This window comes from Rana temporaria, chromosome 8 (assembly GCF_905171775.1).
Source record: "Rana temporaria chromosome 8, aRanTem1.1, whole genome shotgun sequence".
Taxonomy (NCBI): Eukaryota; Metazoa; Chordata; class Amphibia; order Anura; family Ranidae; genus Rana; species Rana temporaria.
The window spans coordinates 3,046,970-3,119,058 of NC_053496.1; the positions used below are offsets into that span (position 1 = coordinate 3,046,970).

Here is a 72,089-nt window from a genome sequence, read left to right on the forward strand (position 1 = left end):
CTGGGGATCAGAATGTCACTGAACTTTTGATAGTATGCAATTGTTAGCCCATCGGGGCCTGGGCTTTTCCCCTTTGGTAACTCCTTTAAATTATTACGGATTTCCATTTCCGTTATAGGTTCTTCTAAAAAACTAATTTTGTCATCTGGTATTTTATTTAAACATGTGTTACTTAAAAAAAATTTTGTATTAACACTTCTCCTTTTTGTTTTTTCTGAGGTGTCCCCTTGCGATATCGAATACAACTTCCCATAGTATTCTTGAAATACTCTTGCAATTTCTGATGTTGTATGTACCTTACTCCCTTTGCCTGTTTGAATACTTTCTATAAAATTACCCTTAAATTTGTTTTGAAACCCTTTTGCTAGGTATTTACCCGACAAGTCACCCCATTGATAGTTCTCTTTCTTACGTCTGTAAGATGCCGCTCTATTATCATATTCAATGAGATCTCTTAATTCCTCTCTTTTTAAGATAACGGTGCGCTCCGCTTCATGCTCTCCTGTTAGTTTATGGGTCTGTTCAAGATCCAAGATAGTTTTATATAACTCATCATATTTTTTCTTAGTTTCTTTTTTTTTCGCTGATCCTATTGCGATCAGTATGCCCCTGATATAGGCCTTGTGAGCCTCCCAAACTAATGATTCCGACATGTGTTCGGAACAGTTTGTCTTGAAATACCATTCCAATTCCTGTTTTATCCTTACTACAACCTCTTCGTCCTGTATTAAATCCTCGTTAAGTCTCCATTTGGTGTTGCTTTTGGGAGCTCCCTCGTTTTTTAAGTTGATTGAAACTGGCGCATGATCCGACAGGGTAGTTATCCCAATTCCCGAACTTGTCACTACATCCAGTGAGCTATGATCCCACCTCCCACTAATGGATACAGAACTAATTCTCAATTGATGGTGCTAAGTCATTTGTATGTAATTTGTTAATGATAGAAAGTAAAATAGATCCCCTGTAGCCAGCAACAATGGAGCACCCCCAGCAACAATAGACTCTGAACAGCTGGAAACAATAGACCCCTTCCTCAACAGGTTGTCTCCCAGTAGCATAAGAGCCCCCCAGCAACAATAGATCACCCAACAGCGACAACTGACCTCCCCAGCAACAATAGACCCTCCCCCTGTAAAAAATAGATCCCCTCCAGCAAAATAGATCCCCCCGCAGCCAGCATCAATAGACCCTCCAGTACACCCCAGCACCACTTGCCGTTACATACATTGAGAGCTGGAGGTGTCGGAACTGCATTCCCCCGCGTTCCTGCTGAAAAAAAGTCCTGATCGTACGTAACATAAAGTATAAGGTTATTACTGATCATGATGGAGTTCTGTGACTAAACCCAGAGGACACTGTCCCATGAAAGGCGGTCCAATCAGAATGCGGCTGTGGAACTCCTCATCCCGCAGCCACTCGTAAACCCTGCGCCATTGGCAGCCGAGTAAACCGTAAGTGACGTTGTGACGTCGCTTCCATGTTTACATTCAGGAGACTGAAATGAAGCCGTTTACGGCTTCGTTCCAGTCTGTGGCTAGGCGCTGGAGGTGGCGCATCGTTGATTGGGTCTCCCGGTGGGAAGGGAGGCCCAGTAAGAGCGGCGGAGGCGGCGGGAGGGAGGATGTCCCCTCCCGCTCCTCCGGTATAACAACCGAGCAGCTTTCAGCCGTAATCGGTTGTTATGCCTGGATAGCCAATGGCCCGCCTGCCCCGGGCCCACCCTTTTTTGAAGCCTATTAGAGCATCTAGCTCTAATCAGGTGTTTTCAACCTAACTATGCAACTATGTATGAATACTTTTTCAAGGCAATGTCTATAGAGGGGTATGAATACTTTTTCAAGGCACTGTAAATGCTCATCTATCAAATATTTGTATTTTTTTTATATAATTATTGGATTACATTTTTGTAAGAAAAATGTTTATCAATCTCACAGGGATGTCTTTAAAAATAGAGAACAACACTAAAAAATAAGCAAACAAATTCAAGCAATTGTGAGACAACTTATGCCGCGTACACGCGATCGGAAATTCTGACAAGAAAACCGTCAATTTTTTTTCCAACTAAACGTTGGCTCAAACTTGCGTTGCACACACACGGTCACACAAAATTCCGACCGCCGAGAACGCCGGTGACGTACAAAGCGTACGACGAGCCGAGAAAAATGAAGTTCAATAGGCAGTGCGGCTCTGCTGCTTGATTCAGAGCATGCGTAGGATTTTTGCGCATCGGAAATTGCATACAGACGCTCAGAATTTCCGACGCAAACTTTTCTTGTCGGAAAAAATTGAGAACCAGCTCTCAAATTTTGGTTGTCGGAAATTCCGCCAGAAAAAGTCACATCGAGCCTACACAGGGTCGGAATTTATGACCAAAAGTTCACGTTGAATTTTTCTTGACGGAAATTCCGATCGTGTGTACGCGGCATTAGTCACGAGACCCAAACTGAAAGGGATTGAGCTTTTCTAAAACTGTGAAATATTAGATTGGTTCGGCCATTTAACCACTATAGGACCCCTTCACTGCCGACGTATATCGTGCACGCGACCCGGTCCGAAGCTCCGTGACCGCGCCCGCGGGACCCGATCGCCGCCGGTGTCCCGCGATCGGCCCTCCGGAGCTGAAGAACGGGGAGAGGTGAGTGTAAACACACCTTCCCTGTTCTTCATTGTGGCAGTGTCAGTGATCGTCTGTTCCCTGATATAGGGAAACGCGATCAATGACGTCACACGTCCAGCCCCGCCCCCCTACAGTTAGAAACACAGATTAGGTCACACATAACCCCTACAGCGCCCCCTAGGGGTTAACTCTTAAACTGCAATTGTCATTTTCACAGTAATCAGTGCATTTTTATAGCATTTTTTGCTGTGAAAATGACAATTGTCCCAAAAATGTGTCAAAATTGTCCGAAGTGTCCGCCATAATGTCGCTGATCGCCGCCATTAGTAGTAAAAAAAAAATATTAATAAAAATGCAATAAAACTATCCCGTATTTTGTAAACGCTATAAATTTTGCGCAAACCAATCGATAAACGCTTATTACGATTTTTTTTTTACCAAAAATATTTAGAAGAATACGTATCGGCCTAAACAGAGAAAAAAAATAGTTTTTTTATATATTTTTGGGGATATTAATTATAGCAAAAAGTAAGAAATATAGATATTTTTTTTAAAATTGTCGCTCTATTTTTGTTTATAGCACAAAAAATAAAAACCGCAGAGGTGATCAAATACCACCAAAAGAAATCTCTATTTGTGGGGGGAAAAGGACGCCAATTTTGCACCACGTCGCACAACTGCGCAATTGTCAGTTAAAGCGATGCAGTGCCGAATTGCAAAAACTGTCCGGGTCCTTTACCTGCATAAAGGTCCGGGTCTTAAGTGGTTAATGTCCTACCTTGTAATCACCAGATTGTGAGAAGTCTTCTTCTCTTCTCCTTTCTCTTCTTCTCTTTTCTTCTCTTCTCTTCTTCTCTTCTCCTTTCTCTTCTTCTCTTCTCTTCTCCTTTCTCTTTTCTTCTCTTCTCTTCTCTTCTTCTTTCTCTTTTCTTCTCTTCTTCTCTTCTTCTTTTCTCTTCCCACAGATGGTCGAGACTCTGAGCCACCTTCTCAAAACTTGAAACTTGCAAACAACAATTTTTTGGCCAACGAACTTCCTCCCGATAAAATATGATGTACGCGGCTTCTTCCCTTTGGCAGATTTTATGGTGAAGCTTATAAAACAAGTGAGAAGACTTGGATCTGGAAGGAGAGTCGGTATCTCTTCGTTAGATATCGCTCTTATCTGAGGATCTCTTTGTTGCCTGTGAAGTAAGATCTCTGCAAAGCTTGAAGACCAACATGGTCTCTAGGGATCCGGCTCTCGGCTTCATAAATCCCTGGGAAAATGTCATCTTCGGGATTATCACCATTTGTAAGCCAGTGAAATGATATTTCTGGATGTGTTCGGATTTTTTCCCTATTTTTAGAATTTGCTCGGGGGGGTCCGTATACTCCAGGGGCCTGTCTGGAATTCATGGGTAATATCGAGCCTAATGAGTTTGACAGACCGTACATTTCTAATATTCGCACAGTTGCTCCGTCAGAGTCGTTTAGAACCGAGATTTTGGGCCAGATTCACATACATTTAGATAGGCGCAGCGTATCAGAGATACGCTACGCCGCCGTAACTTTTCCGGCTTTGGTTCGAATCCTGAAAGATTGCGCGCCGAAAGTTACGGCGGCGTAGTGTATTTCTGGCGGCGGAATTCAAATCGGCGATTAGGGGGCGTGTTTAATTTAAATGAAGCGCGTCCCCGCGCCGATTGAACTGCACATGCTCCGCTTCGAAATTTCCCCGCCGTTTTTTGCGCGAAATGACGGCGCAACGACGTCTTTTTTTGAACTTAGACGTGACTTACGTCCATCCCTATTCACGGACGACTTACGCAAAAAATAAAAACAATTCAAATTTCGACGCGGGAACGACGGCCATACTTAACATGGCAAGTCTACCTATACGCCACAAAATACCAGCTTTAACTATACGCCGGAAAAAGCCGACTAGAGACGACGTAAGAGAATGCGACGGCCGCGCGTACGTTCGTGGATCGACGGAAAAAGCTCATTTGCATACCCAACGCGGGAAACCGACGCGAGCTCCGCCCAGCGGACGCCGAAGTATTGCATCTACGATCCGAAGGCGTACGCCTGTCGGATCGAACCCAGATGCCGTCGTATCTTGGTTTGAGGATTCAAACTAAAGATACGACGCGGGTCATTTGAAAGTACGCCGGCGTATCAGTAGATACGCCGGCGTACTCTCTCTGTGGATCTGCCCCTTTATTTATTATTGACCAAAATGACTTTGTAATTTAACCCTTTCATGACTAAGGCCGCGTACACACAATCGGTTAAACCAATGAGAATGGTCTGATGGACCGTTTTCATCGGTCCAAACCGATCGTGTGTGGGCGCCATTGGTTATTTAACAAAAAAAAAGCCAACTTGTTTTAAATTTAACCGATGGGAAAAAAACGATCGTTAGTAGGCACAACCATCGGTTAAAAATCCACGCATGCTCAGAATCAAGTCGACGCATGCTTTGAAGCATTGGACTTCGTTTTTTTCAGCACGTCGTTGTGTTTTACGTCACCGCGTTCTGACACGATCGTTTTTTTAACTGGTGGTGTGTGGGTGCGACAGACCATCAGTCAGCTTCATCGGTTAACTGATGGAAAAATCCATCAGACCGTTCTCATCGGATTGACCGATCGTGTGTACAGGGCATTAGAGTTACAGAGGAGGTCTAGCACTAGAATTATTGCTCTCGCTCTGACGATCGCGGCGATACCTCACATGTGTGATTTGAACACCGTTTACATATGAGGGCACGACTTCCGTATGCGTTTCCTTTGCTGCACGAGCTCGCGGGGACGGGGCGCTTTAAAACATATATATTTTTTTTATATTATTAAATTGTGTCTATGTGTTTTTCTAAATAAAATAAAAAAGATTTCCAAAAAAAAAAATTGTGTGTTTTTTATTTATCACTTTTATTGCTGTTACAAGGAATGTAAACATCCCATGTGACAGTAATAGGAGGTGACAGGTCCTCTTTATGGAGAGATCTGGGGTCTATAATGTAAACATCCCATGTGACAGTAATAGGTGGTGACAGGTCCTCTTTATGGAGAGATCTGGGGTCTATAATGAATGTAAACATCCCATGTGACAGTAATAGGAGGTGACAGGTCCTCTTTATGGAGGGATCTGGGGTCTATAATGAATGTAAACATCCCATGTGACAGTAATAGGAGGTGACAGGTCCTCTTTATGGAGAGATCTGGGGTCTATAATGAGTGTAAACATCCCATGTGACAGTAATAGGAGGTGACAGGTCCTCTTTATGGAGAGATCTGGGGTCTATAAGGAATGTAAACATCCCATGTGACAGTAATAGGAGGTGACAGGTCCTCTTTATGGAGAGATCTTGGGTCTATAATGAATGTAAACATCCCATGTGACAGTAATAGGAGGTGACAGGTCCTCTTTATGGAGGGATCTGGGGTCTATAATGAATGTAAACATCCCATGTGACAGTAATAGGAGGTGACAGGTCCTCTTTATGGAGAGATCTGGGGTCTATAATGAGTGTAAACATCCCATGTGACAGTAATAGGAGGTGACAGGTCCTCTTTATGGAGAGATCTGGGGTCTATAATGAATGTAAACATCCCATGTGACAGTTATAGGAGGTGACAGGTCCTCTTTATGGAGAGATCTGGGGTCTATAATGAATGTAAACATCCCATGTGACAGTAATAGGAGGTGACAGGTCCTCTTTATGGAGAGATCTGGGGTCTATAATGAATGTAAACATCCCATGTGACAGTAATAGGGGGTGACAGGTCCTCTTTATGGAGAGATCTGGGGTCTATAATGAATGTAAACATCCCATGTGACAGTAATAGGAGGTGACAGGTCCTCTTTATGGAGAGATCTGGGGTCTATAATGAATGTAAACATCCCATGTGACAGTAATAGGGGGTGACAGGTCCTCTTTATGGAGAGATCTGGGGTCTATAATGTAAACATCCCATGTGACAGTAATAGGAGGTGACAGGTCCTCTTTATGGAGAGATCTGGGGTCTATAATGAATGTAAACATCCCATGTGACAGTAATAGGAGGTGACAGGTCCTCTTTATGGAGAGATCTGGGGTCTATAATGTAAACATCCCATGTGACAGTAATAGGAGGTGACAGGTCCTCTTTATGGAGAGATCTGGGGTCTATAATGTAAACATCCCATGTGACAGTAATAGGTGGTGACAGGGCCTCTTTATGGAGAGATCTGGGGTCTATAATGAATGTAAACATCCCTTGTGACAGTAATAGGAGGTGACATGTCCTCTTTATGGAGAGATCTGGGGTCTATAATGAATGTAAACATCCCATGTGACAGTAATAGGTGGTGACGGGTCCTCTTTATGGAGAGATCTGGGGTCTATAATGAATGTAAACATCCCATGTGACAGTAATAGGGGGTGACAGGTCCTCTTTATGGAGAGATCTGGGGTCTATAATGAATGTAAACATCCCATGTGACAGTAATAGGAGGTGACAGGTCCTCTTTATGGAGGGATCTGGGGTCTATAATGAATGTAAACATCCCATGTGACAGTAATAGGAGGTGACAGGTCCTCTTTATGGAGAGATCTGGGGTCTATAATGAATGTAAACATCCCATGTGACAGTAATAGTAGGTGACAGGTCCTCTTTATGGAGGGATCTGGGGTCTATAATGAATGTAAACATCCCATGTGACAGTAATAGTAGGTGACAGGTCCTCTTTATGGAGAGATCTGGGGTCTATAATGAATGTAAACATCCCTTGTGACAGTAATAGGAGGTGACAGGTCCTCTTTATGGAGAGATCTGGGGTCTATAATGAATGTAAACATCCCATGTGACAGTAATAGGGGGTGACAGGTCCTCTTTATGGAGAGATCTGGGGTCTATAATGTAAACCTCCCATGTGACAGTAATAGGAGGTGACAGGTCCTCTTTATGGAGAGATCTGGGGTCTATAATGAATGTAAACATCCCATGTGACAGTAATAGGAGGTGACAGGTCCTCTTTATGGAGGGATCTGGGGTCTATAATGTAAACATCCCATGTGACAGTAATAGGAGGTGACAGGTCCTCTTTATGGAGAGATCTGGGGTCTATAATGAATGTAAACATCCCATGTGACAGTAATAGGGGTGACAGGTCCTCTTTATGGAGAGATCTGGGGTCTATAATGTAAACATCCCATGTGACAGTAATAGGAGGTGACAGGTCCTCTTTATGGAGAGATCTGGGGTCTATAATGAATGTAAACATCCCATGTGACAGTAATAGGAGGTGACAGGTCCTCTTTATGGAGAGATCTGGGGTCTATAATGTAAACATCCCATGTGACAGTAATAGGAGGTGACAGGTCCTCTTTATGGAGAGATCTGGGGTCTATAATGAATGTAAACATCCCATGTGACAGTAATTGGGGGTGACAGGTCCTCTTTATGGAGAGATCTGGGGTCTATAATGAGTGTAAACATCCCTTGTGACAGTAATAGGAGGTGACAGGTCCTCTTTATGGAGAGATCTGGGGTCTATAATGAATGTAAACATCCCATGTGACAGTAATAGGAGGTGACAGGTCCTCTTTATGGAGAGATCTGGGGTCTATAATGAATGTAAACATCCCATGTGACAGTAATAGGAGGTGACAGGTCCTCTTTATGGAGAGATCTGGGGTCTATAATGTAAACATCCCATGTGACAGTAATAGGTGGTGACAGGTCCTCTTTATGGAGAGATCTGGGGTCTATAATGTAAACATCCCTTGTGACAGTAATAGGAGGTGACAGGTCCTCTTTATGGAGATATCTGGGGTCTATAATGAATGTAAACATCCCATGTGACAGTAATAGGAGGTGACAGGTCCTCTTTATGGAGAGATCTGGGGTCTATAATGTAAACATCCCATGTGACAGTAATAGGGGGTGACAGGTCCTCTTTATGGAGAGATCTGGGGTCTATAATGTAAACATCCCATGTGACAGTAATAGGAGGTGACAGGTCCTCTTTATGGAGAGATCTGGGGTCTATAATGAATGTAAACATCCCATGTGACAGTAATAGGAGGTGACAGGTCCTCTTTATGGAGAGATCTGGGGTCTATAATGAATGTAAACATCCCATGTGACAGTAATAGGAGGTGACAGGTCCTCTTTATGGAGAGATCTGGGGTCTATAATGTAAACATCCCATGTGACAGTAATAGGTGGTGACAGGGCCTCTTTATGGAGAGATCTGGGGTCTATAATGAATGTAAACATCCCTTGTGACAGTAATAGGAGGTGACAGGTCCTCTTTATGGAGAGATCTGGGGTCTATAATGAATGTAAACATCCCATGTGACAGTAATAGGGGGTGACAGGTCCTCTTTATGGAGAGATCTGGGGTCTATAATGAATGTAAACATCCCATGTGACAGTAATAGGTGGTGACAGGTCCTCTTTATGGAGAGATCTGGGGTCTATAATGAATGTAAACATCCCTTGTGACAGTAATAGGAGGTGACAGGTCCTCTTTATGGAGAGATCTGGGGTCTATAATGTAAACATCCCATGTGACAGTAATAGGGGGTGACAGGTCCTCTTTATGGAGAGATCTGGGGTCTATAATGTAAACATCCCATGTGACAGTAATAGGAGGTGACAGGTCCTCTTTATGGAGAGATCTGGGGTCTATAATGAATGTAAACATCCCATGTGACAGTAATTGGGGGTGACAGGTCCTCTTTATGGAGAGATCTGGGGTCTATAATGAATGTAAACATCCCATGTGACAGTAATAGGAGGTGACAGGTCCTCTTTATGGAGAGATCTGGGGTCTATAATGTAAACATCCCATGTGACAGTAATAGGGGGTGACAGGTCCTCTTTATGGAGAGATCTGGGGTCTATAATGTAAACATCCCTTGTGACAGTAATAGGAGGTGACAGGTCCTCTTTATGGAGATATCTGGGGTCTATAATGAATGTAAACATCCCATGTGACAGTAATAGGAGGTGACAGGTCCTCTTTATGGAGAGATCTGGGGTCTATAATGTAAACATCCCATGTGACAGTAATAGGGGGTGACAGGTCCTCTTTATGGAGAGATCTGGGGTCTATAATGTAAACATCCCATGTGACAGTAATAGGAGGTGACAGGTCCTCTTTATGGAGAGATCTGGGGTCTATAATGAATGTAAACATCCCATGTGACAGTAATAGGAGGTGACAGGTCCTCTTTATGGAGAGATCTGGGGTCTATAATGTAAACATCCCATGTGACAGTAATAGGTGGTGACAGGGCCTCTTTATGGAGAGATCTGGGGTCTATAATGAATGTAAACATCCCTTGTGACAGTAATAGGAGGTGACAGGTCCTCTTTATGGAGAGATCTGGGGTCTATAATGAATGTAAACATCCCATGTGACAGTAATAGGGGGTGACAGGTCCTCTTTATGGAGAGATCTGGGGTCTATAATGTAAACATCCCATGTGACAGTAATAGGAGGTGACAGGTCCTCTTTATGGAGAGATCTGGGGTCTATAATGTAAACATCCCATGTGACAGTAATAGGTGGTGACAGGGCCTCTTTATGGAGAGATCTGGGGTCTATAATGAATGTAAACATCCCTTGTGACAGTAATAGGAGGTGACAGGTCCTCTTTATGGAGACGCAGTGCCGAATCGCAAAAAGTGCCCCCCCCGTCATTGGTCAGCCAAATCCTCCGGGCTGAAGTGGTTAAAAAGTGTCAAATTAATGACGGCGCTGAAAGCTGAAAATTGGCCTGGGCAGGAAGGGGGTGAAAATGCCCGGTAATGAAGTGGTTAACCAGCCGATCGGCTGCTCCTTTGACAGGGGGGGGTTTGTGCTGATCGATTATCAGCACAGCCCCCCGAGGATGCCAACACTGGACCACCAGGGATGCCACTAGACCACCAGGGATGCCAATCAGTGCCCACAATGGATGCCAGTCAGTGCCCACCATGGGCATCACTGATTGGCAGGCATTGTTGTTGGGCACTGATTGGCATCCATAAGTACAATACAGTACATCCGTGCCACCTATCAGTGTCCATCCATGCCCATCCGTGCCACCTATCAGTGCCCATCCATGCCGCCTATCTGTGCCCATCTGTGCCGCCTATCTGTGCCCATCCTTGCCACCTATCAGTGCCCATCCATGCCCATCTGTGCCACCTATCAGTGCCCATCCATGCCGCCTACCTGTGCCCATCTGTGTTGCCTATCAGTGCCCATCCATGCCACCTATCAGTGCCCATCCATGCCCATTCGTGCCACCTATCAGTGCCCATCCGTGCCACCTATCTGTGCCCATCCGTGCCGCCTATCAGTGCCGCCTTATCAGTGCCCGTCAGTGAAGGAGAAGGCGTACTTATTTACAAAGTTTTGTAACGGAAACAAAAAAAAACTTTCGTTTTTCAAAATTTTCAGACTTTTAAAAAAAAAATTGCAGAAAAAAATATCCCCGAGGTGATCAAATACCACCAAAAGAAATCTCTATTTGTGGGAACAAAATTCCATCAGACCGTTCTCATCGGATTGACCGATCGTGTGTACAGGGCATTAGAGTTACAGAGGAGGTCTAGCACTAGAATTATTGCTCTCGCTCTGACGATCGCGGCGATACCTCACATGTGTGATTTGAACACCGTTTACATATGAGGGCACGACTTCCGTATGCGTTTCCTTTGCTGCACGAGCTCGCGGGGACGGGGCGCTTTAAAACATATATATTTTTTTTATATTATTAAATTGTGTCTATGTGTTTTTCTAAATAAAATAAAAAAGATTTCCAAAAAAAAAAATTGTGTGTTTTTTATTTATCACTTTTATTGCTGTTACAAGGAATGTAAACATCCCATGTGACAGTAATAGGAGGTGACAGGTCCTCTTTATGGAGAGATCTGGGGTCTATAATGTAAACATCCCATGTGACAGTAATAGGTGGTGACAGGTCCTCTTTATGGAGAGATCTGGGGTCTATAATGAATGTAAACATCCCATGTGACAGTAATAGGAGGTGACAGGTCCTCTTTATGGAGGGATCTGGGGTCTATAATGAATGTAAACATCCCATGTGACAGTAATAGGAGGTGACAGGTCCTCTTTATGGAGAGATCTGGGGTCTATAATGAGTGTAAACATCCCATGTGACAGTAATAGGAGGTGACAGGTCCTCTTTATGGAGAGATCTGGGGTCTATAAGGAATGTAAACATCCCATGTGACAGTAATAGGAGGTGACAGGTCCTCTTTATGGAGAGATCTTGGGTCTATAATGAATGTAAACATCCCATGTGACAGTAATAGGAGGTGACAGGTCCTCTTTATGGAGGGATCTGGGGTCTATAATGAATGTAAACATCCCATGTGACAGTAATAGGAGGTGACAGGTCCTCTTTATGGAGAGATCTGGGGTCTATAATGAGTGTAAACATCCCATGTGACAGTAATAGGAGGTGACAGGTCCTCTTTATGGAGAGATCTGGGGTCTATAATGAATGTAAACATCCCATGTGACAGTTATAGGAGGTGACAGGTCCTCTTTATGGAGAGATCTGGGGTCTATAATGAATGTAAACATCCCATGTGACAGTAATAGGAGGTGACAGGTCCTCTTTATGGAGAGATCTGGGGTCTATAATGAATGTAAACATCCCATGTGACAGTAATAGGGGGTGACAGGTCCTCTTTATGGAGAGATCTGGGGTCTATAATGAATGTAAACATCCCATGTGACAGTAATAGGAGGTGACAGGTCCTCTTTATGGAGAGATCTGGGGTCTATAATGAATGTAAACATCCCATGTGACAGTAATAGGGGGTGACAGGTCCTCTTTATGGAGAGATCTGGGGTCTATAATGTAAACATCCCATGTGACAGTAATAGGAGGTGACAGGTCCTCTTTATGGAGAGATCTGGGGTCTATAATGAATGTAAACATCCCATGTGACAGTAATAGGAGGTGACAGGTCCTCTTTATGGAGAGATCTGGGGTCTATAATGTAAACATCCCATGTGACAGTAATAGGAGGTGACAGGTCCTCTTTATGGAGAGATCTGGGGTCTATAATGTAAACATCCCATGTGACAGTAATAGGTGGTGACAGGGCCTCTTTATGGAGAGATCTGGGGTCTATAATGAATGTAAACATCCCTTGTGACAGTAATAGGAGGTGACATGTCCTCTTTATGGAGAGATCTGGGGTCTATAATGAATGTAAACATCCCATGTGACAGTAATAGGTGGTGACGGGTCCTCTTTATGGAGAGATCTGGGGTCTATAATGAATGTAAACATCCCATGTGACAGTAATAGGGGGTGACAGGTCCTCTTTATGGAGAGATCTGGGGTCTATAATGAATGTAAACATCCCATGTGACAGTAATAGGAGGTGACAGGTCCTCTTTATGGAGGGATCTGGGGTCTATAATGAATGTAAACATCCCATGTGACAGTAATAGGAGGTGACAGGTCCTCTTTATGGAGAGATCTGGGGTCTATAATGAATGTAAACATCCCATGTGACAGTAATAGTAGGTGACAGGTCCTCTTTATGGAGGGATCTGGGGTCTATAATGAATGTAAACATCCCATGTGACAGTAATAGTAGGTGACAGGTCCTCTTTATGGAGAGATCTGGGGTCTATAATGAATGTAAACATCCCTTGTGACAGTAATAGGAGGTGACAGGTCCTCTTTATGGAGAGATCTGGGGTCTATAATGAATGTAAACATCCCATGTGACAGTAATAGGGGGTGACAGGTCCTCTTTATGGAGAGATCTGGGGTCTATAATGTAAACCTCCCATGTGACAGTAATAGGAGGTGACAGGTCCTCTTTATGGAGAGATCTGGGGTCTATAATGAATGTAAACATCCCATGTGACAGTAATAGGAGGTGACAGGTCCTCTTTATGGAGGGATCTGGGGTCTATAATGTAAACATCCCATGTGACAGTAATAGGAGGTGACAGGTCCTCTTTATGGAGAGATCTGGGGTCTATAATGAATGTAAACATCCCATGTGACAGTAATAGGGGGTGACAGGTCCTCTTTATGGAGAGATCTGGGGTCTATAATGTAAACATCCCATGTGACAGTAATAGGAGGTGACAGGTCCTCTTTATGGAGAGATCTGGGGTCTATAATGAATGTAAACATCCCATGTGACAGTAATAGGAGGTGACAGGTCCTCTTTATGGAGAGATCTGGGGTCTATAATGTAAACATCCCATGTGACAGTAATAGGAGGTGACAGGTCCTCTTTATGGAGAGATCTGGGGTCTATAATGAATGTAAACATCCCATGTGACAGTAATTGGGGGTGACAGGTCCTCTTTATGGAGAGATCTGGGGTCTATAATGAGTGTAAACATCCCTTGTGACAGTAATAGGAGGTGACAGGTCCTCTTTATGGAGAGATCTGGGGTCTATAATGAATGTAAACATCCCATGTGACAGTAATAGGAGGTGACAGGTCCTCTTTATGGAGAGATCTGGGGTCTATAATGAATGTAAACATCCCATGTGACAGTAATAGGAGGTGACAGGTCCTCTTTATGGAGAGATCTGGGGTCTATAATGTAAACATCCCATGTGACAGTAATAGGAGGTGACAGGTCCTCTTTATGGAGGGATCTGGGGTCTATAATGAATGTAAACATCCCATGTGACAGTAATAGGAGGTGACAGGTCCTCTTTATGGAGAGATCTGGGGTCTATAATGAATGTAAACATCCCATGTGACAGTAATAGAAGGTGACAGGTCCTCTTTATGGAGAGATCGGGGGACTATAATGAATGTAAACATCCCATGTGACAGTAATAGGAGGTGACAGGTCCTCTTTATGGAGAGATCTGGGGTCTATAATGAATGTAAACATCCCATGTGACAGTAATAGGGGGTGACAGGTCCTCTTTATGGAGAGATCTGGGGTCTATAATGTAAACATCCCATGTGACAGTAATAGGAGGTGACAGGTCCTCTTTATGGAGAGATCTGGGGTCTATAATGAATGTAAACATCCCATGTGACAGTAATAGGAGGTGACAGGTCCTCTTTATGGAGGGATCGGGGGTCTATAATGAATGTAAACATCCCATGTGACAGTAATAGGAGGTGACAGGTCCTCTTTATGGGGGGATCTGGGGTCTATAATGAATGTAAACATCCCATGTGACAGTAATAGGTGGTGACAGGTCCTCTTTATGGAGAGATCTGGGGTCTATAATGAATGTAAACATCCCATGTGACAGTAATAGGGGGTGACAGGTCCTCTTTATGGAGGGATCTGGGGTCTATAATGAATGTAAACATCCCTTGTGACAGTAATAGGTGGTGACAGCTCCTCTTTATGGAGAGATCTGGGGTCTATAATGAATGTAAACATCCCATGTGACAGTAATAGGGGGTGACAGGTCCTCTTTATGGAGAGATCTGGGGTCTATAATGAATGTAAACATCCCATGTGACAGTAATAGGAGGTGACAGGTCCTCTTTATGGAGAGATCTGGGGTCTATAATGAATGTAAACATCCCATGTGACAGTAATAGGAGGTGACAGGTCCTCTTTATGGAGAGATCTGGGGTCTATAATGAATGTAAACATCCCTTGTGACAGTAATAGGTGGTGACAGGTCCTCTTTATGGAGAGATCTGGGGTCTATAATGTAAAGATCCCATGTGACAGTAATAGGAGGTGACAGGTCCTCTTTATGGAGGGATCTGGGGTCTATAATGAATGTAAACATCCCATGTGACAGTAATAGGAGGTGACAGGTCCTCTTTATGGAGAGATCTGGGGTCTATAATGAATGTAAACATCCCATGTGACAGTAATAGGGGGTGACAGGTCCTCTTTATGGAGATATCTGGGGTCTATAATGAATGTAAACATCCCATGTGACAGTAATAGGAGGTGACAGGTCCTCTTTATGGAGAGATCTGGGGTCTATAATGAATGTAAACATCCCATGTGACAGTAATAGGAGGTGACAGGTCCTCTTTATGGAGGGATCTGGGGTCTATAATGAATGTAAACATCCCATGTGACAGTAATAGGGGGTGACAGGTCCTCTTTATGGAGGGATCGGGGGTCTATAATGAATGTAAACATCCCATGTGACAGTAATAGGAGGTGACAGGTCCTCTTTATGGGGGGATCTGGGGTCTATAATGAATGTAAACATCCCATGTGACAGTAATAGGAGGTGACAGGTCCTCTTTATGGAGAGATCTGGGGTCTATAATGAATGTAAACATCCTATGTGACAGTAATAGGAGGTGACAGGTCCTCTTTATGGAGGGATCTGGGGTCTATAATGAATGTAAACATCCCATGTGACAGTAATAGGAGGTGACAGGTCCTCTTTATGGAGAGATCTGGGGTCTATAATGTAAACATCCCATGTGACAGTAATAGGTGGTGACATGTCCTCTTTATGGAGAGATCTGGGGTCTATAATGAATGTAAACATCCCATGTGACAGTAATAGGAGGTGACAGGTCCTCTTTATGGAGGGATCTGGGGTCTATAGTGAATGTAAACATCCCATGTGACAGTAATAGGTGGTGACAGGTCCTCTTTATGGAGAGATCTGGGGTCTATAATGAATGTAAACATCCCATGTGACAGTAATAGGGGGTGACAGGTCCTCTTTATGGAGAGATCTGGGGTCTATAATGAATGTAAACATCCCATGTGACAGTAATAGGAGGTGACAGGTCCTCTTTATGGAGAGATCGGGGGTCTATAATGAATGTAAACATCCCATGTGACAGTAATAGGAGGTGACAGGTCCTCTTTATGGAGAGATCTGGGGTCTATAATGAATGTAAACATCCCATGTGACAGTAATAGGGGGTGACAGGTCCTCTTTATGGAGAGATCTGGGGTCTATAATGAATGTAAACATCCCTTGTGACAGCAATAGGAGGTGACAGGTCCTCTTTATGGAGAGATCGGGGGTCTATAATGAATGTAAACACCCCATGTGACAGTAATAGGAGGTGACAGGTCCTCTTTATGGAGAGATCTGGGGTCTATAATGAATGTAAACATCCCATGTGACAGTAATAGGGGGTGACAGGTCCTCTTTATGGAGAGATCTGGGGTCTATAATGAATGTAAACATCCCATGTGACAGTAATAGGAGGTGACAGGTCCTCTTTATGGAGAGATCTGGGGTCTATAATGAATGTAAACATCCCATGTGACAGTAATAGGAGGTGACAGGTCCTCTTTATGGAGAGATCTGGGGTCTATAATGAATGTAAACATCCCTTGTGACAGTAATAGGTGGTGACAGGTCCTCTTTATGGAGAGATCTGGGGTCTATAATGTAAAGATCCCATGTGACAGTAATAGGAGGTGACAGGTCCTCTTTATGGAGGGATCTGGGGTCTATAATGAATGTAAACATCCCATGTGACAGTAATAGGAGGTGACAGGTCCTCTTTATGGAGAGATCTGGGGTCTATAATGAATGTAAACATCCCATGTGACAGTAATAGGGGGTGACAGGTCCTCTTTATGGAGATATCTGGGGTCTATAATGAATGTAAACATCCCATGTGACAGTAATAGGAGGTGACAGGTCCTCTTTATGGAGAGATCTGGGGTCTATAATGAATGTAAACATCCCATGTGACAGTAATAGGAGGTGACAGGTCCTCTTTATGGAGGGATCTGGGGTCTATAATGAATGTAAACATCCCATGTGACAGTAATAGGGGGTGACAGGTCCTCTTTATGGAGGGATCGGGGGTCTATAATGAATGTAAACATCCCATGTGACAGTAATAGGAGGTGACAGGTCCTCTTTATGGGGGGATCTGGGGTCTATAATGAATGTAAACATCCCATGTGACAGTAATAGGAGGTGACAGGTCCTCTTTATGGAGAGATCTGGGGTCTATAATGAATGTAAACATCCTATGTGACAGTAATAGGAGGTGACAGGTCCTCTTTATGGAGGGATCTGGGGTCTATAATGAATGTAAACATCCCATGTGACAGTAATAGGAGGTGACAGGTCCTCTTTATGGAGAGATCTGGGGTCTATAATGTAAACATCCCATGTGACAGTAATAGGTGGTGACATGTCCTCTTTATGGAGAGATCTGGGGTCTATAATGAATGTAAACATCCCATGTGACAGTAATAGGAGGTGACAGGTCCTCTTTATGGAGGGATCTGGGGTCTATAGTGAATGTAAACATCCCATGTGACAGTAATAGGTGGTGACAGGTCCTCTTTATGGAGAGATCTGGGGTCTATAATGAATGTAAACATCCCATGTGACAGTAATAGGGGGTGACAGGTCCTCTTTATGGAGAGATCTGGGGTCTATAATGAATGTAAACATCCCATGTGACAGTAATAGGAGGTGACAGGTCCTCTTTATGGAGAGATCGGGGGTCTATAATGAATGTAAACATCCCATGTGACAGTAATAGGAGGTGACAGGTCCTCTTTATGGAGAGATCTGGGGTCTATAATGAATGTAAACATCCCATGTGACAGTAATAGGGGGTGACAGGTCCTCTTTATGGAGAGATCTGGGGTCTATAATGAATGTAAACATCCCTTGTGACAGCAATAGGAGGTGACAGGTCCTCTTTATGGAGAGATCGGGGGTCTATAATGAATGTAAACATCCCATGTGACAGTAATAGGAGGTGACAGGTCCTCTTTATGGAGAGATCTGGGGTCTATAATGAATGTAAACATCCCATGTGACAGTAATAGGGGGTGACAGGTCCTCTTTATGGAGAGATCTGGGGTCTATAATGAATGTAAACATCCCATGTGACAGTAATAGGAGGTGACAGGTCCTCTTTATGGAGAGATCTGGGGTCTATAATGAATGTAAACATCCCATGTGACAGTAATAGGGGGTGACAGGTCCTCTTTATGGAGAGATATGGGGTCTATAATGAATGTAAATATCCCATGTGACAGTAATAGGAGGTGACAGGTCCTCTTTATGGAGAGATATGGGGTCTATAATGAATGTAAACATCCCTTGTGACAGCAATAGGAGGTGACAGGTCCTCTTTATGGAGAGATCTGGGGTCTATAATGAATGTAAATATCCCATGTGACAGTAATAGGAGGTGACGGGTCCTCTTTATGGAGAGATATGGGGTCTATAATGAATGTAAACATCCCATGTGACAGTAATAGGAGGTGACAGGTCCTCTTTATGGAGAGATCTGGGGTCTATAATGTAAACATCCCATGTGACAGTAATAGGAGGTGACAGGTCCTCTTTATGGAGAGATCTGGGGTCTATAATGAATGTAAACATCCCATGTGACAGTAATAGGAGGTGACAGGTCCTCTTTATGGAGGGATCTGGGGTCTATAATGAATGTAAACATCCCATGTGACAGTAATAGGGGGTGACAGGTCCTCTTTATGGAGGGATCGGGGGTCTATAATGAATGTAAACATCCCATGTGACAGTAATAGGAGGTGACAGGTCCTCTTTATGGAGAGATCTGGGGTCTATAATGAATGTAAACATCCCATGTGACAGTAATAGGAGGTGACAGGTCCTCTTTATGGAGGGATCGGGGGTCTATAATGAATGTAAACATCCCATGTGACAGTAATAGGAGGTGACAGGTCCTCTTTATGGAGAGATCTGGGGTCTATAATGAATGTAAACATCCTATGTGACAGTAATAGGAGGTGACAGGTCCTCTTTATGGAGGGATCTGGGGTCTATAATGAATGTAAACATCCCATGTGACAGTAATAGGGGGTGACAGGTCCTCTTTATGGAGGGATCTGGGGTCTATAATGAATGTAAACATCCCTTGTGACAGTAATAGGTGGTGACAGGTCCTCTTTATGGAGGGATCTGGGGTCTATAATGAGTGTAAACATCCCATGTGACAGTAATAGGTGGTGACAGGTCCTCTTTATGGAGAGATCTGGGGTCTATAATGTAAACATCCCATGTGACAGTAATAGGTGATGACAGGTCCTCTTTATGGAGAGATCTGGGGTCTATAATGAATGTAAACATCCCATGTGACAGTAATAGGAGGTGACAGGTCCTCTTTATGGAGAGATCTGGGGTCTATAATGAATGTAAACATCCTATGTGACAGTAATAGGAGGTGACAGGTCCTCTTTATGGAGGGATCTGGGGTCTATAATGAATGTAAACATCCCATGTGACAGTAATAGGGGGTGACAGGTCCTCTTTATGGAGAGATCTGGGGTCTATAATGAATGTAAACATCCCATGTGACAGTAATAGGGGGTGACAGGTCCTCTTTATGGAGAGATCTGGGGTCTATAATGTAAACATCCCATGTGACAGTAATAGGTGGTGACAGGTCCTCTTTATGGAGAGATCTGGGGTCTATAATGAATGTAAACATCCCATGTGACAGTAATAGGAGGTGACAGGTCCTCTTTATGGAGGGATCTGGGGTCTATAGTGAATGTAAACATCCCATGTGACAGTAATAGGTGGTGACAGGTCCTCTTTATGGAGAGATCTGGGGTCTATAATGAATGTAAACATCCCATGTGACAGTAATAGGGGGTGACAGGTCCTCTTTATGGAGAGATCTGGGGTCTATAATGAATGTAAACATCCCATGTGACAGTAATAGGAGGTGACAGGTCCTCTTTATGGAGAGATCGGGGGTCTATAATGAATGTAAACATCCCATGTGACAGTAATAGGAGGTGACAGGTCCTCTTTATGGAGAGATCTGGGGTCTATAATGAATGTAAACATCCCATGTGACAGTAATAGGGGGTGACAGGTCCTCTTTATGGAGAGATCTGGGGTCTATAATGAATGTAAACATCCCTTGTGACAGCAATAGGAGGTGACAGGTCCTCTTTATGGAGAGATCGGGGGTCTATAATGAATGTAAACATCCCATGTGACAGTAATAGGAGGTGACAGGTCCTCTTTATGGAGAGATCTGGGGTCTATAATGAATGTAAACATCCCATGTGACAGTAATAGGGGGTGACAGGTCCTCTTTATGGAGAGATCTGGGGTCTATAATGTAAACATCCCATGTGACAGTAATAGGAGGTGACAGGTCCTCTTTATGGAGAGATCTGGGGTCTATAATGAATGTAAACATCCCATGTGACAGTAATAGGAGGTGACAGGTCCTCTTTATGGAGAGATCTGGGGTCTATAATGAATGTAAACATCCCATGTGACAGTAATAGGGGGTGACAGGTCCTCTTTATGGAGGGATTGGGGGTCTATAATGAATGTAAACATCCCATGTGACAGTAATAGGAGGTGACAGGTCCTCTTTATGGAGAGATCTGGGGTCTATAATGAATGTAAACATCCCATGTGACAGTAATAGGAGGTGACAGGTCCTCTTTATGGAGAGATCTGGGGTCTATAATGAATGTAAACATCCCATGTGACAGTAATAGGAGGTGACAGGTCCTCTTTATGGAGAGATCTGGGGTCTATAATGAATGTAAACATCCTATGTGACAGTAATAGGAGGTGACAGGTCCTCTTTATGGAGGGATCTGGGGTCTATAATGAATGTAAACATCCCATGTGACAGTAATAGGAGGTGACAGGTCCTCTTTATGGAGAGATCTGGGGTCTATAATGAATGTAAACATCCCATGTGACAGTAATAGGAGGTGACAGGTCCTCTTTATGGAGAGATCTGGGGTCTATAATGAATGTAAACATCCCATGTGACAGTAATAGGTGGTGACAGGTCCTCTTTATGGAGAGATCTGGGGTCTATAATGAATGTAAACATCCCATGTGACAGTAATAGGTGGTGACAGCTCCTCTTTATGGAGAGATCTGGGGTCTATAATGAATGTAAACATCCCATGTGACAGTAATAGGGGGTGACAGGTCCTCTTTATGGAGAGATCTGGGGTCTATAATGAATGTAAACATCCCATGTGACAGTAATAGGAGGTGACATGTCCTCTTTATGGAGGGATCGGGGGTCTATAATGAATGTAAACATCCCATGTGACAGTAATAGGAGGTGACAGGTCCTCTTTATGGAGGGATCTGGGGTCTATAATGAATGTAAACATCCCATGTGACAGTAATAGGAGGTGACAGGTCCTCTTTATGGAGAGATCGGAGGTCTATAATGAATGTAAACCTCCCATGTGACAGTAATAGGAGGTGACAGGTCCTCTTTATGGAGAGATCTGGGGTCTATAATGAATGTAAACATCCCATGTGACAGTAATAGGGGGTGACAGGTCCTCTTTATGGAGAGATCTGGGGTCTATAATGTAAACATCCCATGTGACAGTAATAGGAGGTGACAGGTCCTCTTTATGGAGAGATCTGGGGTCTATAATGTAAACATCCCATGTGACAGTAATAGGTGGTGACAGGTCCTCTTTATGGAGAGATCTGGGGTCTATAATGAATGTAAACATCCCATGTGACAGTAATAGGAGGTGACAGGTCCTCTTTATGGAGAGATCTGGGGTCTATAATGAATGTAAACATCCCATGTGACAGTAATAGGGGGTGACAGGTCCTCTTTATGGAGAGATCTGGGGTCTATAATGAATGTAAACATCCCATGTGACAGTAATAGGGGGTGACAGGTCCTCTTTATGGAGAGATCTGGGGTCTATAATGAATGTAAACATCCCATGTGACAGTAATAGGGGGTGACAGGTCCTCTTTATGGAGAGATCTGGGGTCTATAATGAATGTAAACATCCCATGTGACAGTAATAGGAGGTGACAGGTCCTCTTTATGGAGAGATCTGGGGTCTATAATGTATACATCCCATGTGACAGTAATAGGGGGTGACAGGTCCTCTTTATGGAGGGATCTGGGGTCTATAATGTAAACATCCCATGTGACAGTAATAGGAGGTGACAGGTCCTCTTTATGGAGAGATCTGGGGTCTATAATGTAAACATCCCATGTGACAGTAATAGGGGGTGACAGGTCCTCTTTATGGAGAGATCTGGGGTCTATAATGAATGTAAACCTCCCATGTGACAGTAATAGGGGGTGACAGGTCCTCTTTATGGAGAGATCTGGGGTGTCCGATGTGTCCACCACAATATCGCAGTAAGCCACGCCCCCTAACAGTTAGAAACACTCCCTAGGACACACTTAACCTCCCCCCTTCCCCGCCCCCTAGTGGTAAACCCCCTTCCCTGCCAGTCACATTTACACAGTAATCAGTGCATTTTTATAGCACTAATCGCTGTATAAATGACAATGGTCCCAAAATAGCGCCAAAATTGTCCGATGTGTCCGCCATAATGTCGCAGTCACGATAAAAATCGCTGATCGCCGCCATTACTAGTAAAAAAAATAATTAAAAAAAAGTCATAAAACTATCCCCTTTTTTGTAGACGCTATAACTTTTGCGCAAACCAATCAATATACGCTTATTGCGTTTTTTTTTTTTTGTAGAAGAATACGTATCGGCCTAAACTGACAAATTAATTTTTTATTTTTTTTATTGATATTTATTATAGAAAAAAGTTAAAAATATTGTGTTTTTTTCAAAATTGTCGCTCTATTTTTGTTTATAGCGCAAAAAAATAAAAACCGCAGGGGCGATGAAATACCACCAAAAGAAATCTCTATTTGTGGGGAAAAAAGGACGCCAATTTTGTTTGGGAGCCACGTCGCACGACCGCGCAATTGTCAGTTAAAGCGACGCAGTGCCGAATCGCAAAAAGTGCCCCCCCCCGTCATTGGTCAGCCAAATCCTCCGGGCTGAAGTGGTTAAAAAGTGTCAAATTAATGACGGCGCTGAAAGCTGAAAATTGGCCTGGGCAGGAAGGGGGTGAAAATAACCGGTAATGAAGTGGTTAACCAGCCGATCGGCTGCTCCTCTGACAGGGGGGGGGGGGTTTGTGCTAATCAATTATCAGCACAGCCCCCCCCCCCCCGAGGATGCCCACACTAGACCACCAGGGATGCCCACCAGACCACCAGGGATGCCCACCAACAGATATGCCACCCTAGACCACCAGGGGTGCCAATCAGTGCCCACAATGGATGCCAGTCAGTGCCCACAATGGATGCCAATCAGTGACCACAATGGGCATCACTGATTGGCAGGTATTGTTGTTTGGCACTGATTGGCATCCATAAGTACAATACAGTACATCCGTGCCACCTATCAGTGCCCATCCATGCCCATCCGTGCCACCTATCAGTGCCCATCCATGCCCATCTGTGTCGCCTATCTGTGCCCATCCGTGCCGCCTATCTGTGCCCATTCGTGCCGCCTATCAGTGCCCCATCAGTGCTGCATATTAGTGCCCATCAGTGCCCATCAATTCCACCTCATCAGGGCCACCTCATCGGTGCCCATCAGTGCCGCCTTATCAGTGCCCGTCAGTGCAGCCCCATCAGTGCCCATCAGTAAAGGAGAAGACGTACTTATTTACAAATTTTTGTAACGGAAACCAAAAAAAGTAATTTTGGGTGGAGTAAGGGGGGGGGTAGGGTTGTACCGATGCCGGTATCAGCGCCGGTACTAGGCGTTTGCATGAGTATCGTTACTCGATAAATGAAACCTGCCCACCCCCAGGCATGTACTGGTCATTGGGACTTTCCGGGAGTTTCCCGGTGGGCCGATGGCTCGGTGGGCCGGTCAGGTGCCGTCCTGGAGCCGCTCCTCTCTGACAGTCAGGGATCGCGATTTCACTCCTATCAGGAGGAGCAGCACCCGTCACTTGCTGGAGTGAGTGTTAGCCTTTCTGCTCCTTCCAGCCTGCAGGGGGAGATAGACAGATCCAAGGGGGGCACTCTGATGTAGGGGGGCACTCTGATAGGGGACTGTGATACATTTGCCTATATGTCTCAGTGTACTGCTCCCTGCTAGCCATATGGGTAGAGGTAGAAAGGAATTTCATGTGTGATTCATTCCTCTGACCGGTTATTGACGTGCTAATGTCCCCTCACTATTCTAAACGTTAATTGATCTATTGTGTTGTGTAAAGAAGATCTGTGTTTACCCTTAAAAGATGTGTATTGTATCATCAGGCTAAATGATTAGAGAAGTGGGATGTTAATTATTCTGATTGCTTCAGTGTATTAATTACCTCCGCTGATGTCTTTATCTAAAGAAACGTGTCTGCATGGTCGGCTCCGACTTGTCTCCTATAATCTGTATGGGAAACCCCACTGTGTGAGGGGGGCGTTCCTAACAGGTTGTAACCACATATAAGCTGAGTTTTTGTGTCAATAAAGTGTCTTGGTTCCAGCATCCAGTCTTGTCTCATGTGTGGCTTTCTGGGCGATTCCAGGGATATCCCTCCTCGTGGACTATTGGGGTGATTTTCGTTATGGGAAGAAGGGAACGTTGACGGGGATATCATACCGATACCGTCACAGGGACATTCTGATGCAAGGGGGACACTCTGCAAGGGGGGTTCTCTGATGCAAGGGGGACCCTCTGATGGGGGACCCTCTAATGGAGGGGGGTACTCTGATGGGGGACACTCTGATGCAAGGGGGACTCTCTGCAAGGGGGGTTCTCTGATGCAAGGGGGACACTCTGATGCAAGGGAGACTCTGATGGGGGACACTGATGAAAGGGGGACTCTGATGGGGCACACTCTGATACAAGGGGGACTCTGATACAAGGGGGACCCTCTGGAGGGGGGGGTACTTTTATGCAAGGGGGACTCTCTGCAAGGGTGGTTCTCTGATGTGAGGGGATACTCTGATGGGGGACACTGATGAAAGGGGGACTCTGATGGGGGACACTGATGAAAGGGGGACTCTTATGGGGGACACTGATGAAAGGGGGACTCTGATGAGGGACACTGATGAAAGGGGGACTCTGATGGGGGACACTGATGAAAGGGGGACTCTGATGAGGGACACTGATGAAAGGGGGACTCTTATGGGGGACACTGATGAAAGGGGGACTCTGATGAGGGACACTGATGAAAGGGGGACTCTGATTGGGGACACTGATGAAAGGGGGACTCTGATGAGGGACACTGATGAAAGGGGGACTCTGATGGGGGACACTGATGAAAGGGGGACACTGATGAGAGGGGGACTTTGATGGGGCACACTCTGATACAAGGGGGACTCTGATGAGGGACCCTCTGGAGGGGGGTACTCTGATGCAAGGGGGACTCTGATGGGGGACACTCTGATTCAAGGGGGACTCTGATGGGGGACACTCTGATACAAGAGGGACTCTGATGGGGGACACTCTGATACAAGAGGGACTCTGATGGGGGACACTCTGATACAAGGGGGACACTCAAAATGAAAGTGGGCCGGTCTGGATTACGTCCAGGGCCAAATTTTTGTCCCAGCCCAGCCCCACCCCTCAGTGACATCGCTAAGGTGGCGCGGGTTAGGGGGGGGTAGAGGATTTGTACTATGAGGGGGATGGTGAGGGAAAAGATTCATGCTGGGTTGGGGCGTTCAGCTGGGGAGTTGTACTGGAAGAAGGGGAGTTTTTTTTGGGGGGGGGGGGAGTTTTGGCTCGCAGAGGGAATTCATGCTTTGGGATCAGCGCTCAGTTTGGGGATTGTTGCTCACTATGCTCATAAATTTTGGGACGGAGGGGGTGCCATGAGCACTGGATGACCTTGTCCCGCCACTGTCAGCCATTTTTTTTTTAATATCGATGCCAAATTTTCACCATTTCTGCCGGGGGGGGGGCAAACTTCTGAGCACAGCTGTGTGTGTTTATCAGAAACACAATTTACTTTCCTTTTCTTTTTTCTTTTTTTAACTTGACACATTGTGAAACTTCCTTTTCTGTAGAATTTGTTACATAAGTGTTTCTTTGTTTTCTTTGCGCGTTTTCTTTCTTCGCAGCGGCTGAACGGGCGATCGCGCATTGGCGGAGTTCTTCCCGGGAACGTTGTCCGCTTGGAGTTCGTATCTTCTGTTTGGGTTTCCTCTGCTTTTCATTCCGCGATTCAAAAACATGAGAGTGAAGTGAAAAAAAAAAGAGAAATAGTTACGTGAGATTTTTTCATCCTCTGGTTTCAGTTCCTTCTAAGAATTGTATTGACTCATAGAGAGAGAAAAATAAAAAATCTGCTGTGTAAACATCTCAAGAATTCGCACAAATAATCTTTGTGGTTTGCCTGCTGATTTTTAGCGCCATCTAGTGTCCATAATGTGGTATTTTTCTGAAAATATCTCTATTAGGAAAATACCAAAGTATGGCCACTAGATGGAGCTGGTGATCATGGGAAATAAACCTATCAGGCAAATTAGGATTTGTGACAGGCAGCTGTGCAAATATTTATAGCACTTTTCGCTGTGAAAATGACAATGGCCCCAAAAATGTGTCAAAAGTGTCCGATGTGTCCGCCATAATGTCACACTCACGAAAAAAAACGCTGATCGCCGACATTGGGGTAGATTCAGTAAGATGTGCGCAGTTTTTACGTAGGCGCAGGGCACCGTTTTTGCCTTGCGCCCCCGCAAATTATCTGCGCTACACTCGATTCACGGAGCAGTAGCTCCGTAAATTGCATGGGCGCTCTGGCAAAATGCCCAGCGTAAGCGCGTGCAATTTAAATGATCCCGTAGGGGCGGGAATCATTTAAATTAGGCGCGTCCAGCGCCATTCACGATTCACTTACGCAAACGACGTAAATTTCAAATTTAGCGACGCGGGAACGACGGGTATACTTTAGCATTGGCTGCCCCTGCTTTTAGCATGGGCAGCCTTACGCAAAAACCGCCATACGCAAACGACGTAAACTGCGTACGCAGGGCTCGCGTAACGTTGTAAATCGGCGTTAGTATGCAATTTGCATACTATACGCTGACCACAACGGGAACGCCACCTAGCGGCCAACGTAAGAATGCAGCCTAAGATATGAGGGCATAAGAGCCTTATGCCGCGCATATCTTAGGCTGCAGTCGGCGTAACGAACTCTCTGAATCAGGAGAAGTCGTTACGCCGGGGCAAGTAAGCAATTGCGCTGCGTAACTGTGGTTACGCAGGTGCAATTGCTTCTTGAATCTGGGCCATTACTAGTAAAAAAATAAAATATTAATAAAAATGCCATAAAACTATCTCCTATTTTGTAAACGCTATAACTTTTGCGCAAATCAATGAATAAACGCTTATTGCGATTTTTTTTTACCAAAAATAGGTAGAAGAATACGTATCGGACTAAACTGAGGGAAAAAAATGTTTTTTTATATATTTTTGGGGGATATTTATTATAGAAAAAAGTAAAAAATATTGCATTTTTTTCAAAGTTGTCGCTCTATTTTTGTTTATAGCGCAGAGGTGATCAAATACCACCAAAAGAAAGCTCTATTTGTGGGGGGAAAAAGGACGTCAGTTTTGTTTAGGAGCCACATCGCACGACCGCGCAATTGTCTGTTAAAGCGACGCAGTGCCGAATCGCAAAAAAAGTGGCCTGGTCTTTGATCATCCAAATGGTCCCGGGGGGGGGGGCTGAAGTGGTTAACCACTTCAATACCCGCCCATAGTCATTTGACGTCCACAAATGGGATCTCCCATCCTGGGTGGGCGTCATATGATGTCCTGGGCTTTGTGGGGGGATATCTGAATGATGGGGGCAGCTAGAGGCATCATTCAGATATCATTTGTTAGTGCCGGCGATTCTGTGTAACATAAGAACGATTATAGCGGCGGTTCCGGCGCTTGATCGTTCTTATAGGCGGCGGGAGGGGGGGTGCTTCTCCGGGGCTCTCCCGTGCCATCGGGGGCCCGGAGAAAGAATCGTCCGGCGCAGGCAGGAAGCATAGAGATGACAGGTGACCAGATGGTCATCAGTCATCTCTATGACCGTCGGAGGCCCGGGCGCGATGTGATGACGTCACGCCCGGGAATTAAACAAAGCCGCGATTGTGGCTAGTAAGCAACACTAATCATGAGATCGGTGAATTTTTTTTCACCGATCTCATGCTTTCCAGCCTGGAGGAGAGATGTGGGGGGAGGGGGAGGTCTTTATTGACCCCGCCTCTCTCCATAAAGAGGACCTGTCACACACATTTCCTATTACGTTGTTTCCTTGAAATAGGAATAAAAGTGAAAAAAATTAAAGAATAAGTGTAAAAAAATAAATAAATAAGAAAAAAAAAAAAAAAAAGAATAAAAAAATTATTAAAACGCCCCTGTCCCCAGTAGCTTGCGTGCAGAAGCGAACACACACGTAAGTCCGACATATGTAAACGCTGTTTAAACCACACATTTGAGGTATCGCCGCGTGCGTTAGCGCGCCGGAAACAATTCTAGCACTAGACCTCCTCTGTAAATCTAAACTGGTAACCTGTAAAAAAAAATCAAAGCTATGGAGATCTTTAAGTACCGAAGTTTGGCGCCATTCCATGAGTGTGCGCAATTTTAAAGCGTGACATGTTAGGTATCTATTTACTCGGCGTAACATCGTCTTTCACATTATACAAAAAAAATTGGGCTAACTTTACTGTTTTGTTATTTTTTTAATTCATGAAACAATTTTTTTACCAAAAAAAAAGGCGTTTGAAAAATGATTGCGCAAATACCGTGCGAGATAAAACGTTGCAATGACCGCCATTTTATTCCCTAAGCTGTCTGCTAAAAAAAAAAACATATATAACGTTTGGGGGATTCTGCATAATTTTCTAGCAAAAGAATGATGATTTGTACATGTAGGAGAGAAGTGCCAGAATATAGGCCCGGTATGGGGGTGGGAATAAAAGCCCGGTATTGAGGTGGGTATAAAAGCCCGGTATTGAGGTGGGTATGAAAGCCCGGTATTGAGGTGGGTATAAAAGCCCGGTATTGAGGTGGGTATGAAAGCCCGGTATGGAGGTGGGTATAAAAGCCTGGTATTGAGGTGGGTATAAAAGCCCGGTATGGAGGTGGGTATAAAAGCCTGGTATTGAGGTGGGTATAAAAGCCCGGTATGGAGGTGGGTATAAAAGCCGGTATTGAGGTGGGTATAAAAGCCCGGTATGGAGGTGGGTATAAAAGCCTGGTATTGAGGTGGGTATAAAAGCCCGGTATGGAGGTGGGTATAAAAGCCGGTATTGAGGTGGGTATAAAAGCCCGGTATTGAGGTGGGTATAAAAGCCCGGTATTGAGGTGGGTATAAAAGCCCGGTATTGAGGTGGGTATAAAAGCCCGGTATAGAAGTGGGTATAAAAGCCCGGTATTGAGGTTGGTATAAAAGCCCGGTATAGAAGTGGGTATAAAAGCCCGGTATTAAGGTGGGTATAAAAGCCCGGTATTGAGGTGGGTATAAAAGCCAGGTATGGAGGTGGGTATAAAAGCCCGGTATTGAGGTGGGTATAAAAGCCCGGTTTTGAGGTGGGTATAAAAGCCCGGTATTGAGGTGGGTATAAAAGCCCGATATGGAGGTGGGTATAAAAGCCCGGTATGGAGGTGGGTATAAACGCCCGGTATGGAGGTGGGAATAAAAGCCCGGTATGGAGGTGGGTATAAAAGCCCGGTATGGAGGTGGGTATAAAAGCCCGGTATGGAGGTGGGTATAAAAGCCCGGTATTGAGGTGGGTATAAAAGCCCGGTATGGAGGTGGGAATAAAAGCCCGGTATGGAGGTGGGTATAAAAGCCCGGTATGGAGGTGGGTATAAAAGCCCGGTATGGAGGTGGGTATAAAAGCCCGGTATTGAGGTGGGTATAAAAGCCCGGTATGGAGGTGGGAATAAAAGCCCGGTATTGAAGTGGTTAAAAAGTGTCAATTTTTTTTTTTTAAAGCGCCCCTGTCCCCACACGCAGAAGCGAACGGACACGTAAGTCCGGCCCACGTATGAAAACGATATTGACGCCACCACACATGTGAGGTGTCGCCGTGATCGTTAGAGCGAGAGCAATAATTCTAGCCCTAGACCTCCTCTGTAACTCCAAACATGCAACCAGTAAAAAAAAAATACATTGAAAGCGCCACCTATTGGTATTTTTAAGTATCGAAGTTTGGCGCCATTCCGCGAGCGTGTGCACTTTTTGAAGCGTGACATGTTTGGTATCTATTTACTCGGCGCAACTTCATCTTTCACATTATGCAAAAAAAAAAAATTGGGCTAATTTTACTGTTTTTTTTTTAAAGCATGAAAAATTCAGGCGTTTGAAAAATTGCGGCGCAAAAACCGTGCAAGATAAAAAGTTGCAATGACCACCATTGTATTCTCTAGGGGGTCTCTGCTAAAAAAAAACAAACACATATATATAATGGGCTAGATTCATGTAGATGCGCCCAGTATTACGGCGGCGCAGCGTATCGTATTTACGCTGCGCCGCCGTAAGTTTGAGAGGCAAGTGCTGTATTCACAAAGCACTTGCCTCCTAACTTACGGCGGCGTCGGGTTAATGGGGCCGGCGTAAAAACGCGCGTACTACAAATGATGTTGAAGGGGGCGTGTTTTATTTAAATTAATGGTGACCCCGCGTATTTTAAGCATGCGCCGTTCGTGAAATAATCCCAGTGCGCATGCTCGAAATTCCGCCGTAACTTGTCATTGCTTTCGACGTGAACGTAAATTACGTCCAGCCCTATTCGCGAACGACTTACGCAAACGACGTAAAAAATTCAAATTTCGAAGCGGGAACGACGTCCATACTTAACATTGGCTGCGCCACCTAATAGCAGGAGCAAAGTTACGTCGAAAAAGCCTAACGTAAACGACGTAAATAAATTGCGCCGGGCGTACGTACGTTTGTGAATCGGCGTATCTAGGTCATTTGCATATTCTACGCCGAAAACAACGGAAGCGCCCCTAGCGGCCAGCGTAATATTGCAGACAATTATACGCCTCGGTATTCAAGTTACGTCGGCGGAGGAAGCCTTTTTTTTTTACCGTATCTGCCTTGGAGAATCGGCGTAACGATACGCCGACGCAGATTTGAAATTACGGCGCTTATCTGGGGATACGCCGCCGTAACAGCTACCTGAATCTAGCCCAATGTTTGGGGGTTCGGTGTAATTTTCTAGCAAATCACAGGAGAGAAATGTCAGAATTGGCCCGGTGGGCAAGTGGTTCCGATCAAACCGCAATCTATGAAATATTTGTTGGCGTTTGATGCGGCTCTCGGGTCACTTCCTGGAGATCGGGGGACGGAGAGCTTCTCTATCTGAGAAAAAAAATTCGCTGAAGTTATTAAAAGTAAAAGAGGAAGGAAGTTGGTGCGACAAGTTTCACCCAAAGTAACATCGAGTCGCTGACAGTCGCCCTCTGAGTCTCCGATACGGTGCTTGTCCTGGGTATCTCCTCTACAGCCACCAACGCCGCCGCCGCCGCGGGGTCAGAGAGGTAAGACCAGGGCCGTCTTAATGAAAGGGCACTCCTGGGCACTGCCCAGGGGCCCAAGGTACATGGGGGGCCCCCCATAATAATCTTGCATTACATCATACTTGCCAACTGTCCCGGATTTCCTGGGACAGTCACGCTTTTTACTAAACTGTCCCGATATGGTCGTGTCCCGGGAAGCATCACAGAACCTATACATTGCCCTTCTGACCCCCCCCCTGTACTGTGCCCTTCTGACCCCCCCTGTACTGTGCCCTTCTGCATTCACCCCTGTATTGTGCCCTCCTGATCCCAGTAGTGTGCCCTCCTGACCCCCCCTGTACTGTGCCCTTCTGATCCCAATATTGTGCCCAATTGACACCCCCCCAGTACTGTGCCCTTCTGATCCCAGTATTGTGCCCTCCTGACCCCCCTGTACTGTGCCCTTCTGATCCCAGTATTGTGCCCTCCTGACCACCCCTGTACTATGCCCTTCTGATCCCAATATTGTGCCCTCTTGACCCCCCCTGTACTATGCCCTTCTGATCCCAGTATTGTGCCCTCCTGACCCCCCTGTACTGTGCCCCTCTGATCCCAGTATTGTGCCCTCCTGACCCCCCCTGTACTGTGCCCTTCTGATCCCAGTATTGTGTCCTCCTGACCAGCCCTGTACTATGCCCTTCTGATCCCAATATTGTGCCCTCTTGACCCCCCCTGTACTATGCCCTTCTGATCCCAGTATTGTGCCCTCCTGACCCCCCTGTACTGTGCCCCTCTGATCCCAGTATTGTGCCCTCCTGACCCCCCCTGTACTGTGCCCTTCTGATCCCAATATTGTGCCCTCTTGACCCCCCCTGTACTGTGCCCTTCTGATCCCAGTATTGTGCCCTCCTGACCCCCCCTGTACTGTGCCCTTCTGATCCCAGTATTGTGCCCTCTTGACCCCCCCTGTACTGTGCCCCTCTGATCCCAGTATTGTGCCCTCCTGACCCCCCCTGTACTGTGCCCTTCTGATCCCAATATTGTGCCCTCTTGACCCCCCCCTGTACTGTGCCCTTCTGATCCCAGTATTGTGCCCTCCTGACCCCCCCTGTACTGTGCCCTTCTGATCCCAGTATTGTGCCCTCTTGACCCCCCCTGTACTGTGCCCTTCGGATCCCAGTATTGTGCCCTCCTGACCCCCCTGTACTGTGCCCTCCTGATCCCAGTATTGTGCCCTCCTGACCCCCCCTGTACTGTGCCCTTCTGATCCCAATATTGTGCCCTCTTGACCCCCCCTGTACTGTGCCCTTCTGATCCCAGTATTGTGTCCTCCTGACCACCCCTGTACTATGCCCTTCTGATCCCAATATTGTGCCCTCTTGACCCCCCCTGTACTATGCCCTTCTGATCCCAGTATTGTGCCCTCCTGACCCCCTGTACTGTGCCCCTCTGATCCCAGTATTGTGCCCTCCTGACCCCCCCTGTACTGTGCCCTTCTGATCCCAATATTGTGCCCTCTTGACCCCCCCTGTACTGTGCCCTTCTGATCCCAGTATTGTGCCCTCCTGACCCCCCCTGTACTGTGCCCTTCTGATCCCAGTATTGTGCCCTCTTGACCCCCCCTGTACTGTGCCCCTCTGATCCCAGTATTGTGCCCTCCTGACCCCCCCTGTACTGTGCCCTTCTGATCCCAATATTGTGCCCTCTTGACCCCCCCTGTACTGTGCCCTTCTGATCCCAGTATTGTGCCCTCCTGACCCCCCCTGTACTGTGCCCTTCTGATCCCAGTATTGTGCCCTCTTGACCCCCCCTGTACTGTGCCCTTCGGATCCCAGTATTGTGCCCTCCTGACCCCCCCTGTACTGTGCCCTCCTGATCCCAGTATTGTGCCCTCCTGACCCCCCCCCCTGTACTGTGCCCTTCTGATCCCAATATTGTGCCCTCTTGACCCCCCCTGTACTGTGCCCCTCTGATCCCAGTATTGTGCCCTCGTGATCCCCCTGTACGGTGCCTTTCTGATCCCAGTATTGTGCCCTCCTGACCCCTCCTGTTCTGTGCCCTTCTGCATTACCCCCCTGTACTGTGTCCTTTGTGCTGACTAGTCTTTGATTTATGGAATGTTTTCCTTTTGTAAAATCGATTTTATTGAAAGTACTAATGAATATCTGTTAAATTATATCAAATATTTATACTTCATTTCTGGAAAGTAGGTGTGTACATTGGGTCAAGCTGGTAGGGGCCCCAGTGCATTTCTTTGCCCAGGGGCCCATGATGCTATTAAGACGGCCCTGGGTAAGACCTAATGGGCCAGGCCGGACTGATATCTGGATTAATGGTTGAACATCGGCTGGAGGAATTATGTTTGGGGGGCTTCTAAATCTCTTCATGATCTCAGTGGTGGGGGGGTCTCCATAAAACTAGCCAGCTGGACATGTCCACTAAGTAGAGTCTTCCTTCTCCTGCTGCAATGTAAGAATCCAATAGAGAAAGAGAAACCGTCTTTGGGCAGAAGAGGTGGACGGGGCTGGGAATTTGAGGCGTAGAGATCTTCTAGTACGATATTTACAGAAGATGATGTTGACATGTACGCTATATTGTCAAAAGTATTGGGAGGCTTGCCTTTACACACACGTGAACATCCCAGGCTTAGTGCGTAGGGTTCAATATTGAGTTGGCTCTGCCCTTTGCAGCTATAACACCTTCACCTCTTCTGGGAAGGCCGTCCACAAGGTTTAGGAGGGTGTCTATGGCAATGTTTGACCGTTCTTCCAGAAGAGCGTTTGTGAGGTCAGGCGCTGATGATGGACGAGAAGGCCTCCACTCTAATTCATCCCAAAGGTGTTCTATTGGGTTAAGGTCAGGACTCTGTGCAGGTCAGTCAAGTTACTCTACCCCAAACTCTCTCATCCATGTCTCTATAGACCTTGCTTTGGTCCAAATCATTGGGTGGAGGGGGGATTATGATGTGGGGGGAGGGGGGATTATGGTGTGGGGATAAATATCAGGGGTTGGACTTGGCCCCAGGAAAGGGAACTCTTAAGGTGTCGGCTTACCAAGGCATTTTGAACAATTTCATGCTCCCAACTTTGTGAGAACAGTTTGGGGACGGTCCCTTCCTGTTCCAACATGACTGCGAACCAGAGCACAAAGCAATGTCCATAAAGACATGGACGAGCGAGTTTGGGGTAGAGGAACTTGACTGGCCTGCACCGAGTCCTGACCTCAACCCGATAGAACACCAGCTTTGGGATGAATTAGAGCTGAAACTGCGGGCCAGGCCTTCTCATCCAGGCCAGTCAAGTTCCTCCACCCCAAACTCGCTCATCCATGTCTTTATGGACCTTGTTTTGGTCACTGGTCCAAACCATTTGGTGGAGGGAGGATTATGGTGTGGGGTTGTTTTTCAGGGGGTAGGCTTGGCCCCTTATTGGGTTGAGGTCAAGACAGCCAAGTTCCTCCACCCCAAACTCGCTCATCCAAGCCTTTAAGGACCTTTTTTTTGGGCACTGGTCCAAATCATTTGGTGGAGGGGGGATTGTGGAGTGGGGTTGTTTTTTTTGGGGGTTGGGTTGGCCCCTTAGTTCCAGTGAAGGGGTCGGCATACCGAGACATTTTGGACAATTTCATGCTCCCAACTTCCTGTTCCAACATGACTGCCCACCAGTGCACAAAGCAAGGTCCATAGGTTCATTCTAATATAACAATTAAGACGAAACAAAATGGCATAATATCGTCCAATCAGCTCATTTCATTTCTCTTTGTGGGTTGGACTAGCAGGGATGAATTACGCCTTGTACACACGGTCTGACTTTTGACCGTGCAAAAGTCCGCCGTGAGTCCGTCGGAAGTCTGACGGAAAGAAAGAGAACAGGTTCTCTATCTAAGGTCCGTCTATTATATTCTGGTTGATCACAGAGCCCTGGATAATGTGATTGAGTCCAATATAGAAATCTCTACATTATCCGATCACGCCCCCTCCCGCAGAGGTGTATTTAGGTTTTGTGCTGCCCTAGGCCTGGTGAAACTCGCGCACCCCCTACTTTATATATGACACACCCCTTCCTTTTTAAGACCCGTCCTGTCATTTTCATGGGATGAGGACAGGGCGACAGAGTGGGATGAGCACAGGGGGACAGGGTGGGATGAGGACAGGGGGACAGGGTGGGATGAGGACAGGGGGACATGGTGGGATGAGGACAGGGGGACAGGGTGGGATGAGCACAGGGGGACAGGGTGGGATGAGGACAGGGGGACAGGGTGGGATGAGGACAGGGGGACATGGTGGGATGAGGACAGGGGGACAGGGTGGGATGAGCACAGGGGGACAGGGTGGTATGAGCACAGGGGGACAGGGTGGGATGAGGACAGGGAAACAGGGTGGGATGAGCACAGGGGGACAGGGTGGGATGAGCACAGGGGGACAGGGTGGGATGAGCACAGGGGGATAGGGTGGGATGAGCACAGAGGGACAGGGTGTGCTTTTTCGCCACCCCCCCGCAAAGTGCCTCCCTAGGCCTGGGCCTTGTCGGCCTAGGCCATAATACATCTCTGCCCCCCCCCGTGAGAATGAAAATGACTATACCAGGACCTCAAAGACAACCATTTACATGGCAACTAAACTAAGAACTTCTCCAAGATGACGAAGTAGCAGAAATAGTAAGGAAAGAGATAAAGCAGTATTTCTTTATAAATAACACTCAAGATATATCACTCTTTGGGAGGCTCATAAAGCCTATATCAGGGGCATACTAATCGCCATAGGGGCAGGAAAAGAAAAAAGAGAGAAAGTATAAAATCCAAATGCTAATAGATGAAATACATAAGATAGAACAGGACCATAAAAAAAACAGCTGGGAATACAACAGGAACTGTTTCAATCTTTGGGTAATCAAAACAAATACAGCCGATCTTCCGGGAATATCAAAAGAATAACAGAACTTCCAAAAATACAAATCGATTCGGAATAACGAATATACAAAGTTAATTCCAAAAACAAATCTTTCTAACGTAACCGATCTAAAGAAACAAAATGATTTACTCAATGAATGAAACAAGTATTTCCGTTGTGCACGTCTCGAATCTCGATATTCTATGAATAGGATTTACAACGAATGGCTATCGGACAAACGCAATATCATTTCACCAGACGAGAAATCTGTCATTTGGGGTTTCTCGTTATGAAGATAAATGTGCAGCTCTGAAAAAAGGAACCTAAATTATATTTAGACTTGCAGAATAGGGGAGGGGTCAGAGAGCAGAGTCTGTACCCGGGGGGGGGGGGGGGTGATCAGTGGGAAGAATGTCCCTTACATTGGTGATCAGTGAGAAGAATGTCCCTTACATTGGTGATCAGTGAGAAGAATGTCCCTTACATTGGTGATCAGTGAGAAGAATGTCCCTTACATTGGAGATCAGTGGGAAGAATGTTCCTTACATTGGTGATCAGTGAGAAGAATGTCCCTTACATTGGTGATCAGTGGGAAGAATGTCCCTTACATTGGTGATCAGTGAGAAGAATGTCCCTTACATTGGAGATCAGTGGGAAGAATGTTCCTTACATTGGTGATCAGTGGGAAGAATGTCCCTTACATTGGTGATCAGTGAGAAGAATGTCCCTTACATTGGTGATCAGTGAGAAGAATGTTCCTTACATTGGTGATCAGTGGAAAGAATGTTCCTTACATTGGTGATCAGTGGGAAGAATGTTCCTTACATTGGTGATCAGTGAGAAGAATGTCCCTTACATTGGTGATCAGTGGGAAGAATGTCCCTTACATTGGTGATCAGTGGGAAGAATGTCCCTTACATTGGTGATCAGTGGGAAGAATGTTCCTTACATTGGTGATCAGTGAGAAGAATGTCCCTTACATTGGTGATCAGTGAGAAGAATGTCCCTTACATTGGTGATCAGTGGAAAGAATGTTCCTTACATTGGTGATCAGTGGGAAGAATGTCCCTTACATTGGTGATCAGTGAGAAGAATGTTCCTTACATTGGTGATCAGTGGGAAGAATGTCCCTTACATTGGTGATCAGTGAGAAGAATGTCCCTTACATTGGTGATCAGTGGGAAGAATGTCCCTTACATTGGTGATCAGTGAGAAGAATGTTCCTTACATTGGTGATCAGTGGGAAGAATGTCCCTTACATTGGTGATCAGTGAGAAGAATGTCCCTTACATTGGTGATCAGTGAGAAGAATGTCCCTTACATTGGTGATCAGTGAGAAGAATGTCCCTTACATTGGTGATCAGTGGGAAGAATGTCCCTTACATTGGTGATCAGTGGGAAGAATGTCCCTTACATTGGTGATCAGTGAGAAGAATGTCCCTTACATTGGTGATCAGTGAGAAGAATGTCCCTTACATTGGTGATCAGTGGGAAGAATGTCCCTTACATTGGTGATCAGTGGGAAGAATGTCCCTTACATTGGTGATCAGTGAGAAGAATGTTCCTTACATTGGTGATCAGTGGGAAGAATGTCCCTTACATTGGTGATCAGTGAGAAGAATGTCCCTTACATTGGTGATCAGTGGGAAGAATGTTCCTTACATTGGTGATCAGTGAGAAGAATGTCCCTTACATTGGTGATCAGTGGGAAGAATGTCCCTTACATTGGTGATCAGTGGGAAGAATGTCCCTTACATTGGTGATCAGTGGGAAGAATGTCCCTTACATTGGTGATCAGTGGGAAGAATGTCCCTTACATTGGTGATCAGTGGGAAGAATGTCCCTTACATTGGTGATCAGTGGGAAGAATGTTCCTTACATTGGTGATCAGTGAGAAGAATGTCCCTTACATTGGTGATCAGTGGGAAGATAAGCATAAATTCCACCTCCTCCCAGCACAAGTCCCCCCCTACTGTAATTCTCTCCTTCCCAGGACAAATATTCCCCCCCAGCTAAAAACCTTTCTCCCCATATGCCCCCAGTACACCTCCTCCCCCCAAAAAAATTTCCCCCTCCCAGCACAAATCTTCTACCCCTCAAATATCCTCTCTGAACACAATTCCCCCCCCCACTCCAAATTCCCCATCCTAGAACAAATCCCTCCCTTACAAAGTTCTTCTTGTAGCACAAACACCCTCAATCATCCTTAATAGCACAAATCTCCCCAAATCACTATTCCGAGCACACCTCCCTAAATTTACCCTCATAGAACCATTCTTACCCTCTGCCCCCCCCCCCCAATTTCCTCCTCACAAACCAACCCCCCCAACCTCCTTGTGGTGCCCCCTCCACCTCACATGATACCACAGTGCCCAGGGAAGCCACCCCTCTTGTCCCTCCTGCCCACCCCTTGTCCCGGCCCGAAGTGGAACCTCGGATTGCGAGTAACGCGGTTAACGAGACTTTCGCAATATGAGCGCTGTATTCTATCCTAACTCGCTTTGATATGCGAGCGCTTTGGATTACAACCGTTCTCCTGGACTGGATTATCCTCGTAATCCGAGGTTCCGCTGTACTGCATGGGACAGATCCGTATTGGAAGGGAACACTGCAGCCGGGGCCGTATTATTTATATTTCTAACCTCCAGAAGGCCCTGGAGTAGGACTTTATGAATGAAGACTATGACTAGGAGGAGGCATTCAGTTTCTCAGTTGCAGTAGCGCCTGGTGCTCAAAATTTTTGGGGGGGCGCAAACGAAAAAGAAAAAAAATTGCAGCCTCACTGTGCCCATCAATTGTCACCACTGTGCCATGCCATCAAACGCAGCCACTGTGCCATACCATCAAACGCAGCCACTGTGCCATGCCATCAATTGTCACCACTGTGCCATGTCATTAAACACAGCCACTGTGCCATCAATTGTCACCACTGTGCCATGCCATCAAACGCAGCCACTGTGCCATCAATTGTCACCAGTGTGCCATCAAACGCAGCCACTGTGCCATCAATTATCACCACTGTGCCATGCCATCAAATGCAGTCACTATGCCATCAATTTGCACCACTGTGCCATGCCATCAAATGCAGTCACTGTGCCATGCCATCAAACGCAGTCACTGTGCCATGCCATCAAACACAGCCACTGTGCCATCAATTGTCACCACTGTGCCATGCCATCAAACGCAGCCACTGTGCCCCTCAATTGTCGCCACTGTGCCAATTGTCACCACTGTGCCCTTTAATTTTCACCACTGTGCCCATTGTTGCCACTGTGCATGTCACTGTGCCCTTTAATTGTTGCCACTGTGCCCATTGTCACCACTGTGCCCATTGTCACCACTGTGCCCATTGATGCCACTGTGCCCTTTGTTGCCTCTGTGCCCATTGTCGCCGCTGTGCCCTGTAAAATGCACTTACCCTACTCCTTCCACGTCCCTCGATGTCTTCTCCCGCCTTGGTGACGCTTCAGCCAATCAGGTTACTGATAACCAGAATCGGGGAACCTGATTGGCTGAGACGGCCGTCAGTCTTATGCAAGGAACGCACCCCCGTACGTCCTGAGGATAGACATCCGGAAGACGAGGGCTGTACTCGGAAAGCCTATCAGAGCCGCTGGCTCTGATAGGCACTTCCGCACAGCCAACCAGCTGCCGTTATTCAGGTGGCCGGCGCTCAAATTCCAGCCATCTGAATAGACCAGCGGCAGCTGGCGACAATAACATACATTCATGCAATGCATGAATGTATGTTATTAGACTCAGTGGCGGGCGAGAGCCAGAGGGGGCGGCGCTCCAGCGCCCTCTATGGACGAACCGCCACTGCTCAGTTGGTAATTGTTGAATAATATACAGAAGGGACTTGTCTGCTTTTCCCCACAGAAATCAAACTTTTTATTTTAATCTCTGCAGGATATCAAGATGACAAATGTGACCGAGGACTTGGCGCCTGCCGCACATCACATCGGCCCTCCAGTGTTCACCATCCTTGTCATGGTGGTCACCTTTCTTCTGGGAGTTCCCGGGAACTTGATGGTCATTTGGATCACCTCTTGGAATATGAAGTGGACGGTGAACACCGTCTGGTTTTGGAACCTTGCTTTGGCCGACGTCACCTGCTGCCTTTTTCTTCCGTTGTCCATCGCTCAGTTCTTCTACGAGGATTGGCTGTATGGCCCCGCTCTCTGCAAAGTGGTACCTGGCATGGTTCACCTTACCATGTTTGCCAGTGTCTTCACCCTGGTGGCCATTAGCATTGACCGATGCCTTCTGGTTGTCCAACCCGTGTGGGCTCAAAATAAGCGCAGCTTACGAATGGCGTGGGCCTTATGCGGGGTTATTTGGGTGTTGTCCTTCTTGATGTGTCTACCTGTTTACCTGCACCGAAAAATGTTCAGACATGATAACATTCTTTATTGTGATTATGATATTAATGAGCAATCACACAATGTTGGCATAGATGAGGATTATGACTACGGTTTATTACATTCAAACCATTCTTCATTGAATTACGGTACAGAAGAGGACCTTTTATTGAATTATGGTACAGAAGAGGACCTCACCATGGACAACGACCCACTGCAGTCTTTGCGCGTCACAATTACTTACACACGCATGGTTTTTGGTTTTCTGATCCCTCTCTTAATTGTTTCCACCAGCTACACCCTACTGGCTCTTAAGATTAAAAACATCCGACTTTTCAAGGTCGGCAAGAAAACCACCAAGGTGGCTCTTGGCATCGTGGTTGCGTTTTTTGTCACATGGGCCCCCTACCACATACTAGGCGTGCTCGCGCTCTACTTTGATAATCAGTTTTTGGAAATACTGGACGGTCTATCAGTGGCATTGGCCTACTTCAACAGCTGTATCAACCCGATCCTCTACGTCTTCATGGGGAATGATATGAAGGGCCGGGTGCACCAGTCCGTACGCAGGGTCATGCAAAATGCCCTCAGCGAAGAGCTCTCTCGAAGTACTGAGCGCACCAAGAGCAGACTCACAACGGAAGACAGCCAGGCTCTCTGAGCTCAATTACCAATGGAATATTTTAACACCTTTAGCTGCTTTACCATTTGTAGCGCTCACCCCCCGTAGGGGCGGCTGGTTTGCTTCAGGTTCTTTTACCCAAAGTGGTGCAACAGCAGCCAGGCACACAGCAACATCCACTCTTTTGGTTCAATGAACAATCTATGGGTTGCCTTTTTTTATTTTAGTTCCGGATAACTTGGGTAGGGCATAGGTGCACCATCCAGCCCTCGCCAGGGATCGACTGGCCATCGGGACTACCGGGAGTTTCACGGTGGGCCGATGGCTCAGTGGGCCGGCTTCAGTGACAGCGGACAGCCGCACCCCTCCGCTCCTCTGTCTCTCCCTCCCCGCAGCGCTTACCTCCTCTCCCTGGCTAGTTAACTTCAGCGTGACTGAATACAGACACGCTCCTCGGGAGTCGCACTGAGAAGCTCATCATACGATCCGGAAGGACGACGGCCGCACACAGCTGTGACATAAGCTTCCTCGGCACTCGTTCCCCTGGTCTTTCCTTCCCCCCGCTCTCCAACGCCGCGGAGAATCTATATGGAGAGCGGGGGGAAGGAAAGGAAAGACCAGGAAAACGAGTGCAGAGGAAGCTTATGTCACAGCTCTGTGTGGCCACCGTCCTTCCGGTTTGTCCGGCCACCATGGGAGAGACCTGTCAAAGTGGGCCAGTCTGGATGAAGTCCAGGGCCACATTTTTGACCCAGTCCAGCCCTGGCCCTCGCTGGTGGCAGCCTGTCAAGCCTGTCTGTGAGAGGCTGACAGCTGTTGCTGCTGGATTGGGCATCTAGTGGTATGAATGTTTGGGTCAGTATGCTCCTAGGATCAAATGCCCCCTGGGCACTTACTGCCTGAAACATACTGTAAGTACCACTCAGTGCAACATCCAGCTCCATCCAACCACAGCAGCTGTCAGATTCTCATAGAGTTTGATGGGCTGCCAACAGCAGGGCTGGATGATACACATGTGCCCTCCACCGTGTGTTGCTTTTGATGTGTGTGTGTATATATATCTAGTGATTTTCTAAGGCTCATATGCATCTTTTTGATTGCTGAGTGGACACTTCTCAAACAAAAGGCATTAGAAACATTTGCACAAGCTGTCCTCTAATTGGAAATCCCCTGGGCAAATGTCAGTTGGCAGTAAGATGCTCCCATAGTTACAGGAATTCTGTAGCCAAGGTCACCAATTCTGCAACCAAGGTCCACAATCCTGCAACCAAGGTCAACAATCCTGCAACCAAGGTCAACAATCCTGCAACCAAGGTCAACAATCCTGCAACCAAGGTCAACAATTCTGCAACCAAGGTCAACAATCCTGCAACCAATGTCAACAATCCTGCAACCAAGGTCAACAATCCTGCAACCAAGGTCAACAATCCTGCAACCAAGGTCAACAATCCTGCAACCAAGGTCAACAATCCTGCAACCAAGGGTCAACAATCCTGCAACCAAGGGTCAACAATCCTGCAACCAAGGGTCAACAATCCTGCAACCAAGGTCAACAATCCTGCAACCAAGGTCAACAATCCTGCAACCAAGGTCAACAATCCTGCAACCAAGGGTCAACAATCCTGCAACCAAGGGTCAACAATCCTGCAACCAAGGGTCAACAATCCTGCAACCAAGGGTCAACAATCCTGCAACCAAGGTCAACAATCCTGCAACCAAGGTCAACAATAGCTTCACCTTTTGACTTATAACCTATAGCATGCACAACAATGCCAACTAGAGGTGGAGTTGGGAAATGCTCACCCATACAAAGTAAAGGCAGATGGGATTGTCTACCCAAACTTTCCAAATAAACGGACAGCAGCATAAGCTGTGTTTTGCTTTTGATGTGTGTGTGTGTGTATATATATATATATATATATATATATATATATATATATATAGCCGGATTCACGTAGAGTGGCGCATCTTTAGACCGGCTTAGCGCATCTCATATGCGCTATGCCAACGTAAATCAGTGAGGCAAGAACAGTATTCACAAAGCACTCGCTCCCAAACTTGCGCCGGCGTAACGTAAATTGGCCGGCGTAATTCAAAGTAGGAAGGTAGTAGGAAGGTAGTGGGCGTGATCTATTAAAATGAAGCGTGACCCCATGTAAATGAAGGGCCGTACGAACGGCGTATGCGCGCGCATGCTCAGAATCACGTTGCATATACTCCCTAAGATACGACGGCTCAATGCCTACGACGTGAGCGTAACCTACGCCCAGCCCCGTTCATGTACGACTTACGTAAACGACGTAAAATACGACGGCTGTTCCGACGTCCATACCTTTGCATGGGATGCGCCTCCTATATGGTGGTTTAACTTTACGCCTTACGTAAACGGTGTAGATTACTGCGACGGGCGTAAGTACGTTCGGGAATCGGCGTATCTTGCTCATTTACATATTCAATGCTTTAATCAATGGAAGCGCCCCTTGCGGCCAGCGTAAACATGCGCCCAAGATACGACGGCGTAGGAGCCTTACGTCGGTCGGATGGAGCCAAAATTCAGGCGTATCTTATTTCAAGAATCAGGCGCAGAGATACGACGGCGCATCCGTGAACTTACACGGCGTATCAGTATATACGTTGGCGTAAGTCTTTCTAAATCCGGGCCATAGTGATTTTCTAAGGCTCATATACATCTTTTTGTTTGCTGAGTGGACACTTCTCAAACAAATGGCGTTAGGAACATTTGTACAAGCTGTCCTCTAATTGGAAATCCCCTGGGCAAATGTCAGTTGGCAGTAAGGTGCTCCCATAGTTACAGGAATTCTTTAGCCAAGGTCCACAATCCTGCAACCAAGGTCAACAATCCTGCAACCAAGGTCAGCAATAGCTTCACCTTTTGACTTATAACCTATAGCATGCACAACAATGCCAACTAGAGGTGGAGTTGGGAAATGCTCACCCATACAAAGTAAAGGCAGATGGGATTGTCTACCCAAACTTTCCAAATAAATGGACAGCAGCATAAGCTGTGTGTTGCTTTTGATGTGTGTGTGTGTATATATATATATATAGGGCCATATTCTCATAGAAGTTACGATGGAGTAACTCAGGATACTCCATAGTATCTCCCTTTTTTGGCCCGTGTATCTATGCTCCTGATTCTCAGGCCCAGATTCACGAAGCAGATACGACGGTGTATCTCAGATACACCATCGTATCTCGGATTTTTTCTGGTCCTATCTATGCGCCTGATTCATAGAATCAGATACGCATAGATAGGGCTGAGATCCGACAGTGTCACACTGTGTTACACTGTCGGATCTTTTTTTTGAATTAAAAATGGCGCCGGGGGCGTTCCCGCTGATTTACAATGAATAATATGTAAATCAGCGAGATACGCGAAATTCACGAACGTACGCGGACCCGACGCTGTGTTCTTACGTCGTTTCCGTAGCGCGGTACCCGTCGTATACTTACCCATGCTAAAAGCAGGGGTAAGTATTGTTAAGTATGGCCGTCGTTCCCGCGTCGATTTGTATTTTTTTTACGTAGTTTCCGTAAGTCGTTCTCGAATACGGAACTACGTAGTTTGCGTACGCATCGAAACCACTGACGTCCTATTGACGTCAGTGGGAGCAATGCACGCCGGGAAATTCCCCGGACGACGCATGCGTATTTAAATCGGCGCGGGAGCGCGCCTGATTTAAATATGACACTCCCCTAGCCGCGGAATTTGAATTCCGCTGGGGGATTTAGGATCCGCCGTCGCAAGTTTGGAGGTAAGTGGTTTGTGAATTAGCCACTTGCCTCCTAAACTTGCGGGAGCGGATCTTAATTCACGTAGAACGAGCGGATCTATAGATCCGCTGATCTACGTGAATCTGGCCCAAGATCCGCCATCTGTAAGTCACTTACACTGGCGGATCTTAAATGTAATGACGCCGGCCGCCGCTAGATGGCATTTACGTGAAGGACTCATTTGCGTATGCAAATGATCCTTCTACACCCATTCCCGAATGAGTTTGCGTCGCGTAACCGTCGCTAACGTCGTTTGCATAAGCGGAAACTTACTCCTGCTATATGAGGAGTAAGTTTCCGCAAGTCCCACATAGGCCATGTTACGGATGGCGTCGGGTCCGCGTCGTGTTTTTTCGTCGGGTACGTCGTTTACGTAAGTCGTTCTTGAATACGACCTTACGTCAATGACGCACACGTCGGCGTCATTGACGTTTTCCGCCGAGAACTGGAGCATGCGCACTGGGCTTTTTGAAGCCAGGCGCATGCGCAGTTCATTAGAATCGGGGGCGCGCTTAATTTGAATACAAGCCGCCCCCTTGGAGATCCGCCAGGCTACGCCGGGGCATTTACACTCCGCCGTCCCAACTTACGGAGCAAGTGTTTGGGGAATACAGCACTTGCTCCTGTAAGTTGGGACAGCGGAGTGTAAGTGCCTTAAGCGCAGCCCGCGGATTTTTAGAGAGAATATGGGCCAGTGTGATTTTCTAAGACTCATATACATCTTTTTGTTTGCTGAAACAAATGGCGTTAGAAAAATTTGTACAAGCTGTCCCCTAATTGCAAATCCACTGGGCAAATGTCAGTTGGCAGTAAGGTGCTCCCATAGTTACAGGATATCTCTAGCCAAGGTCACCAATCCTGCAACCAAGGTCAACAATAGCTTCACCTTTTGACTTATAACCTATAGCAGTGACGGCGAACCTTGGCACCCCCAGATGTTTTGGAACTACATTTCCCATGATGCTCCACTACACTGCAGAGTGCCTGAGCATCATGGGAAATGTTGTTTCAAAACATCTGGGGGTGCCAAGGTTTGCCATCACTGATCTATAGCATGCATTACACAACAATGCCAACTAGAGGTGGAGCTGGGAAATGCTCACCCATACAAAGTAAAGAGGGTTATAACCCCTGCCAGATTCCCATTGGGGAGATTTCCCTTCACTTCCTGTCCCAATAGCCAAGCAAAATGTGAGAGGAAATCTTTGCTATTTGTGGGAATTCCTTTGGGGGCCCCCCCAGGTCACTAAAACTAGATCTGAGGACAACGCCACACACAGGGCGGCTCCCAGCACAGAGACCGGCATCCCACTGAGAGCCCTGGGTCTTGTACTAATGATCGGGACCTGGGATGGTTGGTTCCAGGTCACCTGATCGCTGTGATAGCTTCTGATTGGCTAAAACAATCCTCAGTCAATGTGAGCCCCCCCCACTTTCCTGTATTTACTTCCTCTTCTGAATGAAGAGAAAGATACATTGTATCTTCCTCTTCTTGCGGGAGAGGAAATGTAAACAAAACTAAGGGCCAGATTCAGAAACAGTTACGCCGGCGTACCAGTAGATACGCCGTCGTAAGTCCGAATCCCCGCCGTCGTCAGGGCCGGACTTACCATTGGCCTTGACTGGGCTCAAGCCCAGGGGCCCCACCCAATAGGGGGCCCCCTTTAAAAAAAAAAAAAAAAAAAAAAAAAATTTTTTTTTTTTTTTTTTTTTAGGGGTCCGGAGGTCCCCAGGGGCCCGGAGGCCCCCAGGGCCCCGGACGGCAACCCCCCTTTTTTTTATTTATTTTTTGTAAAAAAATGTTTTTTTTTATATATTTTTTATTTTTATATATATAATATTATATATATATATATATATATATATATATATATATATATATATATATATATATATATATATATATATATTTTATTATTATTATTAAAGGGCCCAGGGGTCTCCAGGGCCCCCGGATGGCAACCCACCTTTTTTATTTTTTTATAAAAAAAATTACATTTTTTTATATATATATATATATATATATATATATATATATTTTTTTTTATTAAAGGGCTCAGAGGTCCCCAGGGCCCCATGTGGCAACCCCCCCTTTTTTATTTTTTTTATAAATGTTTATTTTTTTATTTTTGTTTATTTTTTTATTTTTTATTAAAAGGCCCAGAGGTTCCCAGGGGCCCAGAGGTCCCCAGGGCCCCCGGGTTTGGCAACCTCCCTTTTTTTATGTATTTTTTATAAATGTTTTTTTTTTTATTATTAAAGGGCCCAGAGGTTTATTTTTTCTTTTTATTAAAAGGCCCAGAGGTCCCCAGGGCCCCGGATGGCTACATATATTTATATATATTTGTTTTCTTCTTTATTTCTTCTTTTTTTTGTAAAGGCCCCCCGCTTCTCAATTTGCGGCAGCCCCCACGCTTCTCAATTTCAGGCGGCAGCACCCCCACCCCCCCTAGGTTCTCTGCTTCAGGGGGCCCATGCCTTAAGCTGTGCAAGGGGCCCCAAAATTCCTGATGGCGGCCCTGCGCATACCTCCCAACACGCACGGATTCTGTGGGACTTTCCCGCACAGACAGCTTCTTCCCGCAGTCCCGCAAAAGGGTTAATTTTCCCGCACTGCAAGAGGAGGCAGCACGGAAGCAGGAGGAACCGGAGTGGTGTGTGGAGGACTGTGGCTGCTGAAGGGAAGATAGCCGAGAGCCGGGCTAATGACAGTCTGTGGCCCCGGCTGTTGGCACAGGTGAGAGGCACCCCCCCTCAACAACTGCAAAATCCCCCCCGCTCAACAACTTTAATGCGCTCCCCCCCGCTCAACAACTTCAATTCGCCCCCCCCCCCGCTCAACAACTTCGATCCCCCCCAATTCTCGGCTCCAGGGGGCCCCTTCAACACTCAAGCCCAGGGGCCCCCACCACCCTAAGTCCTGCCCTGGCCGTCGTATATTTAAGCGTATTCTCAAACTGAGATACGCTTAAATATTGCTAAGATACGACCGGCGTAAGTCTCCTACGTCGTCATATCTTAACTGCATATTTACGCTGGCCGCTAGGGGCTTGTGCGCTGGTTTACGCCTAGAATATGTAAATCAGCTAGATACGCCTATTCACGAACGTACGCCCGGCCGTCGCAGTGAAGATACGCCGTTTACGAGAGGGGTTTTCAGGCGTAAAGATAAACCACCAAAAAGATGGCGCAGCCAATGTTAAGTATGGACGTCGGAACCGCGTCGAATTTGTAGGAAGTTTTACGTCGTTTGCGTAACTCGTCCGTGAATGGGGCTGGCCGTAAGTTACGTTCACGTCAAAAGCATTGACTTTTTGCCGACGTGATTTGGAGCATGCGCACTGGGATACGTCCACGGACGCCGCATGCGCCGTTCGATCGAAACGTCATTTACGTGGGGTCACACTTAATATACATAAAACACGCCCACAGCTTCAACATTTGAATTAGGCGGGCTTACGCCGGCCCTAATACGCTACGCCGCCGTAACTTCGGCCGCAAAATCTTTGAGAATACCATACTCGCCTCTCAAAGTTACGGCGGCGTAGCGTATAGGAGATACGTTACGCCCGCCTAAAGGTATGTGAATCTAGCCCTAAGTGTGTACAAAAAGAAAAATCTAATTAAACATAAAGAATAAAAAATAAAGAAAAAAAATAACAAGATCAAGGTTTGCCAGGGTTAGTGTTAGGGTCAAGTTTGGGGGTCAAAGGTCAAGGTTGGGGTCAAAGTTCACGGTCAGCATATTTTGGGTAGAATAAAAAAAATGTTTTAAGTTAACCACTGAAAGCGGAAGTTTCACTGAACTTTTTTTTGGTTTGTTTTTAAGTCAGCAGGTACAAATATGGCAGCTGCTGACTTTTAACCACTTCCGTACCGGCAAATTGTCACATGACGTCCTGGGCTTTGTGGGGGGATATCTGAATGATGGGGGCAGCTAGAGGCATCATTCAGATATCATTGTGTTCCGGCGGCGATCCTGCGAACCATAAGAATGATCATAGCGGCCATTCCGCCGCTTGATCGTTCTTATAGGCGGCGGGAGGGGACGTCCCCCCCCCCTCCCGCCGCCATCCGGTGCTTCTCCGGGCTCTCCCGTGCCATCGCGGGGCCCGGAGAAAGAATCGTCCAGCGCCGGATGTGAAGCATAGAGATGACTGGTGACCAGATGGTCACCAGACATCTCTATGACCGTCGGAGGCCCGGGCAGGATGACGTCACGCTCGAGTACCCGGAAGTAAAGAAAGCCGCGATCGCGGCTGAAAGCATGAGAATTTTTTTCCCCGATCTCATGCTTTCCAGCCTGGAGGAGAGACGTGGGGGGAGGGGAAGGTCTTATTGACCCCGCCTCTCTCCATAAAGAGGACCTGTCACACACCATTCCTATTACACGGGATGTTTACATTTCTTGTAAGAGGAATAAAAGTGATCAAAAAAATAAAAACGTTAAAAAAAAGTGCAAAAATAAAAATAAATAAGTAACTAAACAAAAAATTAATAAAAACAATTTTTTAAAACGCCCCTGTCCCCGGTAGCTCGCGCCCAGAAGCGAACGCACACGTAATTCCCGCTCACGTATGTAAACGCCGTTCAAACCACACATGTGAGGTATCGCTGCGTGTGTTAGAGCGAGAGCAACAATTCTAGCACTAGACTCTGTGGGCCAGATTCTCGTAGAATGGCGTATCTTTGTGGCGGCGTAACGTATCCGATTTACGTTACGCCGCCGCAACTTACACGGGCAAGTGCTGTATTCTCAAAGCATTTGCTCCGTAAGTTGCGGCGGCGTAGCGTAAATCATGCGGCGTAATTCAAATTCGGCGGGTAGGGGGCGTGTATGATTTAAATGAAGCGCGTCCCCGCGCCGAACGAACTGCGCATGCGCCTTTCGTAAAATATCCCAGTGTGCATTGCTCCAAATGACGTCGCAAGGACGTCACTGGTTTCAGCGTGAACGTAAATGACGTCCAGCCCCATTCACAGACGACTTACGCAAACGACGTAACTTTTTAAATTCTCGACGCGGGAACGACGGCCATACTTAACATTGGCTGCGAGTCATAGACCCAGGGGCAACTTTACGCCGGGAAAAGCCTAACGTAAACGCCGTAACTTTACTGCGTCGGACGCGCGTATGTTCGGGAATTCGCGTATCTAGCTAATTTGCATACTCGATGCGGAATTCGACGGAAGCACCACCTAGCGGGCAAAAAAAAAATGCAGTTAAGATCCGACGGCGTAAGAGACTTACGCCTGTCGGATCTAATGGATATCTATGCGTAACTGATTTTTAGAATCAGGCGCATAGATACGACGGCGCAACGCAGAGATACGACGGCGTATCTGGAGATACGCCGTCGTATCTCCTTTGTGAATCTGGGCCTGTAACTCTAAACTGGTAACCTGTAAAAAAAAATTCAAAGCGTCGCCTATGGAGATTTTTTAAGTACCGAAGTTTGGCGCCATTCCATGAGTGTGCGCAATTTTAAAGCGTGACATGATGGGTATCTGTTTACTCTGCGTAACATCATCTTTCATATTTTACAAAAAAATTGGGCTAACTTTACTGTTTTGTTGCTTTTAATTCATGAAACCATTTTTTTCCCAAGAAAAAGGCGTTTGAAAAATGATTGCGCAAATACCGTGCAAGATAAAAAGTTGCAAAGACCGCCATTTTATTCCCTAGGGTGTCTGCTAAAAAAAAAACATATATAACGTTTGGGGGTTCTGAGTAATTTTATAGCAAAAGAATGATGATTTGTACATGTAGGGGAGAAGTGCCAGAATAGGCCTGGTATAAAGGTGGGTATAAAAGCCCGGTATTGAAGGGGTTAAAATAAGTATACTTACTTACGTCCAGCGCGCCCGGGATGTCGGCACCCGAAGCCGATCTCTGCCTCGGCTCTCAGATGCTGCCGCCAGGGCCGCCATCGAGGGGGTACAGGCAGTACACCTGTAAGGGGCCCGGAGGGCCCCAGATGGCAACCCCCCTTTTTTTTATTTATTTTTTATAAAAGAAAAAAAAAAGATTTTTTTTTTAATATTTTTTATTAAAGGGACAATTTTTTTTAGAGGTACGGAGGTCCCCAGGGCCCCAGATGGCAACCCCCCTTTTTTTAATTTATTTTTTATAAAAAAAAATATATATATTTTTTTATATATTTTTATTTTATTTTTTATTAAAGAGACAATTTTTTTTTTTTTTTTAGAGGTCCGGAGGTCCCCAGGGGCAACTCCCCCCCCCCTTTTTTTACTTATTTTTTATTTAAAAAAATATATATTTTTTAATATATTTTTATTTTATTTTTTATTAAAGTGGCAATTATTTTTTTTTAGAGGTCCGGGGGTCCCTATATATATATATATATATATATATATATATATATATATATAATATTATTATTATTATTATTATTAAAGGGCCCTGGATGGCAACCCCCCTTTTTTTTATAAATGTTTATTTTTATATATATATATATTTTTTTTTTTATTAAAGGGCCCAGAGGTCCCGGATGGCAACCCCCCTTTTTTTGTATATATATATATATATATATATATATATATATATATATATATATATATATATATATACCTACATTTATATATAATTATATATTTTTTTTTAATTATTAAAGGGCCCCAGATGGCAACCCCCCCTTTTAAAAAAAAATATATATATATTTTTTATATATGTTTTTTCTTTCTTTTTATTAAAGGGCCCAGAAGGCCCCAGATGGCTACCCCCCTTTTTTTTATATATATTTTTCTGCCGCCGCCATCTTCGGTAAGGGAATCAGGAAGTGAAGCCTTGCGGCCTCACTTCCTGGTTCCCTACTGCGCATGCGCGACTCGCGCTGCGCAATGCCACTGGTGCCTGCTGTCTTCTGAGACCTGTGTGTCTCCCAGAAGACAGTGGGCGGGGGGGGGGGGTGCGCCGGACGTGGCGTAGATTCCCGGAGATAATGCAGGGATCTATGCCCGGAAGTGGGCACATCTCAAAGTTGTAAAATTGTGCTTAGGCATTAACATTTGTTTTGCCCTTAGGGGGGGGGAGGGGTTAATGTACTTGACAAATAAAATAAAGAAAATAAATGGTAACAACAGTATAATGTGTTGGGTAAAAAGATGGAGAAATGAACAAAGAAGGAGGTAAAGGAAGAAGAAAGTAGATAAAATAAAATTAATTACGGTGGAACCTCGGATTACGAGGATAATCCGTTCCAGGAGAACGCTTGTAATCCAAAGCACTTGCATATCAAAGCGAGTTTCCCCATAGAAGTCAATGGGAACTAAAATAATTTGTTCCGCATTGACTTCAATGGCATGCAATACCGCATGTGGCCAGAGGTTGGGGGGGTGCCAGAGAGCCTCGGAAAGGCTGGAGGACACCACAGCTGAACTCGGAAAACCTCGGAAAGGCTCGGGAACTGAGTATCTGAGATTTGTAAAAAATTTCCAAACGGCGCAGTTCGGCTCTGCTCGGCTCCGCCCCCCCACCACCACCACCTCAGGCCAAACGCAGTATTGCACGCTGTTTTGGCTTGAATCCTTGAGACGACCCTCGCAAACCGAGTTAGGATTTTTTTAAATACAGCGCTCGTATTGCGTCACGCTCGTTAACCGCGTCGCTCGCAATCCGAGGTTCCGCTGTACTAAAAGAAAAAAAAAAAGATGAGGTCGGGGGAAACCGGTTTTCCATCTCCTGTATCTTCTAAATCCTCCGCCACCGCGTGTATCATGTTTGAATTGTACGGAAGTGTTGGCGACCACAAAGACCTGCGGTTTGGAGGCGTCGCAACCGAAGCGGCTTTGTTTCACAAACACCTGAAATCAGGGCGTCCCTTCCATGAACTCCGACTGCCGAAAGGGAAGTTTAGACTGTCGGGGAAAAACTTGATGACCCGAAGCTTCGCAGTATGAAAAAAAAAAATGCCGCCGCGTACAAAAGAAGAACGAGGAAGGAAGTTTTGCTGAAAAATAATTGAAGAAACCACGATACAGTGTTACATTGTTATATAGTTACATAGTAGGTGAGGTTGAAAAAAGACACATCGGCCCGGATTCTCGTAGTACTTACGCTGGCGTATCTCGAGATACGCCGCGTAAGTGTCAATGTGCGCCGTTGTATCTGTGCGCCGTGCCCATAGAAATAGATACGCCTGAAAATAGGCTTCCTACGACCGACTTAAGTTTCCTATGCCGGCGTATCGTGGGCGCATATTTACGCTGGCCGCTAGGGGCGCTCCCATTGATTTACGATTTGAATATGCAAATGAGTGAGATACGCCGATTCACGAACGTACTTGCGCCCCGCGCATTAATATACGCGGTTTACGTAAGTCGTACGTCCGGCGTAAAGTTAAGCCTCATAAAGCAGGTGTAAGTCATGTTAATGTACGGACGCGGGAACAGCCGTCGTATTTTACGTCGTTTACGTAGTAGTACGTGAATAGGGCTGGGCGTAGGTCACGTTCACGTCGCAGGCAGTGATTTGACGTATCTTAGGGAGTATTTCCTACGTGATTCTAAAGAATGCGCACTGGGATACGTCCACGGGGCGGCACATGCTCCGTTCGTTCGGCCCATCATTTGCATGGAGTCACGCTTCATTTAAATGGATCACGCCCACTCCCACCTACTCTGAATTAGGCCGGCTTACGCCAAAGAATTTACGTTACGCCGGCGCAACATTGGGAGCAAGTGCTTTGTGAATACTGTGTTTGCCACTCTGCGCGACGTCGGCGTAGCGTATATTCGATACGCTACGCCGGCATAACTACTGTATGTGCCGAGGTACGAGAATCCAGGCGATCAAGTCCCCCCTATGTGTGTGATTATCTATCAGTATTACATTGTATATCCCTGTATGTTGTGGTCCTTCAGGTGATTATCTAATAGTTTCTTGAACCCACCGATGCCCCTCCCCCGCTGAGACCACCGCCTGTGGAAGGGAATTCCACATCCTTGCCGCTCTTACAGTAAACAACCCTCTACGTAGTTTAATTTTAAACCTCTTTTCTTCTAATTTTATTGAGTGGCCGCGTGTCTTGTTAAACTCCCTTCCTTAAAAAAAGGTTTTCTCCCTCTTGTGGGGTCACCAGTCCGGTATTTGTGAAATCCTCTCCCCTCCCCCCGTCTCTTCTCCGGAGAGAATAAGTTCAGAGCTCCTCCCCTTTCCTCATCACTAATATCCTCCATTCCTCCTCCAGACCCTTTATTAGCTTTGTTGTCCTTCTTTGCACTCTCTCCATTTCCAGTACATCCTTCCTGAAGACTGGTGCCCAGAACTGGACGGCATACTCCAGGTGCGGCCGGACCAGAGTCTTGTAGAGGGGAGAATTATCCTTTTATCTCTGGAGTTGATCCCCTTTTTTAATGCCAATATTCTGTTTACTTTGTTAGCAGCAGCTTGGCATTGCTGAGCCAATCATCTACTAGGACCCCCAGGTTCTTTTCCACCCTAGATCCCCCCAGAGGTTCCCCCCCCCCCCCCATACCCGAGCTCCTCCCTCCCCCATTGCTGAGCCCATCATCACCCCCATGGTCCATGTACTCCCCCTATGGTCCATGTACTCACCCTCTGTACTCACCCTATGGTCCATGTACTCCCCCTATGGTCCATGTACTCACCCTATGGTCCATGTACTCACCCTATGGTCCATGTATTCCCCCCTATGGTCCATGTACTCACCCTATAGTCCATGTACTCATCCTATTGTCCATGTACTCCCCCTATGGTCCATGTACTCCCCCTATGGTCCATGTATTCCCCCCTATGGTCCATGTACTCACCCTATGGTCCATGTACTCCCCCTATTGTCCATGTACTCCCCCTATGGTCCATGTACTCCCCCTATGGTCCATGTATTCCCCCCTATGGTCCATGTACTCACCCTATGGTCCATGTACTTACCCTATGGTCCATGTACTCACCCTATGGTCCATGTACTTACCCTATGGTCCATGTACTCACCCTATGGCCCTTGTACTCCCCCTATGGTCCTTGTACTCCCCCTATGGTCCATGTACTCCCCCTATGGTCCATGTACTCCCCCTATGGTCCTTGTACTCCCCCCATGGTCCATGTACTTCCCCTATGGTCCTTGTACTCCCCCTATGGTCCTTGTACTCCCCCTATTGTCCATGTACTCACCCTATGGTCCATGTACTCACCCTTATTTACCCAGATACACCACGTCTACGAGCCTTCCTTTATCTAGATACACCACGTCTACGGGTCTTCCTTTATCTAGATACACCACGTCTACGGGCCTTCCTTTATCCAGATACACCACGTCTACGGGCCTTCCTTTATCTAGATACACCATGTCTATGGGCCTTCCTTTATCCAGATACACCACATCTACGGGCCTTCCTTTATCTAGATACACCACGTCTACGGGCCTTCCTTTATCTAGATACACCACGTCTACGGGCCTTCCTTTATCCAGATACACCACGTCTATGGGCCTTCCTTTATCCAGATACACCACGTCTACGGGCCTTCCTTTATCTAGATACACCACGTCTACGGGCCTTCCTTTATCCAGATACACCACGTCTACGGGCCTTCCTTTATCTAGATACACCACGTCTATGGGCCTTCCTTTATTCAGATACACCACATCTACGGGCCTTCCTTTATCTAGATACACCACGTCTACGGGCCTTCCTTTATCTAGATACACCACATCTACGGGCCTTCCTTTATCTAGATACACCACATCTACGGGCCTTCCTTTATCTAGATACACCACGTCTACGGGCCTTCCTTTATCCAGATACACCACGTCTACGGGTCTTCCTTTATCCAGATACACCACGTCTACGGGCCTTCCTTTATCCAGATACACCACGTCTACGGGCCTTCCTTTATCTAGATACACCACGTCTACGGGCCTTCCTTTATCCAGATACACCACGTCTACGGGCCTTCCTTTATCTAGATACACCACGTCTATGGGCCTTCCTTTATTCAGATACACCACATCTACGGGCCTTCCTTTATCTAGATACACCACATCTACGGGCCTTCCTTTATCTAGATACACCACGTCTACGGGCCTTCCTTTATCCAGATACACCACGTCTATGGGCCTTCCTTTATCCAGATACACCACGTCTACGGGCCTTCCTTTATCTAGATACACCACGTCTACGGGCCTTCCTTTATCCAGATACACCACGTCTACTGGCATTCCTTTATCTAGATACACCACGTCTACGGGCCTTCCTTTATCTAGATACACCACGTCTACGTGCCTTCCTTTATCTAGATACACCACGTCTACGGGGCCTTCCTTTATCTAGATACACCACATCTACAGGCCTTCCTTTATCTAGATACACCACGTCTACGGACCTTCCTTTATCTAGATACACCACGTCTACGGGCCTTCCTTTATCCAGATACACCACGTCTACGGGCCTTCCTTTATCCAGATACACCACGTCTACGGGCCTTCCTTTATCCAGATACACCACGTCTACGGGCCTTCCTTTATCCAGATACACCACGTCTACGGGCCTTCCTTTATCCAGATACACCACATCTACGGGCCTTCCTTTATCCAGATACACCACATCTACGGGCCTTCCTTTATCCAGATACACCACGTCTACAGGCCTTCCTTTATCCAGATACACCACATCTACGGGCCTTCCTTTATCTAGATACACCACATCTACGGGCCTTCCTTTATCCAGATACACCACATCTACGGGCCTTCCTTTATCCAGATACACCACGTCTACGGGCCTTCCTTTATCTAGATACACCACGTCTACGGGCCTTCCTTTATCTAGATACACCACGTCTACGGGCCTTCCTTTATCTAGATACACCACGTCTACGGGCCTTCCTTTATCTAGATACACCACGTCTACGGGCCTTCCTTTATCTAGATACACCATGTCTACGGTCCTTCCTTTATCTAGATACACCACGTCTACAGGCCTTCCTTTATCTAGATACACCACGTCTACGGGCCTTCCTTTATCTAGATACACCACGTCTACGGGCCTTTCTTTATCCAGATACACCACGTCTACAGACCTTCCTTTATCTAGATACACCACGTCTACGGGCCTTCCTTTATCTAGATACACCACGTCTACGGGCCTTTCTTTATCCAGATACACCACGTCTACAGACCTTCCTTTATCTAGATACACCACGTCTACGGGCCTTTCTTTATCCAGATACACGCACGACTATTTACATGGGCAAAATGGCACGGCTGCGCATATGGACGTACCTGTACGTCCCCTTTAAATCGTGGCACAAATCCCCCTCTCCCCTCTACCATATAACTTCTTCTAGCACAAATCCTGTTTCCCCATCTCCTCTCCCAACACAACCGCCCCCCAAATTTGCAAATTCATACCACCTGCCAGCCCTAAATTCCCTCTCCCATCGGCCCCCTTACAGGTGTAATGCTTGTACCCCCCTGATGGCGGCCCTGTGTACCCCTCCCCAACCAACTCACCCTCTCACAGTGCACCCCTCCACAACCAACTCACCCTCTCACAGCGCACCCCTCCCCAACCAGCTCACCCACTCACAGTGCACCCCTCCACAACCAACTCACCCTCTCACAGCGCACCCCTCCACAACCAACTCACCCTCTCACAGCGCACCCCTCCCCAACCAACTCACCCTGTCACAGTGCACCCCTCCCCAACCAACTCACCCTCTCACAGTGCACCCCTCCCCAACCAACTCACCCTGTCACAGCGCACCCCTCCCCAACCAGCTCACCCACTCACAGTGCACCCCTCCACAACCAACTCACCCTCTCACAGTGCACCCCTCCACAACCAACTCACCCTCTCACAGCGCACCCCTCCCCAACCAGCTCACCCACTCACAGTGCACCCCTCCACAACCAACTCACCCTCTCACAGCGCACCCCTCCACAACCAACTCACCCTCTCACAGCGCACCCCTCCCCAACCAACTCACCCTGTCACAGCGCACCCCTCCCCAACCAACTCACAGTGCACCCCTCCACAACCAACTCACCCTCTCACAGCGCACCCCTCCCCAACCAACTCACCCTCTCACAGTGCACCCCTCCCCAACCAACTCACCCTCTCACAGCGCACCCCTCCCCAACCAACTCACCCACTCACAGTGCACCCCTCCACAACCAACTCACCCTCTCACAGCGCACCCCTCCCCAACCAACTCACCCTGTCACAGCGCACCCCTCCCCAACCAACTCACAGTGCACCCCTCCACAACCAACTCACCCTCTCACAGTGCACCCCTCCACAACCAACTCACCCTCTCACAGCGCACCCCTCCCCAACCAACTCACCCACTCACAGTGCACCCCTCCACAACCAACTCACCCTCTCACAGCGCACCCCTCCCCAACCAACTCACCCTGTCACAGCGCACCCCTCCCCAACCAACTCACAGTGCACCCCTCCACAACCAACTCACCCTCTCACAGCGCACCCCTCCCCAACCAACTCACCCTCTCACAGCGCACCCCTCCCCAACCAACTCACCCACTCACAGTGCACCCCTCCCCAACCAACTCACCCTGTCACAGTGCACCCCTCCCCAACCAACTCACCCTGTCACAGTGCACCCCTCCCCAACCAACTCACCCTGTCACAGTGCACCCCTCCCCAACCAACTCACCCTCTCACAGTGCACCCCTCCCCAACCAACTCACCCTCTCACAGTGCACCCCTCCACAACCAACTCACCCTCTCACAGCGCACCCCTCCCCAACCAACTCACCCACTCACAGTGCACCCCTCCACAACCAACTCACCCTCTCACAGCGCACCCCTCCCCAACCAACTCACCCTGTCACAGCGCACCCCTCCCCAACCAACTCACAGTGCACCCCTCCACAACCAACTCACCCTCTCACAGCGCACCCCTCCCCAACCAACTCACCCTCTCACAGTGCACCCCTCCCCAACCAACTCACCCTCTCACAGCGCACCCCTCCCCAACCAACTCACCCTCTCACAGTGCACCCCTCCACAACCAACTCACCCTCTCACAGCGCACCCCTCCCCAACCAACTCACCCTGTCACAGCGCACCCCTCCCCAACCAACTCACAGTGCACCCCTCCACAACCAACTCACCCTCTCACAGTGCACCCCTCCACAACCAACTCACCCTCTCACAGCGCACCCCTCCCCAACCAACTCACCCACTCACAGTGCACCCCTCCACAACCAACTCACCCTCTCACAGCGCACCCCTCCCCAACCAACTCACCCTGTCACAGCGCACCCCTCCCCAACCAACTCACAGTACACCCCTCCACAACCAACTCACCCTCTCACAGCGCACCCCTCCCCAACCAACTCACCCTCTCACAGCGCACCCCTCCCCAACCAACTCACCCACTCACAGTGCACCCCTCCCCAACCAACTCACCCTGTCACAGTGCACCCCTCCCCAACCAACTCACCCTGTCACAGTGCACCCCTCCCCAACCAACTCACCCTGTCACAATGCACCCCTCCCCAACCAACTCACCCTGTCACAGTGCACCCCTCCCCAACCAACTCACCCTGTCACAATGCACCCCTCCCCACTTCACTATTGTTTGTTTGCACGTATTATTAGCGCTACATTTTTTTCTTGTTTTTGCTTGTCTGTTCAGAATTTGATCTAATTCTGTAGTGTTGGCAGCTATTTATACGTTTATTAGTAGCGCAGTGATTTATATACTTTCAGTATATTGAATTTTTTTAATACTTTACTTACCTCTCAGAGTTACGTTGGCGTAGCGCATATGAGATACGCTACGCCGGTATAAAGATGCGCCAATCTACCTGAATCTAGCCCTGTGTGTGAATCACTGACAGTCTCATGTGTCATGACCCGGGTATGTAGTAGTATCTGTGCCCCTTACATCAGGTGTCCCTATCAGAGTGCCCCCTTACATCAGGTGTCCTCATCAGAGTCCCCCCTTACATCAGGTGTCCTCATCAGAGTCCCCCCTTACATCAGGTGTCCTCATCAGTGTGCCTCCTTACATCAGGTGTCCCCATCAGAGTGCCCCCTTACAACAGGTGTCCCCATCAGAGTCCCTCCTTACATCAGGTGTCCCCATCAGAGTGCCCCCTTACATCAGGTGTCCCCATCAGAGTGCCCCCTTACATCAGGTGTCCCCCGTCAGAGTCCCCCCTTACATCAGGTGTCCCCATCAGAGTCCCCCCTTACATCAGGTGTCCCCATCAGAGTCCCCCCTTACATCAGGTGTCCCCATCAGAGTGCCCCCTTACATCAGGTGTCCTCATCAGAGTCCCCCCTTACAACAGGTGTCCCCATCAGAGTGCCCCCTTACATCAGGTGTCCTCATCAGTGTGCCCCCAGTAGAGCACTTCCTTATATCAGTGTCCCCATCAGATCCCCTCCCCCCTTGCATTAGGTGTCCCCAGTAGAGTCCCTCCTTACATCAGGTGTCCCCAGTAGAGCACCCCCTTTATCAGTGTCCTCATCAGTGCCCCTTTTCACCAGTGTCACAATCAGAGTCCCCCTTACATCAGGTTTCTCCAGTAGAGCACTCCCCTATATCAGTGTCCCCATCAGATCCCCTCCCCCCTTGCATTAGGTGTCCCCAGTAGAGTCCCTCCTTACATCAGGTGTCCCCTGTAGAGCACCCCCTTTATCAGTGTCCTCATCAGTGCCCCTTTTCACCAGTGTCAAAATCAGAGTCCCCCTTACATCAGGTTTCTCCAGTAGAGCACTCCCCTATATCAGTGTCCCCATCAGATCCCCCTTGCATTAGGTGTCCCTAGTAGAGAACACCCATTCATCAGTGTTCCACCTTACATCAGCTGTCCCCATCAGAGTCCCCCTTATATCAGAGCCCCCCCTTACATCAGGGTCCCTATCAGATTCCCTCCTTACATCAGTGTTCCCAGTAGAGAGCCCCCTTTATCAGTGTCCTCATCAGAGGTCCCCATCAGTGCCCCTTTACACCAGTGTCACAATCAGTGTCCGCCTTACAACAAATGTCCCCATCTGAGTCCCCCCTTATATCAGTGTCCCCAGTAATGTGCTCCCATATATCAGTGTCACCATCAGAGTGCCCCCTTATATCAAGGGCCCCCAGTAGAGTAGCGTATATCACACCATGTTACCCCTGAGGAAGTAATCGAAACGCGTCGGGTAAATCCTGGTTCTGGGATTGGTGCGGACAAGCCAAGCATTATGAAAAAGTGTCTTCATTCAACGATCAGAAATTTCTGGGCGGGGCATCGCGATGTATCAGCAGATATGTTATTCCATTTTATTATATCTTAGAAATAAAGAGAAGATCGTGGCCCAGATTCAGATAGGAGGTACGACGGCGTATCTCTAAGGCCGGCCGGTCGTATCTATGCGACTGATTCATAGAATCAGTGGCCCAGATTCAAAGAGCAATTGCGCCTGCGTAACCATAGTTACGCAGCGCAATTGCTTACTTGCCCCGGCGTAACGACTTCTCCTGATTCAGGAAGCTTGTTACGCCGACTGCAGCCTAAGATATGCGCGGCATAAGGCTCTTATGCCCTCATATCTTAGGCTGCATTCTTACGCAGGCCGCTAGGTGGCGTTCCCGTAGTGGTCAGCGTATAGTATGCAAATTGCATACTAACGCCGATTCACTACCCTACGCGAGCCCTGCGTATGCAGTTTACGTTGTTTGCGTACATCGTTTTTTTGCGTAAGGCTGCCCCTTCTATAGCAGGGGCAGCCAATGCTAAAGTATACCCGTCGTTCCCGCGTCGCAAAATTTGAAATTTACGTCGTTTGCGTAAGTAATTCGTGAATGGCGCTGGACGCCATTCACGTTCACTTTGAAGCAAATGACGTCCTTGCGACGTCATTTGCCGCAATGCACGTCGGGAAAGTTTTCCGACGGAGCATGCGCACTACGCTCGGCGCGGGAACGCGCCTAATTTAAATGATTCCCGCCCCCTACAGGATGAACGCCGGGCATTTTGCCGGAGCGCCCACGCAATTTACGTGGTAATCTACTGCTCCGTGAATCGAGGGTAGCGCAGAAAATTTGCGGGGGCGCAGGGCAAAAACGGTGCCCTGCGCCTACGTAAAAACTGCGCAAATGTTACTGAATCTACCCCAGTTACGCATTGATATGCCTAAGATCCGACAGGTGTAAGTGACTTACACCGTCGGATCTTAGGCTGCAATTCCAGGCTGGCCGCTAGGTGGCGCTTCCGTGTCTTTTACGCGTCGAATATGCTAATGAGCATTTACGCCGATTCACGATTTACGATACGCCGGCGCAAGTTTTGAGGTAAGTGCTTTCTGAATACAGCACTAGCCTCTAGAACTTGCGCCGGCGGGTCGTAAATCAGATAGATTACGCAGATCTAAAGATCCGCTAATCTATCTGAATCTACCCCCTAGTGGGGTAGATTCAGTAAGCAATTGCGTCTGCGTATCCATAGATACGCAGCGCAATTGCTTAGTTGCGCCGGCGTAACGACTTTTCTGTATTCGGAAAGCTCGATACGCTGACTGCAGCCTAAGATATGACTGGCATAAGGCTCTTATGCCCGCATATCTTAGGCTGCATTCTTACGATGGCCGCTAGGTGGCGTTCCCGTAGTGGTCAGCGTAGAGTATGCAAATTGCATACTAACGCCGATTCACAACCGTACGCGAGCCCTGCGTACGCATTTTACGTTCGTCGGTTTCTGCGTAAGGCTGCTCCTGCTATTAGCAGGGGCAGCCAATGCTAAGCATACCCGTCGTTCCCGCGTCGCGATTTTTAAAAATTACGTCGTTTGCGTAAGTGAATCGTGAATGGCGCTGGACGCCATTCACGTTCACGTTGAAGAAAATGACGTCCTTGAGACGTCATTTGCCGCAATGCACGTCGGGAACGTTTCCCGACGGAGCATGCGCACTACGCTCGGCGCGGGAACGCGCCTAATTTAAATGATTCCCGCCACCTACGGGATCATTTAAATTGCGCGCGCTTACGAACCGGGCATTTTGCCGGAGCGCCCACGCAATTTACGGAGCTACTGCTCCGTGAATCGAGGGTAGCGCAGAAAATTTGCGGGGGCGCAGGGCAAAAACGGTGCCCTGCGCCTACGTAAAAACTGCGCAAATGTTACTGAATCTACCCCAGTTACGCATAGATATGCCTAAGATCCGACAGGTGTAAGTGACTTACACCGTCGGATCTTAGGCTGCAATTCCAGGCCGGCCGCTAGGTGGCGCTTCCGTGTCGAATATGCTAATGAGCATTTACGCCGATTCACGATACGCCGCCGCAAGTTTTGAGGTAAGTGCTTTCTGAATACGGCACTAGCCTCTAAAACTTGCGCCGGCGGATCGTAAATCAGATAGATTACGCGGATCTAAAGATCCGCTAATCTATCCGAATCTACCCCCTAGTGGGGTAGATTCAGTAAGCAATTGCGTCTGCGTATCCATAGTTACGCAGCGCAATTGCTTAGTTGCGCTGGCGTATCGACTTTTCTGTATTTAGAAAGCTCGATACGCCGACTGCAGCCTAAGATATGACTGGCATAAGGCTCTTATGCCGTCGTATCGTAGTCTGCATTCTTACGCTGGCCGCTAGGTGGCGTTCCCGTAGTGGTCAGCGTAGAGTATGCAAATTGCATACTCACGCCGATTCACAACCATACACGCGCCCTGCGTACGCATTTTACGTTCGTCGGTTCCTGCTATTAGCAGGGGCAGCCAATGCTAAGTATAAACGTCGTTCCCGCGTCGCGATTTTTAAAAATGACGTCGTTTGCGTAAGTGAATCGTGAATAGCGCTGGACGCCATTTACGTTAACGTTGAAGCAAATGACGTCCTTGCGACGTCATTTGCCGCAATGCACGTCGGGAAAGTTTCCCGACGGAGCATGCGCACTACGCTCGGCGCGGGAACGCGCCTAATTTAAATGATCCACGCCCCCTACGGGATCATTTAAATTACGCGCGCTTACGCCGGGCAGTTTTACGGAGCGCCCGCGCAAATTACGGAGCTACTGCTTCGTGAATGAAGCGTAGCGCAAGTAATTTACAGAGGCGTAGCGTTAAAACGGTACGCTGCGCCTCCGTAGTAGTGCGCGCCCCTACCTGAATCCACCCCATTGTATCCAAGTTGCACCTTCTTACCTCTAAAGTCCCATGAGAATACACCGGCCACTTTATTAGGTACACCTGTACAATCGCTCGGCAACACGAATTACTAATCAGCCAATCACACGGCAGCAACTCAATGCATTTAGGCCTCTAGAGGCGGTGAAGAAATAGATAAATAGCTGGTTGCTAAGCAGCAGGGCTGGGAAGACGGCCGCCGCGTCCTTAACAACGGATGAGTCATCAGCTGTCAGCGGGGCTTCCCCACTGACAGCTGAATGTAAACAAATGAATGCCGGCATTAGAAAAGTCAGAAAAAAACTTTGTGGGGTTCCCCCACCCCACCCCCAAAATGGTGTGGGGTCCCACCCAAAATACATACCAGACCCTTATCTGGGCATGCAAGGGAGGGGCTTGCTCCTGAACCAAACCAGGCCACATGCCCCCCTCTGCCCCAGAGCACCCCCCTATGTATGTGGCCTGGTATGGTTCAGAAGCGTGCGTCCCCCCACCTTACTTACCTGCCAGGCTGCACGCTCAGATAAGGGTCTGTCTGGTATGTATTTTGGGCGGGACCCCACACCATTTTTTTTTTATTATGGCGTGGGGTTCCCCTTATAATTAGCATTGGGGTTCAACAAAGAATCCATACCAGCCTGGATGCCCGATCCCTGCCAATACCCAGATGCCCGATCCCAGCCGATGACTGCATGCCCGACCCCAGCCGATACACGATCCCTGCCAATGCCTAGATGCCCGATCCCAGCCGATGCCTGGATGCCCGATCCCAGCCGATACACGATCCCTGCCAATGCCTAGATGCCCGATCCCAGCCGATGCCTGGATGCCCGATCCCAGCCAATGCCTAGATGTCCGATCCCAGCCGATGCCTGGATGCCCGATCCCAGCCGATGCCTGGATGCCGGATCTCCGTAGATGCCTGGATGCCCGATCCCAGCCGATGCCTGGATGCCCGATCTCTGCAGATGCCTGGATGCCGGATCTCCGTAGATGCCTGGATGCCCGATCCCAGCCGATGCCTGGATGCCCGATCTCTGCAGATGCCTGGATGCCGGATCTCCGTAGATGCCTGGATGCCCGATCCCAGCCGATGCCTGGATGCCCGATCTCTGCAGATGCCTGGATGCCGGATCTCCGTAGATGCCTGGATGTCCGATCCCAGCCGATGCCTGGATGCCCAATCCCTGGCAATACCTGATCCCCGCCGATGCCTGGATGCCCGATCTCCGCCGATGACTGGATGCCCGATCCCAGCCGATACACGATCCCTGCCAATGCCTAGATGCCCGATCCCAGCCGATGCCTGGATGCCCGATCTCTGCAGATGCCTGATCTCCGTAGATGCCTGGATGCTTGATCCCAGCCGATGCCTGGATGCCCAATCTCTGCCAATACCTGATCCCCGCCAATGCCTGGATGCCCGATCCCAGCCGATGCCTGGATGCCCGATCTCCGTAGATGCCTGGATGCCCGATCCCAGCCAATGCCTGGATGCCCGATCCCAGCCGATGCCTGGATGCCCAATCCCTGGCAATACCTGATCCCCGCCGATGCCTGGATGCCCGATCTCCGCCGATGCCTGGATGCCCAATCCCTGCCGATACCTGATCCCCGCCGATGCCTGGATGCCCGATCCCAGCCGATGCCTGGATGCCTGATCCCCGCCGATGCCTGGATGCCCAATCCCTGCCGATACCTGATCCCCGCCGATGCCTGGATGCCCAATCCCTGCCGATACCTGATCCCCGCCGATGCCTGGATGCACAATCTCAGCCGATGCCTGGATGCCCAACCCCCGCCGATGCCTGGATGACCGATCCCAGCCGATGATTGAATGCCCAATCCCCAGAGATGCCCAATCCCAGCCGATGCCTGGATGCCCGATCCCAGCCGATGCCTGGATGCCAGATCCCTGCTGATGCCTGGATGCCCGATCCCAGCCGATGCCTGGATGCCCGATCCCAGCCGATGCCTGGATGCCCGATCCCAGCCGATGCCTGGATGCCAGATCCCTGCCGATACCCGATCCCTGTCGATGCCTAGATGCCCAACCCCCGCCGATGCCTGGATGACCGATCCCAGCCGATGATTGAATGCCCGATCCCCGCCGATGCCTGGATGCCTGATCCCAGCCGATGCCTGGATGCCCGATCCCAGCCGATGCCTGGATGCCGATCCCTGCTGATGCCTGGATGCCCGATCCCAGCCGATGCCTGGATGCCCGATCCCCGCCGATGCCTGGATGCCCGATCCCCGCCGATGCCTGGATGCCCGATCCCTGCCGATACCTGGATGCCAGATCCTTGCCGATACCTGGATACCCGATCCCAGCCGATGATTGAATGCCCGATCCCCAGAGATGCCCAAACCCAGCCAATGCCTGAATGCTCAATCCCGCTACTAGCAAAGTGGACCTAATAGAGGGGGTCCAACCTGCTACTAGCAAGGAGGACCTAATAAAGGGGATCCAACCCGCTACTAGCAAGGGGGACCTAATAAAGGGGGTCCAACCCGCTACTAGCAAGGGGGACCTAATAAAGGGGGTCCAACCCGCTACTAGCAAGGGGGACCTAATAAAGGGGGTCCAACCCGCTACTAGCAAGGGGGACCTAATAAAGGGGGTCCAACCCACTACTAGCAAGGAGGACCTAATAAAGGGGATCCAACCCGCTACTAGCAAGGGGGACCTAATAAAGGGGGTCCAACCCGCTACTAGCAAGGGGGACCTAATAAAGGGGGTCCAACCCGCTACTAGCAAGGGAGACCTAATAAAGGGGGTCCAACCCGCTACTAGCAAGGGGGACCTAATAAAGGGGGTCCAACCCGCTACTAGCAAGGGGGACCTAATAAAGGGGGTCCAACCCGCTACTAGCAAGGGGGACCTAATAAAGGGGGTCCAACCCACTACTAGCAAGGTGGACCCAATAAAGGGGGTCCAACCCGCTACTAGCAAGGGGGACCTAATAAAGGGGGTCCAACCCGCTACTAGCAAGGTGGACCCAATAAAGGGGGTCCAACCCGCTACTACCAAGGGGGGCCTAATAAAGGGGGTCCAACCCACTACTAGCAAGGTGCACCTAATAAAGGGGGTCCAACCCGCTACTAGCAAGGGGGACCTAATAAAGGGGGTCCAACCCACTACTAGCAAGGTGCACCTAATAAAGGGGGTCCAACCCGCTACTAGCAAGGGGGACCTAATAAAGGGGGTCCAACCCACTACTAGCAAGGGGAACCCAATAGAGGGGGTCCAACCCGCTACTAGCAAGGGGGACCTAATAAAGGGGGTCCAACCCGCTACTAGCAAGGTGGACCCAATAAAGGGGGTCCAACCCGCTACTAGCAAGGGGGGACCTAATAAAGGAATAAAGGGGGTCCAACCCGCTACTAGCAAGGGGGGACCTAATAAAGGGGGTCCAACCCACTACTAGCAAGGGGGACCTAATAAAGGGGGTCCAACCTGCAACTAGCAAGGGGGACCGAATAAAGGGGGTCCAACCCGCTACTAGCAAGGGGGACCTAATAAAGGGGGTCCAACCCGCTACTAGCAAGGGGGACCTAATAAAGGGGGTCCAACCCGCTACCAGCAAGGGGGGACCTAATAAAGGGGTCCAACCCACTACTAGCAAGGGGGACCCAATAGAGGGGGTCCAACCCGCTACTAGCAAGGGGGACCTAATAAAGGGGGTCCAACCCGCTACTAGCAAGGTGGACCCAATAAAGGGGGTCCAACCCGCTACTAGCAAGGGGGACCTAATAAAGGGGGTCCAACCTGCAACTAGCAAGGGGGACCGAATAAAGGGGGTCCAACCCACTACTAGCAAGGGGGACCTAATAAAGGGGGTCCAACCCACTACTAGCAAGGGGGACCTAATAAAGGGGGTCCAACCCACTACTAGCAAGGGGAACCTAATAAAGGGGGTCCAACCTGCAACTAGCAAGGGGGACCGAATAAAGGGGGTCCAACCCGCTACTAGCAAGGGGGACCTAATAAAGGGGGTCCAACCCACTACTAGCAAGGGGGACCTAATAAAGGGGGTCCAACCTGCAACTAGCAAGGGGGACCGAATAAAGGGGGTCCAACCCGCTACTAGCAAGGGGGACCTAATAAAGGGGGTCCAACCCGCTACTAGCAAGGGGGACCTAATAAAGGGGGTCCAACCTCCTACTAGCAAGGGGGACCTAATAAAGGGGGTCCAACCTGCTACTAGCAAGGGGGACCTAATAAAGGGGGTCCAACCCGCTACTAGCAAGGGGGACCTAATAAAGGGGGTCCAACCTCCTACTAGCAAGGGGGACCTAATAAAGGGGGTCCAACCTCCTACTAGCAAGGGGGACCTAATAAAGGGGGTCCAACCTGCTACTAGCAAGGGGGACCTAATAAAGGGGGTCCAACCCACTACTAGCAAGGGAGACCTAATAAAGGGGGTCCAACCCGCTACTAGCAAGGGGGACCTAATAAAGGGGGTCCAACCCGCTACTAGCAAGGGGGACCTAATAAAGGGGGTCCAACCCGCTACTAGCAAGGGGGACCTAATAAAGGGGGTCCAACCCACTACTAGCAAGGGAGACCTAATAAAGGGGGTCCAACCCGCTACTAGCAAGGGGGGACCTAATAAAGGGGGTCCAACCTGCAACTAGCAAGGGGGACCGAATAAAGGGGGTCCAACCCGCTACTAGCAAGGGGGACCTAATAAAGGGGGTCCAACCCGCTACTAGCAAGGGGGACCTAATAAAGGGGGTCCAACCCGCTACCAGCAAGGGGGGACCTAATAAAGGGGTCCAACCCACTACTAGCAAGGGGGACCCAATAGAGGGGGTCCAACCCGCTACTAGCAAGGGGGACCTAATAAAGGGGGTCCAACCCGCTACTAGCAAGGTGGACCCAATAAAGGGGGTCCAACCCGCTACTAGCAAGGGGGACCTAATAAAGGGGGTCCAACCTGCAACTAGCAAGGGGGACCGAATAAAGGGGGTCCAACCCACTACTAGCAAGGGGGACCTAATAAAGGGGGTCCAACCTGCAACTAGCAAGGGGGACCGAATAAAGGGGGTCCAACCCGCTACTAGCAAGGGGGACCTAATAAAGGGGGTCCAACCTGCAACTAGCAAGGGGGACCGAATAAAGGGGGTCCAACCCGCTACTAGCAAGGGGGACCTAATAAAGGGGGTCCAACCCGCTACTAGCAAGGGGGACCTAATAAAGGGGGTCCAACCCGCTACTAGCAAGGGGGACCTAATAAAGGGGGTCCAACCCGCTACCAGCAAGGGGGGCCTAATAAAGGGGGTCCAACCCGCTACTAGCAAGGGGGACCTAATAAAGGGGGTCCAACCCGCGACTAGCAAGGGGGACCTAATAAAGGGGGTCCAACCCGCTACTAGCAAGGGGGACCTAATAAAGGGGGTCCAACCCGCTACTAGCAAGGGGGACCTAATAAAGGGGGTCCAACCTGCTACTAGCAAGGGGGACCTAATAAAGGGGGTCCAACCCGCTACTAGCAAGGGGGACCTAATAAAGGGGGTCCAACCTCCTACTAGCAAGGGGGACCTAATAAAGGGGGTCCAACCTCCTACTAGCAAGGGGGACCTAATAAAGGGGGTCCAACCCACTACTAGCAAGGGGGACCTAATAAAGGGGGTCCAACCCGCTACTAGCAAGGGGGACCTAATAAAGGGGTCCTGGGTATATATTGCGGTTGGGCAGGTTGTCAGATTATTTTGTATCCATGTGAAAGTCGCCCTTTAAGCATTGGGTGTATTTAGCGCTTGAACTTTCATTCATCGCAATGGGCAGAATTTGGGCGCCGGTGAAACAAACGCGTTTGACACTTCGAAGCTCCTCGGCGTATTTTACATAAACATGAGTGTGCGGGGAGGCGGCGCAGTGGGACGCTCAGCGATCTGTCACCACGATCGGGGACGCCTCCGAGCGGAGGAGGGGGGGGGGCGGCGGAGGAGGGAAGCCGGGGAATCCTCTGAAGTGGAAAGAGGCCGGAAGGCCTCATGGAGACCAGACGCCGGTCCCTGTCAGATGAAGCCACGCCCACCAGGATGATGTCACGCCCGAGTCTGGATGCCTGCGCAGAGTGACGCACACAGGACTGAACTTTTCTGTAACCCTTTTGTGACCGGAGCTTTCTTACCCATCACATGGATGTAGAAGAATGGGTGGGCTGTGGGGAAGGTGGCAACAAGCGGCCATCTTTCTGGTTGGCAGAAGATCTGAGAACTTGGAGCGTCCACAGCTGCACCCCCCCCCCCCCAGAGTCATGGGAGGTCCCACAAGGTGGGATTGTGATGTCACAGAGGGGACACTCACATCAGAGTCCCCCCTTACATCAGTGTCCCCCTTACATCAGTGTCCCCCTTACATCAGTGTCCCCATCAGAGTTCCCCCTTACATCAGTGTCCCCCCTTACATCAGTGTCCCCCCTTACATCAGTGTCCCCATCAGAGTCCCCCCTTACATCAGTGTCCCCATCAGAGTCCCCCTTACATCAGTGTCCCCATCAGAGTCCCCCCTTACATCAGTGTCCCCATCAGAGTCCCCCCTTACATGAGTGTCCCATCAGAGTCCCCTCATTACATCAGTGTCCTAATCAGAGTCCCACTTACATGTGTCCCCCCTTACATCAGTGTCCCCCTTACATCAGTGTCCCCATCAGAGTCCCCCCTTACATCAGTGTCCCCATCAGAGTTCCCCCTTACATCAGTGTCCCCCCTTACATCAGTGTCCCCTCATTACATCAGTGTCCTAATCAGAGTCCCACTTACATGTGTCCCCCTTACATCAGTGTCCCCATCAGAGTCCCCCTTACATCAGTGTCCCCATCAGAGTCCCCCTTACATCAGTGTCCCCATTACATCAGAGTCCCCCCTTACATCAGTGTCCCCATCAGAGTCCCCCTTACATCAGTGTCCCCCTTACATCAGTGTCCCCATCAGAGTCCCCCCTTACATCAGTGTCCCCATCAGAGTTCCCCCTTACATCAGTGTCCCCATCATTACATCAGTGTCCTAATCAGAGTCCCACTTACATGTGTCCCCCCTTACATCAGTGTCCCCATCAGAGTCCCCCCTTACATCAGTGTCCCCATCAGAGTCCCCCTTACATCAGTGTCCCCATCAGAGTCCCCCTTACATCAGTGTCCCCATTACATCAGTGTCCCCATCAGAGTCCCCCCTTACATCAGTGTCCCCATCAGAGTTCCCCCTTACATCAGTGTCCCCATCATTACATCAGTGTCCTAATCAGAGTCCCACTTACATGTGTCCCCCCTTACATCAGTGTCCCCATCAGAGTCCCCCCTTACATCAGTGTCCCCATCAGAGTCCCCCTTACATCAGTGTCCCCATTAGAGTCCCCCTTACATCAGTGTCCCCATCAGAGTCCCCCCTTACATCAGTGTCCCCATCAGAGTCCCCCCTTACATCAGTGTCCCCATTAGAGTCCCCCCTTACATCAGTGTCCCCATCAGAGTC

The 72,089-nt window shown here is 48.1% G+C and overlaps 2 protein-coding genes and 1 long non-coding RNA gene across 3 annotated transcripts in view; 2 read left to right on the forward strand and 1 right to left on the reverse strand.

The window, feature by feature from the left end:
- LOC120946630 (C3a anaphylatoxin chemotactic receptor-like) overlaps positions 1-3,461 on the reverse strand; it is a 15,219-nt gene extending 11,758 nt beyond the window's left edge. Inside the window, exon 1 of the mRNA XM_040361213.1 lies at positions 3,396-3,461. The gene's annotated coding sequence lies outside the window, so the exon portion shown is untranslated. The remainder of the gene's footprint in view (positions 1-3,395) is intronic.
- A 28,326-nt stretch (positions 3,462-31,787) lies between these two features.
- Positions 31,788-42,291, forward strand: LOC120910321 (C3a anaphylatoxin chemotactic receptor-like). The gene is made up of 2 exons (XM_040322098.1): positions 31,788-31,867; positions 40,623-42,291. Exon 2 carries the CDS (start codon positions 40,632-40,634, stop codon positions 41,733-41,735), a length of 1,104 nt encoding a protein of 367 aa, XP_040178032.1. The 5' UTR covers positions 31,788-31,867; positions 40,623-40,631; the 3' UTR covers positions 41,736-42,291.
- A 56-nt stretch (positions 42,292-42,347) lies between these two features.
- Positions 42,348-43,562, forward strand: LOC120910322. The gene is made up of 2 exons (XR_005741522.1): positions 42,348-42,947; positions 43,396-43,562. It is a non-coding gene; the product is annotated as an uncharacterized LOC120910322 (long non-coding RNA).
- Positions 43,563-72,089: the final 28,527 nt, after the last annotated feature.

What these genes read in the sequence shown, in the direction of transcription:
- LOC120910321 (XM_040322098.1), top strand. Translation starts at nt 40,632, where the DNA reads ATGACAAATGTGACCGAGGACTTGGCGCCTGCCGCACATCACATCGGC.